Here is a 71,196-nt window from a genome sequence, read left to right as displayed (position 1 = left end):
TCATGGAAGTCTTTAAAATTGCAAAATTTGATAATGCAAGGAAATTTTACCCTGGAAATATGGGCTTATAAAAAATATAGCAAAGTATAGTTTACAGTTTTAATTAAGTAATGTTCTTTAGATAGATAAATCTAGTGCAATATTAGCTGAAAAATTAATAGTTTGTAGTTTCAAAACCACAAAACACTTTATAATCATTTTGAAATTTTCTATTCACAATGACAAGAGTATTACTTTTTTAAGGATTACTTTCACTTTCTAAAGAAATATTACTTTTTTTAGGATTTTTTTTTCCTCTGGAATAACATTACATATTATGACACGTGCTATGTCCATAAATCAATTAAATGTGTATACTGGCTAAATTGCTACAAATAGTTTTTGACAAAACATTGTGAATATATGAGTCTACAGCACAATGTTAAGTAACTTTCAGTTTAGAAAAGGCACAAACTTCTAGTTTAAATGTTCTTTGCAATTTATTTCCTGAAAGCATGGAGATTAAATTTTGTCACGAGGGATTCTCTTTCTTTTTCCCCTATAGTAGGGAGTTGGGGAAGGGAAGGCAGATTCAGAATTTAAGGATAGAATTTCCAATGCCCATGCATCAGACTGAGATGGCTATCCATTCTGCTTAATTACTTAAGAGGGAAACTTCACTGGGCCCCCACCTGCTAGTGTTAAAATGCTGACTGATAAGGGATACCTCTGATTTGAGGAGAGCATCCTAAGAATCTGATAACAGACAACTTCCTGTGGTGCCCTTACTTTTTAAATTTTATTTATTTATTTATTTAAATTTTATTTTTATATTCCCCATACAATTACAACCCTCTTATTTTGACCCCAAGCCCTCCTTTCCTCACCCCCCACCCCCCATAGAGTGTCTCTGGTTCATAGTTTTTTTGTTGATTTTGATATTTTATTTCTTATAGTTATTCTTTTTCCTGGTCCCTTATTTAAGTTTTCTAGATTCCTGCTATGAGTGAGACCATCCGGTATTTTTCTTTTTCTTTCTGGCTTACTTCACTGAGCATGATCCCTTCAAGCTCTATCCATGTTGCTGCAAATTGCATGTGTTTATCTTTTTAGAATGCTGGTTAATATTCCATGGTGTATATGCACCATATCGTCTTGATCCAGTCATCTATTTTTGGGCATTTGGGTTGTTTCCAAAGCTTAGCTATTGTAAACAGTGCTGCTATAAAAATAGGGGTGCAGGTGCTCTTTGGAATTGATGTTTCTGTGTCCTTTGGGTAAATACCTAGGAGTGGAATTGCTGGATCATATGGAAGCTCTATGTTTAGTAGGTCCAGAAATCTCCACACAGCACTCCATAGTGGTTGGATTGTAACAGGGTGGTCCCCAGGAAAGAGGGAGGTTCCCTGCCCCACCCAAGGGAGGGTGGAGCTGAGCAGGAAGAGGAGAAGCTGCAGAAGAGACTGAGGAAGGAAGCAGGATGGAGCCAGGAGACCTGGAGGAGGCACATGGAGCCTAGAGACACTTGAAGAAACTGCGCTTGTCTTTTGGTCGTGGACGGGGTGACACAGATGTGGGTGAGACCCGTGGGGAGGTGACAATGGCAGCTTTTATCTTGATGTTGATTTTGCTCTTTTCCTTCCGGGCTTGTTTGGTTGTTTGTGACCCTTTTCTGTGGGTCCCCACTGGAAGATGCTTTAGACTTGTGGCAGGCTTTGGGGCCTTGCTCTGGGCCAATCCCATTTGGATGGACTTTTACCCACGAGGGGACGGGTAACTTTGGGTACTTCATTTAGAAACTGGACTCTTTTCCTTACCTGTATTGTTTCCTAGTTTTATTAAAGATCCTTCCCATTGAAGTCTCATATGTTTTGTGTTGATGCGGCGGATGGAAGAACCCATTTAGAATGGGCAGGTTTGCGGGGCTTGGGCTGCCCCTCTCCCTGTCCTATAACAGGACCAGTTTGCACTCCCACCAACAGTGCAGGAGAGTTCCTTTTTCTCCACATCCTCGCCAACATTTGTTGTCGCTAGTTTTTTTAATATGTGCCATTCTCACTGGTGTAAGAAGGTATTTCATGGTAGTTTTGATTTGCATTTCCCTGATTACAAATGATGTTGAACATTTTTTCATATGCCTGTTGGCTATTTGCATTTCCTCTTCAGAGAAGTTTCTTTTTAGCTCTTCTGCCCATTTTTTGACAGGATTATTTTCTTTGTTGTTGTTGAGTCTCATCAGCTCTTTGCAGATTTTTGTGATCAGTCCTTTATCATTAGTGTTGTGTGCAAAAATGTTCTCCCAGTGGGTGGGGTTTCTCTTTGTTTTTGTTATTGTCTCTTTTGCTGTGCAGAAGCTCTTTAATTTGATATAATCCCAGCTGTTTATCTTTGCTTTCACTATCACTGCTTTGGGTGATGTGTCTGTAAAGATATCTTTGATGTGCATATCACGGAGTGTTCCCCTATATTTCCTTCTATGTATTTTATTGTTTCAGGTCTTATGTCTAGTTCCTTAATCCATTTTGAGATGATTTTTGTGAATGGTGTGAGGTAGTGGTCAAGCTTCATTCTTTTGCGTGTAGCAACCCAGTTTTCTCAGCACCATTTATTGAACAAACTTTCTTTGCTCCAATGCATATTCTTTGCTCCTTTGTCAAAGATTAGTTGACCATAAATCTGTGGGTTTATTTCTGGATTTTCTATTCGATTCCATTGGTCTTTGTGTCTGTTCTTGTTCCAATACTATGCAGTTTTGCTGATTATGGCTTTGTAGTATAGTTTGAAGTCTGGGAGTGTGATGCCTCCATTCCCTTCTTTTTTTTTTTCAGGAGAGCTTTGGCTATTTGGGGTTTTTGGTGATTCCATATGAATTTCATCAATAATTGTTCTATTTCTTTGAAGAATGACATTTTGATTGGAATAGCATTGAATCTGTATATTGCTTTTGGTAGGATGGCCATTTTAATAATGTTTATTCTTCCAATCCATGAGCAGGGGATATCTTTCCATTTCTTTGTGTCTTCTTCTATTTCTTTTAACAGTGTTTTATAGTTTTCTTTGTATAGGTCCTTGACCTCTTTTGTTAGATTTATTCCCAAGTATTTGATTTTTTTTTGTTTCAATAATAAAAGGGATGGTTTTTTTGACTTCTTCTTCTTCAGATTTATTGTTTGTGTATAGGAAGGCTACTGACTTTTGCGTGTTGATTTTGTATCCTGCCACTTTACTGAACTGATTGATGAGTTGAATTAGTTTTTCTGTGGAGTTTTTGGGGTTCTCGATGTATATTATCCTATCATCTGCAAATAGTGATAGTTTGACTTCTTCTTTTCCTATTTGGATTCCTTGTATGTCTTTCTCTTGTCTTATTGCTCTGGCTAGGACTTCCAGTATTATATTGAAAAGCAGTGGTGAGAGTGGACATCCTTGTCTTGTTCCAGATCTTAATGGAATTGCTTTCAGCTTTTCACCATTGAGAATGATACTGGCTGTTGGCTTGTCATAGATGGCCTTTATGATGTTGAGGTATGTTCCTTGTATCCCAAGAATTTCAAGGGCTTTTATCATGAATGGGTATTGCACTTTGTCGTAAGCTTTCTCAGTATCTATTGATATTATCATATGATTTCTATATTTCTTTTTGTTGATGTGTTGGATAATATTGTTTGATTTTCAGATGTTGAACCATCCTTGTGTCCCTGGCATGAATCCTACTTGGTTGTGGTGAATTATCTTATGGATACATTGTTGGATTCTGATAGCTAAAATTTTATTGAAGATTTTTGTGTCAGTGTTCATTAGGGAGACTGGCCTGTAGTTTTCCTTTTTTGTGTTGTCCTTGTTCGGTTTTGGTATTAGTGTAATGTTGGCTTCATAGATCGTGTTTGGTATTGTCGCTTCCTTCTCAATTTTTTGGAAGAGTTTGTGAAGGATAGGCATTAATTCATCTCTGAATGTTTGGTAGAATTCATTTGTAAATCCATCAGGTCCTGGGCTTTTGTTTTTTCGGGGAGGTTTTTGATTACCATTTCAATTTTGCTGCTTGTAATTGGTCTGTTTAGGTGTTCTATTTCTTCTTTATCTAGCTTTGGGTGATTGTAGAGTTGTAGGAATTTGTCAATCTCCTCTAGATTGTTGAACTTGTTTCCATATAACTGTTCATAGTAGTTACTGATTATTCTTTTGATTTCTGCTGTGTCCGTTGTGATTTCTTCTCTTTCATTTGTGATCCTGTTTATTTGTGCTTTCTCCCTTTTTTCCTTTGTGAGCCTGGCTAGGGGTTTGTCTATTTTATTTATTTTTTCAAAGAACCAGCTCTTGGTTTCATTGACCTTTTGGATTTTTTTTTTTTTTTTTTTTTTAGTTTTAATTTCATTTATTTCTGCTTTGGTTTTTATTATTTCTTTTCTTCTACTGGTTTTGGGGTTTTTTCGTTGTTCTTTTTCTAGATCTTTGAGCTTCAAGATTAGGTTGTTTCTTTGAGTTCTTTCTTGTTTCTTGATGTGAGCCTCCATTGCTATATATTTGCCTCTTATTACTGCTTTTGCTGCATCCCATACATTTAGGAAATTGGTGTCCTCATTGTCATTCAATTCAAAGAATTTTTTTAATTTCTTCTTTGATCTCCTCATTAGTCCAGTGGTCTTCTAGTAGTGTGGTTTTCAATCTCCATGAGGTAGGAGAGTTCCTTGCCTTCTTTTTTATGGTTTATTTCTAGCTTGATGCCTTCATGGTCAGAAAAGATGGTTGGTATGATTTCAATCTTGCTGTATCTGCTGATGTTTGTCTTGGGTCCCAGTATGTGATTGATCCTGGAGAATGACCCTTGTGCGCTTGAGAAAAATGTGTGCTCAGATATTTTTGGGCTTAGTGTTCTATAGATGTCTTTTAAGCCCAAGTGCTCTAGATCCTTATTTAGAGCTTTAGTGTCTTTACTTATTTTTGTCTCATTGATCTATCCATTGTTGATAGTGGTGTGTTGAATTCTCCCACTACGTATGTGTTTTCTCTGATGTCTGTTTGCAAAGATGATAATAGTTGTCTGATATATTTTGGTGCTCCTTTGTTAGGTGAATATATGTTAATGAGTGTTATTTCTTCTTGAAGTGTTGTCCCCTTGATCATAATATAGTGACCATTGGGGTCTCTTTTTACCTTTTTGAGTTTGAAATCTGTTATAACTATAGTATAGCTGTTATAAGTATAGCTGTTTTTTGCTTTCTTTTTTGGTCCATTTGCTTGTAGGATTGTTTTCCATCCTTTAACTTTGAGTCTATTTTTATCTTTTGTAGCTAAATGTGTTTTCTGGAGATAGCAAAAGGTTGGGTTTTGTTTCTTAATCCAGGCTGCAACTCTGTGTCTTTTTATTGAAGAGTTTAGTCCATTTACATTTAGAGTTAATATTGATATTTTAGCGTCTGTATTTGCCATTTTGTTTGTCTTTTTTCTGGCTTTATTTAATTTTTTTGGCCTCATTTCATTGTTAATTCATCCCTCTGTTGGTTCTGGCTTTAGGACTCCTTGTAGTATTTTTTGGAATGGAGGTTTAGTCACAATGTAATTCTGGAGTTTCTGTTTGTATGGGAAGGTCCTTATTATTTCTTCATAAAGGAAGGAAAGCTTTGCTGGATAGAGTATTCTTGCTTGGCATTTGTAGTCTTTGAGTTTGTTGACTATGTCCCTCCACTCTCTCCTTACCCATAGCGTTTCTTCAGAGAAGTCTGATGTCAGCCTGATTGGTTTTCCTTTGTGTGTTATCTGTTTCTTCCCTCTTGTCAGCTTCATTATTTTTTCCTTGTCTTGGATTCTTGGATTCTTTACTATTATGTGTCTTGCTGTATTTTTCCTTTCGTCGTGGAAGTTTGGTTATCTTCTTGCTTCTTGTATATCAATTTTCAGCTCCGTCTTTACGTTTGAGAAGTTCTCTTCAATTATTTCCTTGAATATTTTCTCTGTTCCTACATCTCTCTCCTCTCCTTCTGGGATTTTTATAACTCTTATATTTCCTTTCCTCATGGAGTCTGATAGATTCTGAAGTCTTTCTTCAGTCTTTTTCCTTCGTACTTCTCTTTCCTTTTCTGTTTTGTTGTTTTTTATTTCTGGGTCTTCAAAATTACTTATTCATTCTTCCATTTCATCTATTCTGCTTTCATTGCTTTTCCCAGAGTTCTTTAGTGCCTCCATTAATTCTTTGATCTCCTGCATTTATTTTACTTCTCTCTTTATGGACTCAATTTCATTCTTTTGAGTGTTGTTTTCCTCAATGGCTTCCATGTTTTTTCATCACGGCAATTTTAAATTTTTTATGGGAGGCTCAGAAGTTCTTCCAAGTCACAGTAGTTGCAAGCTGGTGGGTGGTTTATTTTATTTATTATTTTTTTTTGTCGTGTGTCTTTTTTCTGAGGCGTTTCTACTTTGCTTGTAGTTTTTCTTTTCCCTGCTGCCTGTCTTCTAATTTGCCATATGTTTTGGGACACTGTGCTGTTAGTACTGGCTTGCATCATTTTGGTGTGTTCTTTCTGGAGTTTCAGAAACTGGCAATCCAAACAAGTCAAAAACTGTTATGCCAGAAGTCTAGTGAGGCAGTGGTACTTTGAGTATGTTAATAGTCACTGTCACAGAATCTCGCCTCCTTCTGTTTTTAGTTACAAATGTGCATCTTGAAGTCCCACAGACTTCCCTGGAGGTGGGGCAGCTGGATTGCACTCTGGGTTCCAAATCTCTGGATCCTCCTCTTGGCTCTGACTTCCTGGCAGGTGAGACCTGGCTTGTGGGGGCCTTCAGCTCACCTCTGACTGCTCAGGGAACCTTCTCCCTCTGGCTTCACAGGGAGCCTTCTGCCAGATTCAAGCAGTCTGTATTGAAGAAAGTTCCCTATTCTAAAATGGTGTTTTGGAGACAGGCACACTCTTCTGCGTGCCCGGCCTGCCCCGGCCGTGGGTGCCCGCTCCCCCTCTGGGTTTGGACTGCTGGCCTGAAGGGGCCTGGTGTGGGCAAACTTCCCAGCTCACCTCTGGTTCCTCTGGGAGTCTTCTTCCGGTTTCAAGAAGTTATTACTGAAGAAAGGTCCCTGTTCTAAAATGGTGATTTGGAGACAGGCACACTCTTCCAAGCACCAGGTCTGCCCTGGCCGTAGATGCCCGCTCCCCCTCTGGGCTCGGACTGCTGGTCAGAAGGGGCCTGGCTTGGGCGAACTTCCCAGCTCACTTCTGACTCCTCTGGGAGTCTTCTGCTGGTTTCAAGAAGTCATTACTGAAGAAAGGTCCCTATTCTATGGGGTGTTGGTGATTTTTTTTCTGGTCGCTAGGTGGTGCCAGAGATCTCTCCTAGTGTCCTTGGGAAGCTGTTTTTTTAACCCCATGGGGCAGGGGAACAGAGTGGGAGTGGTGGGGAAAGCCTCAACGGCTTTGGGGTGCTGTGTCTGCCTTGTGCCCCACCATCCTGGGGATCCCACGTCCCAAATTTCGTGCCCCGTATCTCAGTTCCAAAGCCCTCAGGTTCAGGAAGTGGGCTATAGCCCAGTTCAGTGTCCACAGAAATGGTGCCTTTTGCACCCCGCTCCTGTGTCCGGGCGCCTGGTTTCTGATTATTCAGTGAGGGATATTCACCTCAGTGAGGGCTCCCGTGCGTCTCCCGGCAAGCCTAGGTCACAGATGCGGGGACCTGGGCAGCTGTGATCTGCATTTGCTTTTCAAGCACACTGCTTTTCTGCACAAGCTTACTGGCTGGCCTGGGGCTGTTTGTAGGTCTCTGGGAGTCTTTGTTTTTCTCTAATGGCACCTGGAGCCATTCGCTCACCTCCATGGCGAATCCTGCAGGGTTCTCCACAGCTCCAGTTCACGGGGTGTGGTGGCTGAAATAGTTCCTTTCCACTCACAGTCCCACTTGATGTGTAGTTTGTTTTTGTTGGTCGTTTTAGTTTTTTCTGTTTTTTCCTCCTTTATGTTGGTCGGAGAGTGCCGACTTTGTGGGTGGGGGAGAGTAGCAGAATTCTGAGCTTTCCTCCCTTCTAGTCCTGTTTTATGGCAACTTTCTTCTTCGGGTAGTTTGCTGGAGTCACCTTTTTATCTTCCGTGTCCCAGTTCTCATTGGGACCTGCCGCTTTTCCTCCCTATTAACTTTTTTTTAATGGGAGATCTTACTCGCAGCGTTTCCTCGCCGCCATGTTGATCTGCCCTCTCTCGGTGCCCTTACATTTTTAATAAGCTTTGTTAAAGACTAGTCTGTAGGGTTATTAAAACGAAGGGAATTAGTCAATGTTTGGGGACAAAGTACACTGCAGGAAACTGAAGGCACAGAGGGAATTGGAGGCCATAAGGGGAGAAGCTGGAGCAGTGAGCTGCGGACACAGAGTAACAGTAAGCGCCAAAGGCCCCAGAAACTCAGGGAAGCTAACTTCCATTTATAGTAATGGGGGACTGGGGCATGTGGATATCTCAAGGGTTTTGTTTCCAAGAAGAACTCTGTTTCAGTCTGGGCAGTAGTTGAGAATAGGGACTTGGGAACCAAAGTCATTTACTAAGAGCTGATCGCACAGGAATAACACACATGATAGAAAATGGACTGTCCAGGCCAATCTCTCTAATGAACATGGATGCAAAAATCCTCAATAAAATTTTAGCTATCAGAATCCAACAATGTATCCTTAAGGTAATTCACCACGACCAAGTAGGATTTATTCCAGGGACACAAGGATGCTTCAACAACTGAAAATCAATCAATATAATCCAAGACATCAACAAAAAGAAATATAAAAACCATATGATAATATCAGTAGATTCTGAGAAAGCTTTTGACAGAGTACAACACCCATTTATGATAAAGGCCTTTGAAATTCTCTGGATACAAGGAATCGACCTCAACATCATAAAGGCCATATATGACAAGCCAACAGCCGGTATCATTCTCAATGGTGAAAAGCTGAAAGCATTTCCATTAAGATCTGGAACAAGACAAGGATGCCCACTCTCACTGGTGCTTTTTAATAGAATACTGGAATTTGTAGCCAAAGCAATAAGACAAGACAAGGAATCCAAATAGGGAAGGAAGAAGTTAAACTATCACTATTCACAGATGATATAATAATATACATAGAGAACCCCAAAAACTCCACAGAAAAACTAATTCAACTCATCAATCAGTTTAGTAAAGTGGCAGGATACAAAATCAACATGCAAAAATCAGTAGCCTTCCTAACACAAAATAAATCTGAAGAAGAAATCGAAAAAACCATCCCTTTTATTATTGAAACAAAAAATAAAATACTTGGGAATAAACCTAACAAAAGAGGTAATGGGCCTATTCAAAGAAAACTATAAAACACTGTTAAAAGAAATAGAAGAAGACACAAAGAAATGGAAAGACATCCCCTGCTCATGGATTGTAATAATTAACATTAAAAAAATGGCCATCCTACCAAAAGCAATATACAGATTCAATGCTATTCCAATAAAAATTTCAATGTCATTCTTCAAAGAAATAGAATAATTATTGATGAAATTCATATGGAATCACCAAAAACCCCAAATATCAAAAGCCCTCCTGAAAAACAAAAAGAAGGGAATGGAGGCTTCACACTCCCAGACTTCAAACTATACTACAAAGCCATAATCAGCAAAGCTGCATCGTACTGGAACAAGAACAGACACACCGACCAATGGAACCAAACAAAATATCCAGAAATAAACCTACAGATTTATGGTCAGCTAATCTTTGACAAAGGAGCAAAGACTATGCACTGGAGCAAAGAAAGTTTGTTCAATAAATGGTGCTGGGAAAACTGGGTTGCTACATGCAAAAGAATGAAGCTTGAGTACTACCTCACACCATGCATAAAAACCAACTCAAAATGGATTAAAGAACTGAACATAAGACCTGAAACCATAAAATATATAGAAGGAAATATTGGCGAAATACTACATGACATGCACCTCAAAGACATCTTTACAGATACATCACCCAAAGCAGTGATAGTGAAGGCAAAGATAAACAGCTGGGACTACATCATCCCACCGACTGGGAGAACATTTTTGCACACAACACTAATGATAAAGGACTGATCACAAAAATCTGCAAAGAGCTGATGAGACTCAACAACAACAAAGAAAATAATCCTGTCAAAAAATGGGCAGAAGAGCTAAAAAGAAACTTCTTCAAAGAGGAAATGCAAATGGCCAACAGGCATATGAAAAAAATGCTCAACATCACTTGTAATCAGGGAAATGCAAATCAAAACTACAATGAGATACCATCTTACGCCAATGACAATGGCACATATTAAAAAAAAACTAGCAACAAAAAATGTTGGTGAGGATATGGAGAAAAAGGAACTCTCCTGCATTGCTGGTGGGAGTGCAAACTGGTCCAACCACTATGGAGAGCTGTGTGGAGATTCCTCAACCTACTAAAGATAGAGCTTCCATATGATCCAGCAATCCCACTCCTAGATATTTACCCAAATGACACAGAAACATTAATTCCAAAGGGCACCTGCACCCCTATGTTTATAGCAGCACTATTCACAATTGCTAAGCTATGGAAACAACCCAAATGCCCAAAAATAGATGACTGGATCAAGAAGATGTGGTACATATACACAATGGAATATTACTCAGCAATCAAAAAAGATAAACACATACAGTTTGCAGCAACATGGATGGAGCTAGAAGGGATCATGCTCAGCGAAATAAGTCAGAAAGAAAATGAAAAATACTGGATGGTCTCATTCATAGCAGGAATTTGGAAAACCTAACTAAGGGACCAGGAAAAAGACTAATTAATACAAAGTAAAAATCAAAATCAACAAGCAACTATAAACCAAAGACCCAAAGGGGGGGGGTGGGGGAGAGGAAGGATTAGGGTCAAAATAAGGGGGGGGGTATAATTATATGGGGAATATAACCAAAATGAAAATGCATACATTGTGCATAAATGAAAAATGATGTAAGAATTATATAAAATAAAATATCAAAAAAATATTTGATGCAAGGAAAAAAAAAAAAAAGAAAAAGAAAATGGCCTGTCCAGAAAGAGGAATAATGAGACCTGAAATTGAGAAAGCATGTGTTTAATGTAAACAATAAGTCTTTTAATGGTACCAGTTATTCTTTCATATCTTAGACTATCCTTCACTTGAGAGCATCAGTGTGTAAGGTAGGAAGGTTTATATTCCAGAAACTGGCTGGTCCTTACATGCCCGGTGTCAAGGAAGTCAGGGTCAGCCAGTGACCAGTGCCTGGCCCTGTATCTTCAGCTAGCTTCTGCTGCTGTTGCTGCTATTTGTGGCTCAGGGACATTTGGCCCAGTAAGGGCCTTATGGGCTTTCCCTACTTCTTACTCATCTAAAGTCTGGCAGGTACCTGTAGTTTTTCAGACCAGGATGGTCACCTTAAAGTCTATACTGCAGGACAGGCCATTACAGCTGCAGAGTCTCCTATGACAATTCTTCCTCCTACCTCCCCTCTACCACCTCTACCAGTACTCACACATGTACATGTACACAAACACACACACATACACACACACACACACACACCTTCCTGTACCACCACACTCTCAGTAATTCTGAGACCCAACAGAGCCATTCAGAGTTTGTGTGGAAAGGGATGGCAAGAAAATGAGAGCCTTAGCATCCACTTTTATTATTGCTAATAACAATAAATACAGACAAAATATGTATTCTTTTTTGAAACACATTTTAATAAACAATTATTTTATAGAATTGAAATGTTCCACTACAATGTCAATATGATTAATATGGACCTGCAGGAATGCCAGTTTGATTTCTTATAGCATATGGCAGAAGTCTATATCCCACTAATAGGGAAATGAAGTAAATTACTTGTGTATGCTACTAAGTAGCTTTTAGCACCTTCTCTCCAAGTGGGAAAAGGTCACTAAAGCTAAAATGCCCTTAGAGGTGAAATGGGGTTGCATATCAACTGATGCCACTTGCAGTCATTGTCACCCATTATTACCTTTGAATGGAAACACAAAATTAGATATTAAAAATCAAATTCACTGAGAACAGATAATCCCTAAACACTAAAAAAAAGAAGTTGAATAAATGACTTTGCATCTATAGTTACACTTTCAAGAACCGACTATATCCATATACAAGTATACAATCAACTGTACATATTTTCTAAAGGTGTGCAATGCACTGTATAATGCAATCTCACTCCCTCAAAATGCTTCATTATTAACTTTTCCAAATACTAACAAAATCTGAAGATATATAAGCTACTTAACTCAGTTTTTTCAGATGAGAAAAATATCAAATATTACAGAAAGAATCAACACTCAACATTAAATACAATAAAATCCTATGGTAAATCAAAATAATTTCCTTTGCAAATGAAAATAAGTTGGAAAATGTGCAGTTCTGTTAGACCACTCAGTAACAATATGAAGATGATAAATACATTTTGCTTCACTAAGTCTCATGAAATATCACTTTATTAGTTACCATATTGTGTGCAGCCATTTTACTAATGAATAGGTACAGAAATGAAGATATGTTCTTATTCTTAAGGGCTTCCAATTAAATAAGACAGATATGTAAAGAAATAATTGACACCACAGATGATATTCAGAGAACTATACTCTGAGTTATTTCAGCAAACTTGTTACCCTGGGAATTAGTGGCATAATTTGTTGAGCTAGTTAGACAGGATGGCTAGGGATGTCATGAATAAAGTTACCTGACCCTTAGAGTTATTTAACAATGACATTGTTTTTGGAAATACCATGCTATACCTACCTGCATGATCAGCACAGATGAATATCCATATTTAAGTTATTACCAAAGGTTGGCCTGTTTTGACTGATGAGCACATTATCTTTTCATTAACCACCAGTGATGTGACTGCTTTGGTTCCTTGTCTACTTTTGGGAGGGTTGTCTTTCGATGTGTTTTTAAAACTCTCAAGCCATGTGAAGTGACAAACGATTGGAAGGCATAAGCATTTGACTTTAGAAGTCTCCCAGAAAATGTTTGCGATTACGTTGATGGTGGAAGAAAAGAGACACAGCAAAGCTCTAGCTCAAATTGGATTTGTAAGAGCCAGAGAACTGGTTAAGCGAGTCAAGTGTTAGGATTATCAAAAGATTCTGCCTTGTGGGTCAGTCTGAATCCATCAAAAGGCAACAGCGTTAGGATTAATTCTCTGAGGCAAATGTACAAGCAGAAGGTATGTGACCTGATTGTTTTGTATGGCAGACTTTGATGTGCTCGTCATTTGAACAAGAAGGAAAAGGAGCCTTCATTTTAGAGGAGCTACTGTTTAAAATGCTTGTGAAGATAGAAACTGAGGACCAAGGGCTGGAAATTATATAGGGAGCCAGAACTGCTTTCAATATCAGGAAGAATTTTGTAATGGAACTGTTTAAAAATGAAGGTAGTGAGTTTTTTAGCCCTGAATATATTGAATTTGAAATTAAAAAAAAAAAAAGTTCTAATGTGCCAAGGGTGTTTTAGAATTCAGAGGGGACTAATATACCAGGTCAGAAACTATAATAGATTCTGAGGTTATTTTCAAGTTTAAATAGACTATGATATAGAACAGTTGTCTTTTGATAAGTATGTAATAGTATTACCCTGTGATTTAAATTCCCTATTTAGGTATTAGTTTTGATTAGGCATCGAAATATCATCAAACTTAATTTATAAATTCATTTGGATTTTTAAGACAAAGATTTCTTTCAAATCATATATTTAACTTGAATACTATATTTAGCTTTATTGTTACATTTGCAGAAAAATAACAATATTTCAGGAGAAAATTTTAGGTACCAGTCTTTCAGTTTCTATTCAGTATAAAACAAATGTGCATCTATGGCAGGATAGAAGGAAAAATCCCCATTAGTAGCTCACAATAAATGTCAGCACCTTTTATAGATTTTTCCCTGAATGATTAAAAAAAAGAACAAATTCCTTCCAATAAAAGTGCTCTAAAAATGATGTCATTTCAAGACTCAAGTCCTATTAAGTTTTGACTATGCAAAACCATGGAAGTGAAGTTACTCAGAATGCCTCAAATGCTAAATAAACTGGAAGAGAAAGCAGTCATATGTCAGAAAACTGTGAAGATCAAATTGTGTGAATAAAATGTACAGATCTTTGGCCATGCACTCCTGTAAAGGAATTTATTGGGCTCATCATCTGCCACAGTCTCTGATAACTAGTCTTATTATAAAATATGGCTTTATAAAGTGGGGTAAAGTTGTTTCTTATGTTGAATGGAAATCTGATTCCTTATAAGTTCTAGGCTTTGTTTTTAGATCTCCCTCTAAGCTGCCCACAAGAAGATATTTTGTGTTTTACACATTCAATTTCAAGAGTTTTCAAACACCGGATTCAATTAAACTGAGAATGATGAACTAAAAATCACAGTGTATTCACTATATACTTAATCATTACATTAAATTACATTTTTTGCTTCCAAATATCAAAATGTAAACTGATGGTTCCCTTTTTACTTTATTCGCATTTTCAGTCATAATACCTTGAGCTAGGTATGCTGAACACATATTCAATTACGCTTCTTGACAGCTGGGAAAAATGGAATCATGTTGCAGCATGTGGTTGCTCTCAAATAATATTCTAGCTTTCAAGGGTTGCATGTAGTGAAGACTGCTGTGATAAAGACTTTCTTTCTTCCTACAACTAGAGTAGAGTGACATGGGAATATAGTTAATTTTGATTATGCAAATACTTTTCATACTGCTTTGTCTCACAGGCCATCAATGAACAAAAGGTGCTCTACCTTTAAAATCAGGTTTAAAATTCTCTCAAGGAATTGATCTTAGATGTTAAATTTAAATATTTTTATATATTTAGTAATGCTGTATACCTACATTCAAATTTAGAAAACATTACAGTAGTAGCTTTTGTGTGTTTGTGTGTGTAATTTAAATATAGTGGACCTCAACAGATAATAAAGAATTTAGAAATGTTAAACACAATTTATCCACAAGAATTATAGCAATCTGGATAATAAGCACAATTATTTTGTCTTTTAACCTGTAGCACTAGAAGAAGGATGATAATGGAATGAAAGGAAGGCAGACTTTAAAGAAAAAAACAAAAACGGACCAAGGGACAAAGCCATAGATGAAGAGATGGTATATCCTCTTGAACCTAACCTTACAATCAGGAAGTACAGCTCCTCCTACTGTGATAGACTTGACACATCATTGATACTGGCATGTCAGAGATCCAGAGCAGAGGGTGAGCCCTCAGTATTACTGGTCCATGGATAATGAAGTCACAGTGATTGGCAAGGTCAGAAAAATATAACCACTACTCATGGACTATGTGTTTGTGGTTGAATTCATTGAGAATTCTGAACATAATCATTTTTCAATAAAGCAAATTAGATCAAATAAAAACACTACCTTTACATGATGATGCAAAATGAGAACAAGATCAGTTATTAATGGAACTTAGTGCAGCACCAGCACCAGTTGCTATGGTGACAAGTAAAAAAAGAACAGTAAATACATTTTGGTGTTTAATGATTAGACTGCACTTTTCTCACAGTTGTAACTGATGAACAGCACTCAGATGTGGATGTAAAGGGATGGCAATAAGTAAAAATATTAACAAGTAACTTGCAGCAATTGTAGAATTAAGACAGGAAACCTTGTGAATTAGAAACTCTATTAGATCAAATGTAGAGGGAGCCACCCAGGCCTTGAAAACAAGGATATTCCTAGAAATACTACCATAAATCAATGGCCAATGAGAGGTGGAAATCGAGATGATACAATAATGAAATAAGATGAGGAAGGGACACTATTTTGTTTTAGTTTCTTCTTTCTGGAAGAGATTAACAATTCCTAGAGTCAGTGATTAAAACAATATTTACTTTTAACATACTTTACATATGCTTAAACAATTCAGAAAATCCACATATAGGTCACCCATTCTATTATGGCTTTTCTCAAATAATTTGTTTTCAAAGTCTCTCTTACACACACATACACAGAAAAGGGAAAAGCCAATTAAGGTAGGTGGAAAGGAAGGCCACTGATTCTAAACAACTATCATCTGAGTAGGGAAAGTCCTTGATTTGGAAAATGCATGATAATGTAGTCTAATATCTGTTCTATTAATATTTTGAAAAATATGTTTGAAATTTATGATTGCATATATCTATATGCTAGAATTAAAGGTCTATGTCCATGTAAAAACACACTTCTAAAGTTAGGTATATTTCCATGTAAAAACACACTTCTAAAGAATATATACAACAGATTAACACTTACTGCAGACTGTGGGAAACTACATTTCATTCCAGAGAAATCAAATATATGTGTTACCTGAGATATAAATCGGGGGCCTTAAAACCTATGTTTATATCTTTAAAACTGATTAAAGAAATATATCATCTTATAAGGCAGAATCATCTTAGCTGAGAACATGAATGATTAACATTCTATCATTTTGGGTTAAAGTTGATGAAACATCTAAACAGAAGCAGGCTGCAAAGACCACTATCAATACCAAAAGCCCAGTCACATTTTTACATTTAGAAAAGAATTCACTATGAATAATTTACTAATGTGGTAAACTAGCATGGTTCTTTACAGTTGGTATGTATCATCACTGAATATTGATAGGGTACTAGTTTATTTTAAACCCCCCAAATTTCTTTCTGCAACTCAAATGTGAACATTTAAAAGCTTGAGAAATGTGACATTAATGACCCACCTATCTAGGGGGCAACTTTCCATACATCCTCAACTATATTGGAAACAGGTAATGACAGAAAGGTATTTTAGGACTACCACCCCAGAATACAAAAACTTCACTCAACAGCTTACATGTTAAGATAAACTCAAGTGTAGCTTAGAACTACTAGTGAAATCAAGAGTGTTAATTTACTGAGCTTGAGCCAGAAAATATAAAGAGAAATACAATACTCCTAGATACTGAAATAAACCAACAGTGAGAACTAGTAGAATCATCATGTCAGTAATTACCAATGGCATTATGGCTTTGCAACTTGATATCTTATGCTCTTAATGAAGAGCTGAATCTTAGTTGGACCATGTTTAGTGCAATTTAGGTTAGGGAAATGTATCACATTTTAGAAAAATTTATGATAAATAAATGGTGAAAAAAGGGTTTAAAAGAAGTTAACAAAGATCAGAAAGAAGAATTCAATAACTCTTATACCTGTAGTAATAAGGTAGAATTCTCACCTCTAATTTATTTTTCACCTCATATAATCGAGTATAAATAATTCATTTTTACTAAAGAAATTTCCCCTGTTAACTTTGATTTGCTTATACTAGTCTTTCATTGATAAAGTACTTTAAAAATGAAAACATCAAAGCATATGAGTTTTGCTTACATAGGAAAATACTAAGTATTCTGAATTTCCAAGATTATTCAATATAATTTTTCTTAAAATGTACTTTACATTTTAAGTTTCTTGGAACTCCTTATTCATAAGTGGCGTACATTACAGTCATAGTAATTCACTAGCAGAGGGACATTTTAAGATGCAAAGACCTTTTCACCAACAATTATGGTTGACACTTACTGTAGGTTTCTAAGACTCAAATAGTTTTAGGATGCGTAAGCATGTACTACTTTTAGAAATGATTAGAAAACCATGGGTCCCTGTATTTATTAAACTGAATCACTTGACAGTAAAATTCAGTTAAGGCTCTTGGCATGGGTGAAACTTCTTCCCACTCAGATCTGCTGCTGTGGTATACCTGCACTTCATCTGTGATTTCATCTGGTGCATAATCACCACCTAATATATAAATTTTATCCTCAATTCCAACTGCACCTGCATTAAAGCCTGCACATTCAAAGGAACCTTCACCCTTCCAAACACAAGTATCTGGACAAAAACTATAAACCTTATAGGTGGAAAGGTCACATATATACAGTGTGCAGTTTACCGGGACAGCTTTAATTAGTGTTGCATGAAAAAACTGCCCGAACTCTGCTACTAGTTCAGACCACTGATCAGTTGTAGCATTGTATTTAAAAAAGCAATCAAGAGATGGGTTGAAGGCATCTGTAATCTCTACCTCTGAGCCAAGGACATAAATTACATTTTGGCACGCGCTTGCTTCAGGATAGTAAATACCTCTGGGTAAGGGGCTAACAGACACCCATTCTTTGGAAAGAGGGTTGTAAGATTCAACATCTAAGAGACTTTTAATTTCCTGAGATCCTCTCGTCTTTCCACCTATGACAAAGAGTCTGTTGAGAACCATAACTGACGTATGCATGGTTCTTGGTGTTTTCATCGTTGACACTAAGGAGAAATCATTTTTGACGGGACAGTAGCACCAGGTTTGATCAGTGGCGTCATGATACAATTCTGCAATGTGCAGTCGCACTGTTCTACAACATGCCCCTTTGCAGCCACCTGTCAAGAACATTTTCTCTCCGTAACTAGACAGACTAGATCCTGGCAAGTCAATCAGGTGTGATTGTGGCAGTATCTTCCACGAATCACTTTTAATATTATAGCAAAATGTATATTGATTCTCCCCATTATCCTCAGTTTTGTGAACAAATATGTATTTTTCAGTTGTGGAGGGTCGAGCATCAGGGAAAAGTCCACCTGAACCTTGCACACACTGTACCGCATCCATGATGGTGTCAAAACAGCCTGTGCTTTTGAGTAAACCCTCTTCACTGAGCAGACAGTCTTGAAGTGTCTCCTCAGGTAACTGATGCAGCCTTACTTTTTTAATCAAATGAGGCAGATGCTTTTGTCTTGATTCTAAATTATGTTTAGTCCAACTAAGGACAACTTTCAGTACAGTTTCTTCTTCAGGAACATTTAATTCATCTGATTCCAGACATTTTTGCAGTACTCCAAAGTTCATCTCTAAGAAATCACTAGACTTAAATAATAAGGAAAAGTGATGTTGTACAAAGTATAATGCATGATCAAACAAACGGGGAGAGCCATAGCTATCTGATAGAGATAATAACTGTAAGCAATTGACAAGATTAATACTTTTTATTAGAAAGTCACTGCAAGCTTTGGATAGGAAGGAAACTTGAAGAAATGATGACAACTGGAAGAACATTTCCACATTATCATCAGTTATCTTTGCTTTTCCAGTGTAGGCATAATCAAGAAATGCTTTTACTGCTTTGGAGGACAAGTTAGTAATGGTAACACTTCCACCATCTCTTTCTTTCATGTTTACTTCAAACATAGCCCTGTAAAAATAGAGAACACAGAAGAACAAGTAACCAGGAACATTTTATTCCATAGATATTTTCAAGCCTGCTTTAAAGAGGTATCCTCCTTTACCCTTAGGCTGATTTTAAAAAATATTTGCAACATGTATTTTAAAAGCATCCTAACAAATCATTTCAATACATAGAATAGTTACATACCGTATTATTTATCTGCAGATTATATATTATATAACTCTAACATTGTGAGATTGTAAAAATTATAACTGGGCTACAGCAATTAATCCAAAGAAGACTGTAAAAACATTCAAATTTTATATACTGATTTGATGTCCTTATAAATTATTCATAAAATTCAGGTAAAATCTCTCTAATGACAGAATTTCTTTGTTTATGTGATAATTAGTATCAACTGTGCAGTTGATAATTAAAATTATGTAAAATACATAATGCACTTTTGGGTTTAGGAGCTGAAAGTCTTCCAAACATAGTTTTAATTTGGCAGTAGTGAAACATGTTGCCAATGGTTCTGTGAATGTAGGAAAATCCACCAAGTAAAAGAAAATTAAAACAGGTCTAAAAACATACATTTCATAGAATTTTAGGAAAAAAGAAATATGATTCTCTAAGTGTAGTAAATATACCCTAAGCCACAAGAGAAAGGCTAAAAATAAGTTTTCAGGATAGATGAAGATGGGTCTCCTGATTTGAATAATTAAATCATCTGAATGTTCTTCATAATAACTTCTAACTTACCTCTACATGGCAAAGTTGTAGAATCTTAGGAATTGGGAAATCTGGATGCCCAACTTAACAAAAATATAAATTATTTAGAAATGTTTGGGCAAGTGGCTAAAATGTATTTTATTATTGACTTTGGCAAAAAAAAAAGTATTGCTACCCTGTACTTATATTAACTTTACGAAACAAAAATTTTATACTTTACACATCCATTTTTATGATTTAAACAAACCCATTATAGTGGCTGTCTGTGGGTGTAGTATATAAGCCTCCTTTCAACTTAGACAAGAGCAGGATGTTTGATCACCCTGAGGCTATACTCATGTGCTTTGTGCCCCAGGGACTGATCAGTGGAACACCTTGTTAATAAGATTAGAGCCATAGGTGGTAGTCTGGTGTATACTTACCCTCCCTAAAGCCCAAAATACAGTGTTCAGTTTGACCCACCTTCTCTGTCATAAAAAGGCCAGGATCCTGCATAGAGCAGCATACTGCATCCTACAACCTGCTCCATGACCCCTGTTTCTTTTCTTTATCACTGCAGTGTTGCTGATGCAACAGCTGTCAGTAGAACAAACAAATGGAGATTATGTGGAAAGAGCTTCAACAAAGAAGCTAGACTGCCCATTGACCATTCATTAGTACTGAAGGTCAAATGGTTTGGTTCTGGTTTTAATACTGGTTTGTATTTAATATTATGCAGCGACACTTGTGAGCAGTGCCTGCAGATACCAAAAACTCTGCAAGGAAACACGGTTGTGATTCAAGTCTACCCTGGAGGGTAATGAAAGTTATTAAAGATGCACTAGCATCCAACTGAAAAATACAAGGGGCCCTAGAAATGCAGAATGTAAGAATGTAAGAATGCCTTCATACTAGGCCAACATAAAAACAAACAGTTCCCAAAATTACATACATCACACGTTGGGCAGAGTATTACAGTAATGTATAACAACTTAGAAATATTAACTTGTGGTGACAATTGTGTTATTAGATATATACAGTCAGCTGAGGGTACTATTAAGAGCATGGCCTCTAGAACCTCATTGCCTGCTGAACAACTATACCTTTTTTAACTGTGTGACTTTGGAGATATTTAACTGCAATGTCTTTCAAATTCTCCATTTGAAAACAGGGATCTACTGGTAGTGAGACAGGGCAAGCTAGGGTTATTAGGCAGTTTTAGGGATAGTGCAGGAGGGGACCTCTGAAAAATTTAGGGAGGCTTCAGAGATAAGGACAAGCAAGGGAAAGTAACCCATTCCATTAGGAAAAACAAACATGCCAGGACCAAGGACAACATTGTTAACGCTGGTCCTGGTTTCCTTCAGGTGGTAAAGGGAGGCGGAGATTGGAGAAATGGAGAGTGGTTTAATTTATGGTCACATTAGAAGGGCAGCTGTTTAACTTCAATGCAGGGATGCCCATCCAGAGGACTGGGCCATAAAGATAAAGATGCAACAAATGGGGAAAGACAGACCTGCTAGATAAGGAATGTGAAGATCCTCCACTCAGTAGCAAATTAAGTGAGACAGCCAAGAACTAACCAATCACAAAGAGACTGGTGAAGTTTTAGAATAATGAGGGAAAAAAGGTATATATTCCCTAAGACACGACTCTGCTTTGGCTTCCTTGCCCCTCCCAGGCCTGGTTCCCTGGCCTGGGAGTCCCACTTTATTTCTGCTCTTTTCCTCCTCAATAAACTTTTTCTTCTAAACAAACCTGCCTCTTCTCGCTTGCTTGCCTGAGCGTCTGAGAAGTTCCTGCTGGGGCTTCGTGAGACACCAACCTGTGGGGGTCTAGTGGCTGGGGCTCAGCGCTGCCCTGCAGCCTGAAATCCGATCCCGGCTGGGAGACTAGGCCTGACAATTCCGGTATCAATAGTATCTATTCCACTGAGTAAAGGAGTTAATGTAAAGTACCAGCTGTTATCATTATTGTAAAAAAAGTGTTTTCTAGCAGAGTCTATGTATTTTTAATCAGCTTCCACATTTTCTGAGAAGACACAGATCATAGCTCTATACTTCATCCTACTCATCTTTAAAGTATCCTGTTAACATCTGTCTCACTGTCTCAGATTTACCATGTTACCAGAAAGTGGTTATATAATGTTACACAATGTGTGATTCTTTTTCAGTCTTGTCTCCAAAGACTTTGCATTTCAATAGTAATTTTTGTTTTCCAAAAACATTGTAAAATGCATTTATCATATATTATGTGCTCTCCTGCTATTTCTGTTTTATGCTTTTCCTCCCCATACTTCAGGGAGTTAGATTACAACACAAATATTATGATTTAGTGGCTTTCTGGTACAAAAGTGTAAGGGACAGAATTTTTATCTTTATGTATACGTATTCTTATGTGAACTGGGTTCTCATCAGTAAAACATATAATAAAGGATATTTAATATAGGTCATTATAAAACTTCAAAACAGGTAGAACAATTTAAATTGATTGTTCTAAGAATAAAACATTTAAAACTGATCCATAAAAAGCTAAGAGTAAGCAGAACAAGTACTATGGGCAAAATAACAGCTGACACTAATCAAATGACGTGGACACTGTCCTAACCATTACTATACAATAGTTCAAAAGCATACTGACTCTATGAGTCTGGTTCTATTTTTATTACCTTATTATTATTATTTTTACAAATAAGAAACTAGAGCCAGAAAAGGGGAAGTAAGTTGCCTAAGGCCACATCTAGTAGATAGTGGAGCTGGGATTTAGATTTAGTGTATGGATCATAAGGGGCCGAGTCCTTAACCAGTGTAGTGTTCAGCTTTCTGTGATGCTAAAGTGACTTGAAGGGTAAGGGAGCAAAAAAAGAGTCACATGGAAGAAAACTGATTGGAAGAGAGGTGGGAAGAAACTAGTGGAAACTGAGTGGCAGGGTAAGAGCAGCAAGGGCTCCAGCGGAATTTGAAGAATAACAGGTTACCTGAAGAAGAAATGAAATGTACAGATGAAAACATCTAGCCTGTTTAGGCAAACTGTTCAAGACTGTTGTAGCCTTCCTGCCCCCAGGAAACTGATGCAGCCCTGAGCCACTGCTCCCCAGTGCAAAGCTGGAAACCCAGCAGGAACCTCTGTTTAGCAAGTAGTAGACAACTTTTGCTGAATGAAGTGCAGTTTCAGTGCAGGGCAATAAAGGTAAAGTCTAATTATATATTGGTAGTAAAGCACGAGATAGACAAAAAAGTAAAACCAGTATAAATTAACTTACCTCTGTATAGTTTAAATCTTACTCTCTTAACATCAAGTTAATTATTATAGTTTTAAACCCTGCTTACTTCAAAGAAAAATTGCTTCCAAAATGGAACATTATGCAAAATACTGCAATTAGGCTATAAGTTTACTGTAGTGTGACTAGGAGGACTGACAGCCAGATGTCACTGAGAGGCCTATGTCTCACCGAGAGGCCTACCAGGATGGTATCACGTTAATAGGGTTACCATGGTTCTAAGGCAGGTGTCTGATCTTAACTGGCAGCTTCAGAAACCTGCTGTGATCACGGTGGATTTAGTGTTGTGATGAGGCCTGTCCCTACAGGATTATCTACTTGGGAAACCAAATTATATACAGAAAGTTGCTGAGGACGAAAATAATTTGGGTACTCTCTAGAAGTGTTTCTGGAATTATTTTTCTCCATTTTAGGGATAACTTGCCAAAGAGAGGCGAAATTTTTAAATCTGGGTTAAAGTTCCTCTCCCGTGATAATCTATACATGGAAGACTGGAATTTATTTTAGTCTTAGACTCTTCATTGTCTTTGAACTTTGATCAATCTGTCCTTTCCTCTTTTTCTAAATGATACAGTGCAGGGATCCTCCAAACAAAAATGACCCCGATCAAAACATTTTTTTTCAGAACATTTCAAAGGATTAATAATGTTCCACAGAGCTTTGAGAAACACAATCCTGGGAAGACCCGAGCCTTCAAAATAGTCGTATTAACTTTTCATACTCAAAAGTCATTACTCTAGGAGCTTTTAATAAGCATTAAAAATTATTGTTGTGCATGCTACTGTGGAGGGGAAATTGAGTAGTTATAAAAAATAATTATCCAAATAATAAAATCTGAGGCATAAATATATAAAGTACCTGAAAAAGTCACTGCATGCTGCTAATACACAACGATGGCATGGGATTGTTTCATCTTTCATGATTATTTTAAAATCATAAAAGACATTTTGTTCTCTAAAATTCTGTAGTACACTTAGGATTTTCTGTCCATGATCTTCTGACACAAGGAAGTTGTTTTTCTTCTCAGATGGAATTCCATTACATGGGCTTCGTTGATTAAGAGCAAATGAATTATCCATAGCAAATTCCATCTGTTCTTAGAACTGGAATGAAAAATATATCATTGATGTAGTAGAATCAATGAAATTGGCAGACTCCAAAAATTGCCCTCTTAAGTGTTAATTACACAAAAAATGCTCAGTAATTACAATCATGACAGTAAGCCTTCTAAATAACTTTTCATTATATTTAATACTTGCTAAATCTGAGCTCAGTGGAATAAAAAGTATATTATTGAAAGATAATATTCAAGGCCTTACCATTATGTTAAACAGCAAAATCTGTACATTGTATAAGTAGCTTATACAGGATTTTACTACATGACTAGTCTTACTGTTACAAGCAGCAGTGTTGTTTATGCAGTAGCTTGGCTATATACCCAGCACATCCTTCTCCCCTCCCAACCATTTTCTTTTTCTTAAAGATTTATTTATTTATGCATATAAGAACTGTGGTGTAAGCCAGAGGTATGAGGGGTGAGAGGGATTCACCAGAGACAGAGTGGGGAGCAGAACAGGCAGGTCTATTGAGATATACTGCTGAGGGGAGCAGCGGGAGAGACTAGAGAGGTCTGCTGTTCCATGTAGGTCAGTTCCCTGAATGGGATTGAACTCATGCTGCAGTGGCTGGCAATAGCTTGATAGTACTGAGGTTTTAACCACTGCACCACCAGGGAGGCCCCCCATACATTTTCTTTTGGTAGCAAAGAATTTGTCCAAATGTTGATCATGAAGCATATGGTATATGCCTTCTGACTTTTAAAAGAGACTTTTAAAAGAGAATCGATTGAAAAAGATCAGAGTGTTAGCTTGTATTAACTAGTTAAGGCTTTTTGTAAGGGAAAAAAAGACAAGCATTGGTTCGAGTTAGTTTGAAAGCAGGAAGGAAAAGAGTATAAACCTTTTATTAAGAAAAGCTTTTTTAAACATGAGGTCAGAAATCCAACAGAGTTGAAGTTCAGATCATTATGATTTTTCCAAAGTGCAAATGCAGTTTCAAAGATAAAAGTTTGGGCACCAAAAGCAAGGAAGTGAGGTACAAGTAGAAAAGAAGACTGCAGACTAGCAGAGTCAGTTAAATAGGGAACCTTGACTCTTAGTCTATTTCTTTTGTGATTATCTGATTAACTATTACTTTTGCAAACACCCTAATTGTCCCTTAACATTATTTCTCATGGTTCTGTTGGTTTAGCTGTAGGTTCTTGCTTGGGGCTTTCATATGTCCAGAATCAGATGGCAGCTGTGGCTGACTTTATCTGAGCCTGACTGAGGCACAAGTTTCTTCTTTCGTTATTTCTGATGCTTCAAATGAGATGGTTAGATAGAACCATCTCTGTGTCCTCATGCACTTATCTATCCGGCTAGCTTATACTTGTTCATAGTATGGTAGCCTTGGGGTAGTGAGACTTTGTAGGCAGCCTGGTTCTCCCAAAGGGAGTGTTCCAGGGGCCAGGTGGAAGCTAGATTGGAGAAGAAATCCTATGGCACCAATCAAAACTCTATTCTAGGCCAGAGATATAAGTACTCTGTTGCCCAGTACAGTACTTCAGGCTATGTGTAGTTACTTAAATTACTTAAAATTACAAATTTAGTTCCTTGGTTGCTCTTGCCATATTTTAAATAGTAAGCACATACAATGTGATGTTTAAGTTTATGTGTCAAAGACAGGGTGCCCAGACATTTGACTAAATATTATCTCTGGGTATGTCTATGAGGGTGTTTTTGGATGACATTCACATTTGAATTCATAAAGTATGTTGCCTTTCTTAATAGGAGTGGGATATGCAATCCACTGAGGGCCTAAATAGAAAAAAGATGGAATAACAAAGGACCATTTCTGTCTTTGAGTTGGGACATAAGGTTCATACTGCCTTGGACTAGCACTCAAGAGTAGAACTATATTATCAGCTCTCCAGCTTACTCACTGCAGATAGGGTCTTCTTAGCCTCCAGTCATGTAAACCACTCCTCTCGAATAGATCAATCACTCAATCAATCTATCAGTCAAGCTTGCTAGCAATCTCTAATTGGTTCTGTTTTTTCTGGAGAATGCAGACTAATACACATGGTCTAGTGGCTACTGTACTGTATAGCACAAATATAGAACATTTTCATCATCATAAAAAGTTCCATTGGATAGCTGATGTATAGGTGAAGAATTGTAATCCTTTGTATACAAAAATTAGAAAAATAGGGCCTCCCTGGTGGTGCAGGGGTGAAAGACAGTGCTATGAAGATATCACCAGCCACTGCAGTGTGAGTTCGATCCTGACTGGCCAGCGAGCAACCCACATGGCACAGCAGTCCTCTGCTGTCTCACCTACTATTCCCCTCAGCAGTGTATTTCAGTGGATTTGCCTGTTCCGCTCCCCACTCTGGTGAAACCTCTCACCTCCCCGCACCTCTGGCTTATACCCCAGTTCCTGTATGCATAAATAAATAAATCTTTTTAAAAATTAGAAAAATAATTCAGCAATATGTAAGAAATTATGTACTATGACCAAATGGGTTTGTCGGAATATCATTATCCCCCAGAGTAGCAAACTAAGAAAAAAAGTCACATAGTTGTATGAACTGATATAGTAAGAGTGTTTGAAAATCCAACACCTATTCATAAGAAGGACTCAACAACAAGAAACAGAAGAACTTCCTTAACTTGATAAAAAAAATCTACCAAACTACCTATGACATTATTCCACATGATAAGAGACTGGATGCTTTTGCTCTAAGATTAGGAAAAACATCAAGGATAAACATTCTTACAAGAGCTAGTCATCATAGTACCAAAAGCACTGGCCACCAAAGTATAAAATCAACATACAAAAATCATTGTATTTTTGTAAACTAGCAATGAACACATGGAAACCAGAATTTAAAGTATAATATCACTTGCTAAAAAAGAGAGAGAAAGACTTAGGTATAAATCTAAGAAAACATATACAAGATTTGCACAGTGAAAACTACAAATGCTGACAAGAAAAATCAAAGACCTTACTGTAGAGACATGCATTGTTTATGAATTGGAAAAATCAACATAATAAAGATATCAATTCTTCCCCTACTGATAAAGAAGTTTAATACAATTCCTGTTAAAATCTCAGAATTTTTCGTAGCTACAGATAAAATTAATGAAGTATGAATAATAAGTCTTCTGATTTCAAATTCCACTATTATATATCTGCAGTAATAAAGACTGACACTGGAGAAAGGACCAACACACAAATCAGTGGACAGAATATATAGTTAAGGCCAAGGGTTAGTCAATAATTTGTTAGAAATGATGCACAATTCATAAAGAGAAAAATTGATAGATTGAATTCTATCAAAATTAAAAACTTTGAAATTTCATAATACACTATGAAAACCCTGTTGCAAGAATGAAAAGATAAGCTACAGACCAGGAAAAAAATACTTGTAAACACAATCTGATAAAAGATGTATCTAGAATATAAAACGAAATGTCAAACTCAGTAAAGAAACATTACAATTAAAAAGTGGGGGAAAAGACACAAAGAGAAATTTCACATATCTTCACATATTCTCAAATATATTAGGATTGTACGTAGCTGTTCACTTTTATAAAGTTGTCAAGATAGTCTTCCATGTATAGTCTATACAGAATAACAAATAAAATCTGAAAATCTTCTTAATTTTGGTTTGCACAAATCTCTACTTGTATTATTGGACTCTGCAAATAACAAAGAACTTGAGACTTAGAGCTACAGAGCTGGTTCCTAAATGGTCCATCACAAATAATGACTCCTACTGAGTGTCTCTGAGGCTCTGTCTTCCATGTTGACAAAACATGCAGATCTACTACACTGGGTTGTTATGATGCTTACCTGATATAAGGAACATTAATATTGTCAAATGGCATACAAATATTAATGGCTAAAAACAATAAAAACATATTTAACAAGTGACATTACTGGCAAACAGTTCTCAGTTCTCGCTAAACAACAATTATTTTTCTCCAAATATTTTGCAAATTCAGCATCTTATTTCTCTAAGTCAAGACACATTTTTTCACCCCTACACTTAACATATGTAGAATTGACAGACACCTTATCACAGCTTATGGCCAGGTGGCAGTCATGTCTTATTTGTCACTACCTGTGTCTGTGTATCATAATGTTAAAAATGGGGGGCGGGGAGCATTTTGGAAGAAATAACTGGATATAACAATGGACAGTTATTTAAGAAATGATATTTCACTAAAACTCTTAATAACAAAGAATGACATTAAGGGAAAAAACATGGACATTGAGGTGTTGAGTTCAAAGTGCATTAGAAGAGTTAGACTCCGAATGCAAATAAATTTTAAGAGCACCACAGCTAATTTTTCTTATTTTATAGGTATACAATTGTAATTTATGATTTTTCAAAAGGGCTTTCTTTAAGTATAAAAAAATCAAACTGATAGACATGTCAGAGTTAAAATAGCATTTTTTCCTTTCTCAGTAGCAATAAAATAATGTATTTTATAAGATTGCCTCTCAGCCTCAATGAAACACCTTCCTGCTCAAAGCATTTAATCAAGTTTAAGAAGCAACCCTTTGATATAAAGTAATAACCAAAAAGCATATGCCACTTTATAAAAAGAGAGTATTAAACTTAAACCTTGCTCTGACTAATCTGGGATTTGATTTCATCAGTTCTTCCAGTGATACTGTTATGGGCACCCAGCCACCTCAGCGGCTGGAGCCGGTAGGACAGTGGTGTTCTCTTCCCCTGCTGCTCCACAAGTCAGTTGTGGCAGTTGCTCCTCAGAGCCCAGTAACTGCCTTTTGTCAGTTTTGGCAGTTGCTCCTCAGAGCCCTTTTATGTAACAGTGTACGTCCTGGATCATGGAATGGACCAATCAGGTGTGAGCTATGAGCGGATTGGTGCTGAATGGTCCAGTCAGACTTTTGCTACCAGGACCCACCCCCTCTCCACAAGTCAGTTGTGGCAGTTGCTCCTCAGAGCCCTTTTATGTAAGAGTGTACTTCCTGGATCATAGAATGGACCAATCAGGTGTGAGCTATGAGCTGATTGGTGCTAAATGGTCCAATCAGACTTGTGGGTGAAAGAGGATATAAGCCAGGGGTAGAGGGACCTAGAGGGAGCCCCTAGAAAAAGGAAGAGTATGAGAGCCCCCAAAGAGAGAAGTGGACAAGGGAGACCCCCAGAAAAAGTAGACAATGACCCCAGTCCTGAGAGAAGAGGACAGGTGCCCCGAAAGGAAAGGTGCCGATGACCAGGGCCCCCGAAGACGGAGAGAGGACACCAGCCCCTCAAGAAAAGAATACGGATCCAGCTTCCAAAGAAAGAGGAAAAGACGCATCCAGCAGCCGCCCTCTGAGGAGGGAGGGAAGCCGAAAGACTGTGTCATGGACTGGGCCTTGGGTCTGTCTCTGACGTTGCCTGACAGTAGCATCAAAGGTCCTGGGCCTGGTGCCTCAAAGAGCTGTTTGTTGTTGGGATGACCCAGAAACTCACAGAGAGCTGTTAACTCTGGGTGTCTCTGACGCCGCCTCTGCAGGACCAGCAGTGCCCATCACTACTGGCCGGTGCTGTCCCGCACTCCTGGTGACCGGTGGCGACTACCACTGATGCTGCCTGGGTGAGGCAGCCGCCACTTGTGGGTACAGTGAGCTTGTTATTTCCCCTGTTTGTAAATAATCCCCATGGTTGTTCCTGGAGCCTGAGGTCTCTTGCAATTGTGTGCACGGGTGAGAACCCACAGTGAACTGTCCTCTTATCGGGCACTGTCCTTTGTTAGGCTATAGCCCTTGGTTTTGGTTTTTGGCCTTTTGGCCTTGGGGCTTTTTAGTGGCTCTCTGGTCTCAGAGACCCTGTGGCCTCTTTTGTGGCCCTCTCTTCCCCTGTTTCAATATTCACTCACTGATGTTCAATATTAGCATGATGCCTGGCCTATTCTATTTTATATTATAGCATGCTATCTATCCATACATGCCAGGTACTGAATTAGGTACAAGAGTGAGCATGGAGATGAAAGGCAGATGGTGATTCCTGCTTTCATGTTGTTTTGTATCTAGTGAGGAAGGTGAATTTTAAATTGCTGTAAACATTATGAAGAAATACTAGAAAATTGAAATAAAAATGAAGTGTGGGGATATATTCACCTGCAGATAATAAAGGTGACCATGAATACACTTTGCTTATTACCATGTGCCAGGCAGGCTCTTACTACACGCTTTATAGACTGTCTCCAGCTTCAAAACTGTATAAATAAGTATAGCTATTGTCCTCATTTTATAGACAGGAAACATGAGAATTTTTCTTATTTGTCCAAGGTCACATTGAAGAAACATGGCGCTGAAATACAAGCTCCCATGGTCTGGCCAGTGCCCTTGTTCTCAGCCACAGTATTAAGAGAACCTTTCTGAGAAGGTGTCATTTTATTTTATTTTTATTTTTTTTAAGATTTATTTATTTATTTATACCAGCACTGGGTACAGTCAGAAGCGCGGGCGGGTGAGAGAATTCACCAGAGCCAGAGCGGGGAGCAGAACAGGCAGAAGGACCGAAGTACACTGCTGAGGGGAGCAGCGGGAGGCAGGAGAGGTCTGCGCGCCATGCGGGACCCTCCTCCGGTGGCAGGGGAGCAGCCGGGGATCGAACCGACGCCGCAGAGGCTGCGGTCAGCCTCGCAACCCAGCGCTCAACCGCTGTGCCACCGGGGAGGCCCGAAGGTGTCATTTTAAATTGACATCTGAATGTTGGGAAGGTGGGATTGGTGGGAGAAATCATCTACGAAGGCTGAAAGTGGGAAAGGGGCCTTAGGTTTCAGGCAATGAAAGAAGGCCAGCATTGCTGGAGTCTGGTTAATGGGAGCAGGGGTGTGGGGACACAGGGCTGCAGGCCAGCGTTACCTCTTGAGGGATCCTACGGGCACAAGGAGTTGGAATTTTATTCTAAATGCAACAAGAACTACTGAGGACTTGAAACTGGACAGTGACATAGTCTTTTATATCTCTCCAGCTGTATGTGAAGAATGAATTCAAAGAAGGTAAGAGAAGTCTACACATCCACTTATTCAATTATTGCAAAGTTTCCGAGCAGCCATTATTGTGGTGGGCACTATTCTAGATTTAGAACATACAGACAAAACAGTACAGAAGGTCCCCTACTTTGGAGTATACTGTAGAGTTGGTGAACACACATACATGCATAAGAAAAACAAACCCAAACCAAAAAATTACCCTCTCTCCTACATCAACAATTTATCCCACCCTCCGAGACACTGTCCAGCAGGTTTCAAATATTTAGTATCTCTCATCTTTAAACAAACATTAAATAAAAATCTATTGTTTGACTATTTAATTCCCCTCTAGCTACCATCCGATGTCTATTCCCTAATCCAGGAAGACTTTAAAGAATAGTGTGAGTAGCTTCTCCAGTTTATCCTCTCAACCCATACAATCAAGTTCTCTCTCCCACTGGCTAAAACTGCTCCTGCCTGTCACCATACTACCGCCTTGCAGTCAAATGCTAAGCTCTCTCCCCTCATCTTACTTAACCACTCAGGAATACTCACATTAATTCATCCCCTCTTCTTTTCAGTGCCCAACACTTTCCTTTTGTGTCAGCCCCTCCTCCTCAGACTATCAATAGAAGGTTATATAGCACAGTGATTAAGGACACAGGCTTCCATTTCAGACTTAGCTTTGAAGACAGATGGGTTCTGGCAGATGGGCTTGTAGTAAGGAGTGTAGACACAGGAAGAGGTTGTTCCCCTTTCTTATGGAGGCTAGAAAACTAATCAGTTTCTGAGGTGAGTAACAGTGGAGACAGAGATAGCTGAAGATGGGCTTTAGCTTTATTGTGGAAGTAGAGCCCATAAGTTTGGTATAAATCATATTTAGGAAATGATGGAAAGAGAATATCAAGAGTTCTTTGAGTAGAATTAAGGAGTTTTTTACTAAAGTCTTAGAGAGAAAGTTTTAAAATAGAATAAAGTTTAAGTTGTGAGGTAATATTAAAAGCTAATGAATATTACCTTAAAAAGAAAACAGAACCTTATAAATGATCACATTGAAACTGCAACCTGGAGAGTTTAGTGATCTACCTGAAGCCCCACAGTAACTTGTGGCAGAACTGAAAACATAACACAAGCCTCTCGGGACTCTCCTACAAAGCCACAGAACAGGATCTGGCAAGATGACTATTACAAACTTGCACAGCTTCTATTACTTTAGCCTTTGTGTCCCCAGCCAATGCCATTAAAAACATCATCAGAAAGTGCTAGTGTTTACTGAATATAGTTAACCAAGTTATTGGCTGTACACTTTGTATTTCATTAAGAAAAGAGTGAAGGAAATTAAAGACAGACTATAAATATACAGTTTGTGAAGAGTAAAATCTGTTGTAAAAAATTCATTAAAAACATTTAGTGACAAATATTATCTAAAAAAATTAAAAAAATGATAAATGTTAAAAATAAAAAAAAGTATTATACAACTGAAAAAAACATTTAGTGACATCAATTTGTAAGGGGCAAGGTATACATGAAAGGAACACATGAAATTCCCTCTCAAGTACTTATTATTCTGATTTTCAAGATAACATGCATATAGATAATTCAAAACAATAGGAGAGATATCTTAGGGACTAGATACTAGAATAACTCAAATGAGAAGAGATATCTTAGGGACATACTAGAATAACTCAAATGAATTATACAGACAATATATTTTTTAAGTACTCTGGGTGGTCCTTAAAAAAAGGGTCCTTAAAAAAAAGGTAAGGTTTGCGTTGAAAGACAGGCAAGATTTTAAAAAGTAGACAGGCAAGAAGCTTAAATCTGTAAAGAGTATCCATGGTACTAGACTTGAGACAGAAAGCAGGTTGTAGAGGGAGTGAGCTTTTTAGACTGGTTCTACAGACACTTTCTTTTTGTGTTGATATTTGAGCTGAGACCTGTATGCTAAAGAAATGTGGTGGTGGGAGAAAAGAATCTTCTAGGCAGAGAAAACAAGTTCAAGTAATGTCGTTACTACATTACCTGCCTGTTCATTAAGCTCTACAGCACAGAGCTTAGTTTAGTGGTAAAAGAGTGAACTATGAATTTCTAGTCCTGAATTTAAATAATTCCACAAATTCTCTTTCTTAGCTCAGTTTCTCCATCAGTAACAATATTACTGCACAGAATGTATGAGATAATGTGCACAAAAGTGCTTTAAAAACAAAATAAACTAAATTATATAAATCAATTCAAAATGACATGAATATAAATGGTATTATGTAATGCTTAGGTACACAGGTTTAAAATGGAGAACTGAGTTATCATAGGCAATATGACTATCAATTCATCAGTAACTATCTTCTACCTTGTTTTTTTTTTTTTTACATTTTCTCTTATTGTAGCTTTTTATGTATATTTTTTCTACTTGGCTGTATGGTAAGCTCTAGGCAGGTGGTAGACAGACCTTCAATATGGCTCTTGATACAGATTTTTCAGTATTAACTTAGTTGATTTATCAAGCAATTCATTTTACATCCTTTTTAAGGATTCGTGTATGTGTTCAAAATCCCATCTATTTGGAAAGGACTAGAAGAGGCTTGTGATATAAGAAAGCTATGGAAACACGTATAGATAAAAACAGAATGGAATCCTTTGTAAGTTAGGAGGGTGGACATAATCTGCAGTTAACTTTGATAATTTCTACTGCTGGCTTCTAGTTAACATTCCCTGGCAGCCAAAGAGGGGTTTTGCTGAATTCCACAATTTGACATTTAATCTGCCACCAGTTAGGCAATTTATTCATCTGCAGAGACCAACTCGGTTTGAACACACACATACACAAATCCTCAAAAGGATATAAAATGAATTGCTTGATATATCAACTGAATTAAACATAAAGTTAGGCACTTAGATTCATCTGCAGAGACCAACTTTTCCCCTGGGGCCAAAAATGCAAACGGGACTTTGATCATGAGGGCTTTCATAGAAGAGTAGCAGGTCTACAAGGACCTAACGTGGATACAGAGACACCAATAGCGTCCTTCGTGAATTCTGAGGAAATAACTGAGCAGAGGCAGGATAACTTTGAAGGGCTACAGAAGTTATTTGCTCGGTTCTGCCGCTTTTACAGCAAATATGATAGAACCACTGGTGCCTCAACAGTAGAATGGTTTCTCCCTAAGGCCAGACTCTGACCCAGGCGGGGCACAAGCAAAACAGCACCTGGGTTATTTGATGGTCGCACCAAAGGGTCGGCTGCAGCCCAGCTCTCTGACAACCTCGGGTTCAGCAGGGCCGGCACCCCATCCAGGGGTAGTGTCTCAGGGGGCTTTCGAAGTTGTTTCAGACTGGGCGACTGCGAGGGGTAGTGTCCTGATGAGGGGGCTTAGGCCGAAGGGCCGCGGACAGGAGTGAGGGTGACAAGTCAGGGCTGCCGCGGAGCATGACTCCAGGGGCCCCCGACAGTCCCTCCTGGCCGCGGAACCCTCTCCCGCCCCGGGCGGCAAAGGTGAGCGAAGACAAGGGAATCCTCTCCTCGGGGTTGCAGGGACCGACCGCGATCGTCAGGAAATCGGCGCCACCATCCCACTCCTCCCGCAGACCCCAGAGCTCACCCACCTGCCACTGCAGTCTCCGAAGTCTCCACCCCAGAGTCCCGGCCTCCGGAGGCCAGAACGCGATTGGCTGGTCCGGCTGTCCCGTCAGCGCGTCTCCAAGGTGACTGGCGTAACAATCGGGCGCCTGGTCTTGGTCCCACCCTTCGCGCCTCCGGAGCCCCGCCCACGTGACGTCGCGCGGTGCCGCAGCCCCAGAGGCGGGTCCCCGCCCCCAGTCGCGGGCTCCCGGAGGAGGAGGCGGGGTTGGTAGGCGGGGAAACGAGGCCCTCTGGATCACGTGATCCCAACGCGTCGTCCCGCCCCCCCGCGCCGACGCCGTGAAGGAGGGGGTGGGGCCACGCCAGCGTCCGCGCCATCAGGCTCGAGGTGGCGGTGAGGTCTCTCTCAGTGCATGGTTTTCCCCGCCAAGCGGTCCTGCTTGGTGCCAGCCATGGAGGGCGTGCGCTGGGCCTTTTCCTGCGGCACTTGGCTGCCGAGCCGCGCCGAGTGGCTGCTGGCGGTGCGATCGATCCAGCCTGAGGAGAAGGACCGCATCGGCCAGTTCGTCTTTGCCCGGGACGCTAAGGCAGCCATGGTACTACAGGTCTTGGGGATTTCGAGCCGGGCCAGCCGCTGTTGGGGGAGGTGGGCCCGGCCGTGGAGACCCCTCCCGCCCCCGCGTCGACGCCCTAGCTCCGGCCGGCGGCCCGCCGGGCGACCAGTGGCCGGCGCTGCCGAACCCTCGGTGTGCGCACGGCCTGGTCGCCGCCGTCTTTGTGGTCGCCTAGGAGGCCTCGAGCGCCGCAGGAAGGAGCCCCTCCCCCGCCGAGAGGGCCCCCGCGCCCGCCAGCCGCGAGGGCACGGCCCGCGCAGCTGTGTGCCCCCGGTCTTGACTGTGTATATGGTTTTGTTTGAAGTGTTACCAAATTTTATGATTTTCTTTGTGTGGGCCCAGAGCACATGCTTAGGCTGCGTATTAAATGTCACGCCACTTTCCTAGGGCGCCTTGCACGTGGTAGCCTCTAGAAAATGATGACAGTGTGGCCTTGCACACCTGGACGTCGAGGAGGCCTTGGTTAGCCGCCTCCTAGCAGTGAAACTGAAGCTCGGGAGGGTGCAGCCCAGACAAACCTGCTTCGACACATAGCTTTGGAAAGAGTGTTTAAATACATGTTTTAGTTACATGTTTCCAAGAATCAAATTGAAAATTGTGTTTCAGATTTACCTCTACTGTAGAGTGCACGTGAAAGCAGCTCTCATTACCGTTCCGAGACAGTCATTTTTTTGAAAATGTGTCTGTATTGAAACACCTTTTTGTTTAAACTGTGGGTTAATGTATTAATTTTTGAAGGGACGATGGAGAACATTTTTTATACCTTTTTCTAGTTAAGAGGAAATAGTGCAATTCGAAGTGGCAGTTTCTAGGAGTCAAGCATTAGCATTGTAGGGAAAACACTTGAATGATTTTGCGTAATACATACTTTGTTGTCCTATGCTCTTGGGTTTTTAGTGTGACTAGCAATTTCTTAATGAGGTGGAGAAAGGGGATGGATCCTATGTGAAACGAGGTAAATCATTCATTGCTAATTGTTGAAGCTGAGGGACAGTATACAGGATCTAGAAATACTTGCACTAGTGCACAAAGATGTAGTTACAATAGTTGCTCACTGCGTTGGGGGGGGGTGTCTTGTCGTCTTTGTAATGGCAGAACTAGAGTTAGTAGAATTGTCAACAATAGGGGAATACTCAATCAGGTGATAGTTTGATGCTGTGAAATATTATGCTACAGTTTAAAGTGCACAGACCTTTATGTTAGACGGGCTATAATCCCCAATACAAGTTTAAAATTTTTTACTAGACTAGCTGCATATATTAAAATCTTATGTACATAAACAGAAATTGCATATGCAAATGAACATGTTTGTATAGTTGGAGAAAAATGGGAAGGATACTTACATGTTAACATTAGTTACCTATTGAGAGGAGGGAATTGCTAGGAGGGACTTTTTTTCTTCAGTCTTCTTTATCATTGTTTGAATCTTAAAGCAGTGCTATATCACTACTTACCTGTTTTAAGCATCTTTGAAAATGAGTCTTTTAGAAACTACAAAAACAGACTTTTTATGTTACAAAGCATGTACCTAAGTCTTTAGTACACATCACTACATACTAAATGTTTTATTTACTTAACAGGCTGGTCGTCTGATGATAAGGAAATTAGTTGCAGAGAAATTGAATATCCCTTGGAATAATATTCGTTTACAAAGAACTGCTAAAGGAAAACCAGTTCTTGCAAAAGACTCCTTGAATCCGTATCCCAATTTCAACTTTAACATCTCTCATCAAGGGGACTATGCTGTACTCGCTGCTGAACCTGAGCTACAAGTTGGAATTGACATAATGAAGACTAGTTTTCCAGGTAATGTTGCTTTTTTGTGGTGCAGGAGTTAAGTGTCTTGTTTTAACTTTTACCTACTGTATAATCTCATGTCAGGTGATGTATTTTGGATATTTACGTTTAGAAAAAAAATATGCTGAATCCTTAATGATAGTTTATCTGAGAGAGCATATATTCAAAAATATAACATTTCCTTGAATAACAGACTTTTCATAAAGAATAGATTGTTACTGGGAATTCTTACAAAGCTTTGCCTAGAGGCACAGTAAAAGTAGTATTGTCTTTTTGAATTATACTTAGGTTTGTTAAGTAAGACAAATTCAAAACTGTTTTCAAAAATCTTAGATTTTGTAAAGAACAGTTTTTCAATAGTTCAGCTTATTTTGTATTTAAATAATGAATGTTAGATTTAATTGAAGAGTCCATTTTGATGTGCATTCTATTCAAAAAACATAGTAATTATGTTGTAAAAAGTTGGTTTCATGTACGTATTTCCCCAAAGTTCATCAGTAAATTGTTGATTTGTTTAAAAAACTAATCTCTGTGGTAAGGTATAGTATAGTTCTTTGGTAGAGATAGCATGTATTTGTGCTCTATATAAATATAGCTCTTTCTAGCATGTTTATATAAGTAAAAATGAAGAATAACCAGTTATGAAAATATTTAAGTTGCTTATATTTTACCTTACAAATTTGTAACTGGTGGCTGTAGAAACTTCTAACATTTGCTGCAAGGGTAAGTATACTCATGCAATTTTACACACATACACACACACTCTCTCTAACACAGGTTATCTTAACAACTCCATAATTTTCGTCATCACCAGCACTGTGTGCTGAGGCATTTTACAAGGTGCTTTATATTCTCTAATTTAACTTTTCCAATCACCCTAAACTGAATATACTATTGATTTTTACCAAAAGAAACGTAGGAGACTAAGAAGAAGACTGTTACTGAGAACCAGCATCTTTCTAGCTTCATGGGACAACTTCCTCTTAATGCACGCTGCCTTTAACACATCATCTTTGTTTTATGTTTCCCTGGTCTGGAAGAATTGCATTACCTTTATTCCTCACCCCTATTTCTTCCCAAATAATTTACAAGGTAGCTTTCTCCTCAGTCTCAGTTGAGAGAAACCTTCAATCTAAGCTAGGCCCCTTTGTTATAGACACTCTTAAAATATATTTCCTTCATTCCAATAACATTTTCTTCTGTTCCTTGTAAGCCACACAAGAGCAGAAACTGTTAGCTACATCTTAGTCTCTCTCATGTCTTTTAGCATTCTTCTTCATTCATGCCAATGGTCAATAAATATTTGTTAATTGAGTAAACACTGCTAATATATTAAGGCTTCAAAATCTGGCTCTCCCTTTTGCCATCAGTATCTTTATCTTGCTTTCTCGCATTAGCTACTTTTTCTGTCCAACTCTTAAACATTTCTATTACAATTCTATTCTTAACTGCTCAGAAAGAGGCTCTACTGGTAATAACAGGGCTTCTTTGCTCCTGAACAAACAACAAGGCATTTTTTTTTTTGACGTACTGTAATTGTTTCATTTTATATGAATGTGTATCTGTGCCTTTTTCTCAGAAGGGGAACTGGTTTTCATCTGTGCCAGAGAAGGTATATTCTGAGAAACCACTGTTGTGGAGGGTTCAATGAGCAGGGGAATGCACCTGTGTGCTTTCCTAACTTTCTACTGTTCTTACAGCAGAGATTGTTGGTGAGAACATAGCTCCTTAAACCATAGTCAACATAATTACACAGTAGTGATTGGCTCAACAGGTTGATACCTGCCTGGAAAGTAAGGCTGTGAGGCACAGAATACTAGTTGGCTTGATGGACATTGTTCACTTACAGACAATACTGGATAAACAGGTCATTACTAATTGAAAGTTTTAATAAATGATAGGGAGGTAATTGAGCAAAAATTGAAAGTTCAGCTTACTATTGATTACACTCTATGACTTCCCCCCCCCCACCTTTTTTTTTTTTTAATTTATTTATACAAGTGTTGGGTACAATCAGAAGCGCAGGAGCATGAGAGAATTCACCAGAGCCAGAGCGGGGAACAGAATAGGCAGACTGACAAAATACACTGCTGAGGGGAGAGCAGCGGGCGGCAGGAGAGGTCTGCGCGCCATGTGGGACCCTTGCTGGTGGCCGGGGATCGAACTGGCGCTGCAGAGGCCGCAGGCAGCCTTGCAGCCCAGCGCTCAACCGCTGCACCACCAGGGGAGGCCCCTCTCCCACCTTTTTGGTTGTTCTTATTTGACTAATCATAGCATCCAAGCCTTTTCCGTGTGTTTGGCTGTTTGATCATCGATAAGCTATTGATTTATTTGGTAACACATAGACCAGTAGATCATTTCGACCTGTCTCGGGTATTGTTACTGTGTCACTTAAATCTGAGTATGAATGGGCACAGTATCATTTCTTGGTGAGAGTTGCAAGTTGACATTGGCGTATTATTTGCTGGACATTCATTGGAATTGCTCTGCTTGTCAGAATCTGTGAGGAAATTGGGCTATCAATTTCCTGACTTTTGTTAAATGGTGAAGGGTAAAACTTAGGGCTGCAGCAAAGGAAGTAGCTGTACTTTGTATTGGACATTGCTAATAGCAATAGATTGTCAGTACTCAAAATCGACTCAGCTTTGGGGACACCATTATATGTTGAAAAACTCCCTTCCATTACTCCCATTCTGTCTACAGGTAAACATCACATAGGAACTTGGGGAATCTTTCTTTCGTATCATATTAATCACTTCTACCAGGTGCAAGTTATTTCCCTCCCTCTCCCAATTCCCTTAGCTGCTGTGGCAGCACAGGAGCGAATGTATCGAGAATGTATCAGTGGATCTGGGAAACTTCAGGTTTCTTCGTGTCTGTTTGGATACCCACAATTGAGATTATTGCACTTACTTTATTCTCTGCTTAATGGAGAAAAACCTGGTAGATAGTTGGCGTGCAATATGCTCCTTCAACGAATATATGGAGAAGAGGTGTTATAAGATGCGGGGGACCCTGGCAGAGCTATACTGCAGTTCACGCCTAACCCTGGAGGGAAAGGTGCTTCCAGGTCGTCATTATAATTTGCTGTATCCAGCTGGAAAGTTCATTTGACTTCTTCATTTTCTGATTAATTTTTATCTACCATTACAAGTTTTCTTTGCCGTTATAATATGAAATAAAGGATAGTTTTATGAAATGTTTTGTTTGATTCTCGTATTTACAAAATAAGGCAAGATAAGATTAGACAGTAAAAAATATTTAAATTTGGGATAAGACCAAAGTATTTTTTTCACTGGTTTTACATTTTGAAGTTTACATTTTTATTATAAATATTGCTGGATAATTAATTGCCAAGGCAAAATGACTTAGAATTTTGAGATTAAATTCTAATTTAATAGCTTTGAAAAATCACTGTATCATAAAACTGCTCTCTAGAACAGTTAAATAGTAAATATAAATGAAGTGCAGAAGTGTACAGCGGTGCTATTATATAATCTATTAGTTGCCTAATTGAGTCCCCCTTTGCACTTTTGTTCTCATCCACTCAGCATATTCCCTGTAGAGAGCTCTTGAAAAACACCTACAGCAGTTTCCTTAAAACTCTTAGATTTTTTTTATTATTGATTTGTATTTGCATAATTATTACAAGTTTTAAGAGCACATCATTAAAGTTCAGCTTGTGTGTATACTACATGAAGTTCACCACTAAATTCCAATTCTATCCTTTACCATATAGTGGGCCTCTTTCACCCAACTTACCCATCTCCTTAACCCTTTCCATTCTCGTACCACTAATTGGTCTTAAAGACTTAAAGTTTATTTTTCTTTTACTTAGTTCATCCATTTGTTTGGTTTCTCTGTATACCGTATATGAGTGAAATCATGGTGTTTGTCCGGTGTTAATAACATAAATCTCTAAATCCATCATGTTGCACATAGCAGGATTTCATCTTTTTTTTTTTTTTTTTTAATAACTGACTGGTATTTCATTATATACCACATCTTCTTTGTCCAGTCATCTTTTAATGGTCACTTAGGTTGTTTCTAAGTCTTGGCTGTTGTAAATGGTTCTGCATTTTCCCATTTTAACACCCAGAAGTGAGTAAGTATATCATATAGGAATTCTGTCTTTAATTTTTTTTGAGGATTCTCCATACTGCTTTCCACCAACAGTGTACACAGCTTCCCTTTCCTCTGCATCATTTCCTAGGTTGATTCTTAAGAAAATCCAGTCTCCTTCACATGACCCTCTCTATCTCTCCATTGGCATTTATAGCTGCTCTCTTCGCTATTTTCTGTCCACACTCGTCTTGTATTTCTTCATTGTAGCAAACTCCCCAAATCAAGGTAATTGTAGAATAGCTGATCCCTCTGCCTATTCTCCTCTTAAGTACCTGAGACCTGAAGGTTGACAAATAACCAGTACTTCCTCAGGAAAGGCTTTCCTGACCACTTCCTCATTTGCCGTTATTATTTTATTATTTGATTATTGTTCTCATTAGAGGAATTCAAGAATTGTCCTTGTATTTGTCACAGTTACCTAGTACTTAGCACAGTTTCCCAACATGGCAGGTGTTTAGTAAATATTTATTGAGTATACAAATAATAGTTCTCAACTTCACTTACAACATTCCTTAAATTTGTGAAAACTCAAAAAGTGGGTACACCATCATGCTGAAAACAGTATTCATGTCAGATTCTAGTTGGAATATAAACTGTTCTCATCAGTGAATTGTGATTAGAAATAGTTCTTCCTATCCCCTCCATTTTTCTCCTGCACTGCTTCTCTCCTTTGTCTGTGCTCAGATTCAGCTTTCAACTTCGTTGCTGCTGCAGTTGAGTGTTATACTGTCATTTCTGCTTGGGCCGATGTATATTCATCTGATCTGCATTTTGCAAAATGTGCTTAGTTCAAGCACTTTTTTGTGTTGTTTCAACTTGGAGATTTAAATCCTGCAAATAGCTTTAAAAGGCGACATTTACTTCATACTCCGAATTACATACTTGAAAATCAGGTCTTTATTGACAAAAATTTTCCCAGTTCGGTTACAGAATGAGTCTTTTCCACTGTCCAAAGGATTTGGGCTGGGTCACTATGTAGAACTAGTACTTATTGAGCAACACTTGTGTGGCTCTATTACATGCCATACATGCGTTACCTTCATCCACTAAAGCTACGATAATTTATAGAATAAAGATACTTGTGCAAGGCGACTTAGCAAAAAAGTAGATCATGGATTTAAACTCACACTCCCAAGTCCCTATATTTAGGCACCACACTCCACGATATCTGGCCTCTCATACATTGATTTTATATGTTTGTTTATTTGCAAGTACAAAATTCTATGAAAAATTCTGTGGAACTGAGTCATGTGCATTCAAAGTTAAGAAGGAACTGATGTCTAAGAAGAATATTAAAAAATACAGTAAGGAAACTTGCCTTATAATTTTTAAATGTATGTTAGACATTATAAACAGGAATATGATGATAGCAAAGAAATAGGCAACTAGGAGAACTTGAGAGCTAGAGCCCAGTATTTATACATAATATTTCAGTTCTCTGGGTAAAGGCTAGCTAACTTATTGAAGGGTGCATTGCTATAATCCTTAGGCTAATAACTTTTGACTAATTTGTTCTATAAACTGCTTATTATTTTCTAATTAATATAGTAAAGCTAAATATATATTACATATATTAACACTTTATTGGCCAAATTGTTATAATTTTGTTTCCTGTTCTATTATTTATCATTTGAATTACGTTATATTTTTGCCACAGGAATTTTATTTAGCTAAATATGTCTTTTCTGTGATAAATTCTGAATTCTGTCATATTTGAAGAAAATGAATTTTGTAAAATATTTGTTCCAACTCTAGATTATAACTTTTGTTCTAAAATTGTAAATGTTTTACATTTATATCTTTAACTCTCCCAGAATTAGTGCATGCAGTATGTTTTACATCCTGATGCCTAAATAATTCTACCACCACCAGATCTGGATAAATTAATGGATAAACACATAGAGTGCCTATATCTATTAACTACTTAATAAATGTTAGCGCTGAGGTAGTGGTTGCTGTGTGTATGGAATGTTACTTCTAAAACGGTGGCTAGAATATTAGTCAGCAGAGGTGCTTATTAAAAAAAATTAAAAACACATTCCTTGAAACCACCCCAGATGTATTAAATTGAATTCCTGGGAGTACTACCAGGGGTGCTATATTAAAACAGTTCTCCCAGGTGATTGTTCAGCATATCAATGTTTGGGAAACACTATATATTGGATGTAATTTACACAGCCAACAAAGAGAAAGACTAACCTATCCATTTTCTTTGTTCAGTGAAATCAGAAAGGCATTAGATCTTTATTCACACTGTACAACAAAATTCATTAGATTTAAGTTTTAATAACAATTACTAGCACACAGTACAACTGTATATTTGGTCAGACTTTGGAAAGAAGGCTGTTTTTTGAAGTTTAGAAGAGTAAGAAGAAACCACAAAGTCAACAGATATAATCGATTTCATCAGTCTTTTCTCTCTCGAACCAGGGGATAGATTTAGCAAATACAACTAAGGTCAATATGTGAAAAGCTTGTAAGTGTTAATAGGAAACCACTTTAAGACTTGATGAATGCACAAAGGATTTGATAAAACAATTCACTGAAGATGTAGAACAACAAATACAATGATTTTAGATATGTAATAGTTCCAGAAATTACATGTTTATTACATAATCTACCCAACTCTGTCCTTATTTTACACTTAAGAAACTGCCATAGAGGTATTAAATAAGTAACATGGTAGGGAATTGATGGAACAAGAATTTTAACGTTTGACTCCAGGTGCATATGTAATACAAATTCTTAAGAGTGTGTATTTCTAAGTAAATGTGTTAGATTGTGTGCTTCAGTCACCTTACTCAGCTTCTAAAAAGGACAGTTCTGTGGGCTGGAAGTCAGACAAGGTGTTGCCAAGGCCACACCCCCTCGTGAGGCTCCAGGAAGAACCTTTGCCGTTTCCTAGTTTCCTGGAAATCCATGGCTGGTGGCTGTATCCCTTCAGCTTCTACCTTCACTTTCATGTGGCCTTTTTTCCTGAATCTTCTCAGTGTGTCCCAAGTGTTCTCATAAGGACACCTGTCTTCGCATATAGGCCCCCTAGTTCAATATGACTTCCTCTTAACTTGATTATATATGCAAAGACCCCATTTTCAAATAAGGTTATATTCTGAGCTTATAGTTATGCATGGAATTTGGGAAACACTACTCAATCCAATGTAGCTCATATTTTGGCCCCCTAAAATTTATATTCTTCCCACATACAAAATAAATTCAACCCATTCTAGCATCCAAATCTTACCTATTCTGGCATTTAACTCTAGGTTAATACAGAAATTTCTAAATATCAACAACTCATAAGGTTCCAAATCTCATAATATGAATCATCTAAGTCAGATATGGGTATTCTATCCTGAGACAAAGTTCCTTTTCTATGGGTGAACTTGTGAAACTCAAAAATAGATCATCCACTTCTAAAATACAATGGTGGAACAAGCTTGGACTTCAAAGGGGAGAAGTGGGAGGGGAGGCAAAAGGGGTCATGGATCCCAAACAAAGTCAAAAGTCCAGCAGGGCAAATTACATTTGCTTCAAGACCTGGCTCTGAACTCTGTTCCCTGGACCCCCACTTTGTACTCTTCACCTCTGTGTCTACCTTTGGAGTCTTTACCTTTTCTTCAAGCATTTGTAGCCAGTTGACACTTAGCATGTAGGACTTTTCTTCTATAAAAATAAATGTGTGTGTATTGATATATGCACGTTCACGTAACTAGATCAACAGCAACTGAAGTTCAGTACTGCCTAGGTGGAGTGTTCCAAGCCCAGCTTGTCATTTTCCAGTCCAAGTGCTTTTTCTGTTCTATTTCTCTTTTATTGAGGACTTCAAGAACTCCTTTGTCAGGAACATACTGGACACTTTGTGCATGTGCTTTGTGAAACCTATGTTAGCAGGTATGACATTTTTGTCTTATGAGTTTGTGTCTGGATAAATTTTCAGACAAATAAATAAGTATTTTTATCTACATACTAATGCAAAATTTTTGGAAGACTATCACTTTCCATGGGAGCAAGACTATATGTAATCCAGTCCTTAGAAAATGAAACTTGGTATTTCTAGTATGTCTTACTATCCAAAGCTAAGTTATGTTACTTGGAAGCATACAAATCAATATTGCTTGGCTCCCCTCTCAAATAACTGGTCCCTTTTCTTCAAGGAGAGTGTCATAGGTCGGCATCACTGACTTGTCTTTGGAGACTGATGTAGGTGGACTAAAGTCCTGTACTGGTGGGAGTGTCAGCTTAGGGTATTAACTACCTTTTTTGTCCTTTCAGTAAACTTTGTATTTGCTGTGTGGTTTTGATTAGTTGATCTTTTTGATTAGTTGACCTAACAGAACACCTAGTTAATATTTAACACTGCTTTCCCTGAAGAAAGATGGGGGTTCTGGTTTTTCTAAACCTGGTTAGTTAGTAATTCTATGTTTGTGGATTATTTTGTTATTTAAATATACATACAAGTAAATTATTACATGTGCGATAGGATGATTTAGTTGAAGTTTGTAATGGACATGAATATGTGATAGTATTGTGTAGGATGATTTTCCAACTTAAATGTCTAATCTGTTGTGCGTTCAAATAGTTTGAGAGACAAATTTACTGTTCTGGTATTTCCTACTGATTTTTCATTTTTTCCTATTTCCAAGATTAAATTCTTCATGCACTGTGTAGTTTTGCCATAATGCCACAATGTGGCACTGTGGTGCTTTGGTAGAATATTTCAAAATCATTTGTTGCTGTCAAATCTTTAATTTTGTGGAACAGATAAGATGTTCTGGAAAGTGTATGAAAACGCACTCATATTGGATAATTTTTAGCTGTACGTAATTACTTATGTGATTTCTTGTCAGTGATTGTGCCAGATTGCTTTTTATGTTAATCATTTTTTTATTAGAATGTATATTTAAATTTTTTTTCTTGATTGCCCCATCATGTTTAGTTAAAAATTAGAGGGCTTTTTGAAGGTTATGAAATTAGAATGTAAAGAAACCAACAAAATTATATAGATGGCCATAGGCATTTAAAAAAAATTAAATTTAAAAATTAGTCTTTTTGCATATTCATTAAATCTGCCTTTCCACTCAAAATACATAGAGCTATCTTCCATATCCCCTTTGTTACAAATATTCTCTGTTCTGTGCACTGTTTGTTCAAGAGGAAACAGTCCATGATGATGTGGACATTGTGCTTCCCAGAATCTTGACTTGAACTTTCTTCACTCTTGCAAGCTTGATATCTTTACTTTCTTAAGATGTTCTTAGGGTGTTTTTTGTCAAATTAGTATGTACTAGTGATGCTTGCAATTTGTAGGATAGTTTTTATTAGGGACCTTCAGAAAGGTTTTGGAAGTAAGTACCAGACTATCAAAGGGGCCCATTGTCCAGAAGGTAAGAATCCCCTGCCCCGGGCCCTCCTAAGATCATAGTTTAATATTAATATTTTAGTGCAATTACCTGAAATTACTACATCCGTTGCTAGACCACTTTTCGGAAGTAATAGCCTTACAGCATTAATATAGTTAGATACAAACAGTTGACAACCATTCATTTCATAAATGGATTGAAATTAAGTATTTGGAGAGTGCAGTACATAGGTAAATGAGTCTGATGAACTTGAAAATAAATGAGGAACTTTGTTTTGAGCTGAAGGCCCAAACATCATTGTAGGATTATCAGAAATATTTTCTGGTTGAATGAAGATTATTTTGACTGTTTTGAAGTAGGAATGGTAGAACCATATACTTTTTTCTTTTTAAGATTTATTTATGCTTACAAGAACTGGGGTACTGGCCAGAGGTGTGGGGGGTGAGAGGATTCACTGGAGACAGAGTCAGGAACATAACAGGCAGATTGACCAAAATACACTGCTGAGGGGAGCAGTGGGCGAGACAGGAGAGGTCTGCTGTGCCATGTGGGTAGCCCTTTGTCCCTCTGCGTTTTAAGCTCTTGGGCCACCAAGGAGGCCCTACAAATTTTTTGAGAGAACAGACTTTTAGTATTTTCTATCCTTGCTATACTACTGGAAAGGCACTAGATTACTGTAGGGGAAACTAAATTCTCTGAAGAGAAATAAGGACCATGTCTTGTTTTGCTCATGATATTCCTGACTTCTGGCACTAGGGTATTTTTCAGGTGATCATAATAGGATTTCTAATTGTTATTCTTATAGAGTGAGTTAGTGATTAAATGCCAATAAAGCATTGAGGAGGTGGAGCTTGACATCTTTCTTTTCTGGGTCTACTTCTCCCTCTAAGAAATGCCCATAGAGAATATGGAGGTAGCTGTCACTTGAGAATTACAGTCAACTAGTTGGGGTGTCAGATTTTGGAGTTGGGTATTTTAGAAATGGATGTTGGGCTTAGGCAGACATGATATATTAAAATGTGCAGAGGGATTTTTAAGAGGTTTTATGGAAAAACATGGAATCCTGAACCAAGCATATAGGATAATTGAACATTGTGGAGGTATTTCACCAAATGATAGTTAACATTCTTTTACTGATACAGAAAAGGTTTGTGACTCATCTGCCTCCCAAGGCAGCATCTCATAGAGGCCAGTTGGGCTGGAGGTACACAAGGGCAGGAATCATGAGTGGTTTTTTAATCATTAATTGAACACATTTGTGTGATGCTTGTACATATTCTACATACTTCTACAGTAAGTAAGTGAATGCTGATAGAAAGTTTCTGCCTTAAAGAGAAACACATAATATTTTAGAAAAATATAATATGAAAGATATGCTGTGTATTTTAATTTAGTATTTTAATTCTTAATTCTGAGAAATCAGACCCTTTGAGTTTTATTTCTCTTTATTAGCATCCTATGTAATATTTTTGGTTCTCTTAGAAACAGTGGATCTAGGTATATACAGTGTTTCATAATTTTTAAAAATGAGCTTATTTCATAGCATTATCACTAAAAGAATAGAAATTAAAATTTGTTTTTATTTGAAGAAGTCATTTGAAAACATGCTGAAAAATCATTACTTTGAAGTAACTAGGTGTATATTTTCCAATCATGGCAATAACTTAAAAGAACAATCTTCAATTTCCTACCAACTCCTAGAAACTTAGAAGAAATCATTTCCTTTTCCCCCTGTTATGTAGCAGAGTAAACTCCGGAAAGTGTGGCTCTACTTAAGAGTGTTTACTGTTGATTTTTTGAGATTATATCATAATAGGGAATTTCCCCCAAATATTTGAAATTTAGAATAAATTTGGTTGTTAAATTTTGTCAGATTTTGGTGGAGGGATATTTGTTAATGTAGCCATGTGGTTTTCCTCCCTAATTATTAGTGGAATTGTACTGATTCTTACTAGAGTATCCTTCAGTTTCTAGGCCAACCCTTACTTGTCATTGTGTGTTATTCTTTTAATTGCCAACTTTGATTTGCTGAATTTTTTTTAGGTTTATTATGACTGTATTCAAAAGTAGGTTGGCCTGTGGTTTTCTTCTTAATGCTGTCTTTAACAGATTTGGTAATAGAGCAACTATTTTTAATTCTGTTATTTTCTCAATTGACAGGTCGTGGTTCAATTCCTGAATTCTTTCATATTATGAAAAGAAAATTTACCAATAAAGAATGGGAAACAATCAGAAGCTTTAAGGATGAATGGACTCAGCTGGATATGTTCTATAGGAATTGGGTATAATCTCTTTCTAATTTTGAGAATAAAAGCCTGTGATTATCTTTGCTAAAAATTGTGTAAAAGCCCTGTTACAGTGCTTCATAAGTGGGTCATTTACTTGAAAACTTCAGTGATTTTATGCGTATATTATTATAAACACATGTGTTTTAAAAAGTTAAAATACACTCTTAAAGCTAAAACAAGACATTTTATATATCTCTATAAATAATCTTACTATCTTAAAGGAATGCATATACATGAGGCCTTACGCAGCAACCACATGGTATTGTTTATATGCCAGTAGACACTGCTTGAAGGCTTTCATGAGTTAGTTTTAATTTAATTTTCATCACAACCCAAAGGGGTGTTAGGTTATACATGAAGATATCTGGGCACGGGGAGCTTAAATGATTTCCTGTAAGAGCACACAGCTGGTTTGTCTACTACCTATAATATAATGTCAAGCTAAAAATCCAGATGTATTGACCTTACAGTCTTTAAGAGTAACTTTATCTACTAGATGCTCTAAAAGAAGTTGTCTCTCTGTCTTAGGCACTAAAAGAAAGCTTCATAAAAGCTGTTGGTGTTGGACTTGGATTTGAGTTACAACGTCTTGAATTCGATATATCCCCATTAAACCTGGACATAGGGCAAGTTTATAAAGAAACACGTTTGTTCTTGGATGGGGAAGAAGAAAAGGAATGGGCATTTGAGGTAGGAAATTGATCAAAATTGTTGTAACTAAGAATTTCCCTTTTTTTGCATGTATGTAAGGTTAATTTGGGGAAGGTAGTCTTTGAAAGTAGACATAATAAAATCTATGATCCTGGTGCTCTGCAAATAAAATTAGGTGCCATGAGAGCTTATGAATTATACTTAGAAGATAAGTCAGTTAAGTACAGAGTGAAAAGAGGCCTGGGTTTATTTCATAGTATTTGGCATCTATAAGGAAGGACCCCAACTTACACTGTAGTAATTTTAAAAAGTCTTTTTTTCCCCCAAAGTCAACATAAAGGATGTTAAATGGAATTTCTCCCTTTGACATAAAAGCCATTGTAAAGCCATGCAGTACTCAGTAAGTTAGCAAAACTGAGCACCACTCAAGTCAGCCTGCAGTGACTTGATAAACACAGTGTGGCTATGGGAGGACAGGCCAATGGTCTTGCCAAGATGACTCACTTGGAGGCTGCCTCTGTGGCTGCTGCAGTGGAATAGAGAGCATTGCGAGTCTAGGAATATTTGTATTCCCAACAGTCCAGAAATGGTTGCACAAGCACCTGCTTCTGAATGGGGGGAATTGGAAGGCAGCGCCCATGCTGCTGAAGCCCTAGCATGCAGGGTGGGGGAGGAAAGAGTCAGCATCTGGGCCAGCAGTGCTTCATCTTGTTGGGTGGTAAAGGTGCCCGGGTTCCTGTGACCCAAATAGATGCTGTGGCATATGGCAGCACTGGGCTTGTACCCAAAAGGCAGTACTCCAGAAAAAAGAGGTGGTGCGCTTTCTATGGTGTGTTCATTGATGAGAGCAGGAATTAGCCAAGTCAGCCATGACATGTACCGCTAGCTCCCAAGAGCAGTGCAGGAGTGAAGAAAGTGGCTCCCTGAATATTCTGCAGAATCCCCCTCCATGAGGTAAACCAGTATTTGGACACTTGCTGTGACTCAGGGATTTTCACACCACTGGTCATTACTTTGTCCCTTGGCTCCAGTCGTCTTCCTCTGCTACCTACCTTAAAGAAGCCAGACTGGAAAAGAAAGAGAAGAGCAAGGTGGGGTCAGGAAGAAGAACATGCATTTGTTCTAGGATTGAAATGGGATTATTTACCAGCTGAAAGTGATAGAAGAGCTGTGGGGTTTGTTTGAGAGCTTGTCCAGGAGCTGTGACAGAGCTCCTTTAGCATGTTGGAAGGCAGCTATAGAAGATGGAAGAATAAAATTCTATGTTGAATGTGTTTTGCTCATCCTATTATATGTTGCTCAAGATACCAGTTGCAAAAATGAGAGAAAACTTCATATATATTAAAGTGTGGATTTCAGTGGACTTAGCAGGATAAGTCTGGTGGTGTGGCATCCAGACACCAGAGCCCAAGGTGAGAGTGACACATATAGAGACGGGGGACCCTACTGTGGTCAATGACCATGGCTTGGAGGTTCCTGTCAGGCCTCTCCTGGGTAGTAGCCCCCAAGTTAAGGAAGCAATTGTTAGGTCTGCAGCTAAGGAAGAGCTGTAGTTGCACAGTGAGTTCATGGTACAACCATGACCTTTGGGAAGAATCTTTACTACCTTTACTTCACTCCTCACCAGTCTCTTATCACACACCAAATTCACCTGTGCTAGAATTAGAGGCAGCAAAGCATTCGGAGGGAGATCAGGTCAGACCCTTTTCCTAGTGGGGCTAGCAACCCTGAATCAGGTTTGAAATTGGGTAAGAGGAAGGAAGATGTTCTATGAGATGGCAGTAAAAATTTATTTGGACCAAACAAGACAAAGCATTTAGATTCAGAGAAAAATTGACATTTGAGAGTTACCAGAAATGTCATTTATGAGATGTATTCAAGATTTCATTTGCGGAAATAAAAAGTGAGTTAATCAGGAAATGAACAAAATATTTTCCATTTGGGGGTCTGTGGCCCCAAAGACAAGCTACCAGGGGACATGAGTATGTCCCTAAAACATTGTAAACCTGGACAGTGTATGATAAACTTCATAAAACAGGCTCAGCCACTTGCAGTGAGAGTTCAGGGAGGAAAAAAAGATGTACAGTCTTGATTTCTTAAAAAAAAAAAGTGATATATGAAGAGAACTTAACCCAGCAAAGAATGAGGGAGCAATGACAGATGCCATGGCAGGGACAAAATTTGGATAGAGGAACATAGGATAATGACTGTTTTCCTCCACTCCGTGCATCATATTTTGTTCTGTTTTGTTTTTTATTGGTATAATAGAGATTCAGATTTCTAGGGGAAGATCTGAGACTATATCTAGCCCATGTGCCAGATCTTCATTGTTTACTGTCTCTCATCAAAGTCAAGTCTAGTTAATTAAAAAAAGGGCAAGAGAAAAAAATGAGTTGTCAAAATTTGTGTAAAGGGAAATAGCAAGAGAGAATTGCCATTTATTTCCTCACATGGGGTCTAGCTCCTTCAGTAAACTGAAAACAAGAAGGGTCAGCCCTTACCTGCTTCCTTTCTACTGCTAACTTCAATTGAAAGACTTGCCAGTACAGCTCAGCAAGCAGTCTGCTCCCCTCTCCTTCCCCTTACTAGTGTGGTGCAGATTCTACTTCCTGATACAGCGATCTTAGCTGTACAGCTTGAGCCCCTTGGCCAGGCTTTTTCTTATGTAAATACTGTTGCCTGGTTTGGAGACTGGACTGTCTCTGGTAGAGCAGTACATGTTGGAGCCTGATGCTCTTATTAATTATGCATGTAACCAGTGAATAACTGAGCTACTCATACTCATGAATTTGAATTTTTTTCTTCATAGTGTGAGAACTGAGTGCTAAACTGAAGGGAAAAATGGGGATGGGGGTGAGGGTTTCATATTCTGGCTAGCAGCATTAAGCAAAAGCCCACAGAACTCCAGAAACAGGTTGCAGGCAGTGTAGACCAACTTTAATTGCAGCTGTGGACTGGAAGGGCTACTGGCACCCAAGTAAATAAGTATTATTTCCATCTTAACATTTACCAAAGTTACTAAGTACTGTGAGAGAATATTCCTGTTAGGAAATACACTGAAATATATCAGAATAAAGGGCCAAAGTGTTTATGACTTCTTAAATGGTTTGAGGGAGGTGGGGGAATATGGGGGCGGGGGGGGGTAATGTGTGTGCGTACAAAGAGATTATGATTTAAAAACCATAAATTAAAGTACTTTGCACATATTTTGTTTACCTTTTATTTTTCTTTATTTACCTTATTATTTATCTTTTATTTTTCAGGAAAGTAAAATAGATGAGCACCATTTTGTTGCAGTAGCTCTTAGGAAACCTGATGGATCTAGCCATGAGGATGTAAGATTTTAAGATTTCTGTGACTTTTTTCCCTTTAAAAGTATGAATCAGTGTTGAGTTGTTCTTACTGATAGAAACAATCATTTGATTTATAGCAAACTAGAGAATTTTGTTATTTGTTTAAAGATGATAAATTTAGAAGTGTTTTTGTTATTAAATCCTTAATGATCATCTGGGAATCACAAATTTTATTTATTTATTTATTTGTTTGTTTGTTTGTTTGTTTGTTTGTGTTGTTTATACAAGCACTGGGTACAGTCAGAAGCGCGAGAGGGTGAGAGAATTCACCAGAGCCAGAGCTGGGAGCAGAGCAGGCAGAAGGACCGAAGTACACTGCTGAGGGGAGCAGCGGGCGGCAGGAGAGGTCTGCGCGCCATGCGGGACCCTCCTCTGGTGGCCGGGGAGCAGCCGGGGATCGAACCGGCGCGGCAGAGGCCGCGGGCAGCTTTGCAACCCAGCGCTCAACCGCTGCGCCACCGGGGAAGCCCGGAATCACAAATTTTAAAGAGCACATCACTTTCTCCACATTCAGATACACTTGAATATTACAAAGAAAAAAAATTGAGTAGCACTGTCCCATCTTTAACAGAAATTCAAGTTAATTGCTATCTTAGTCATCTTTACAGTGGTTTATTTCCCAAATTTTTTTTGGGCTATATTGAATATAAAGGTACCGAATTGGGGCCTCCCCTAGTGGCACAGTGGTTGAGCTCTGGGCTGCGAAGCTGCCCGCAGCCTCAGTACCGCTGGTTCAATCCCTGGCCGCCGGCAAGGGTCCAACATGGTGCGCAGACCTCTCCTGCCTCGCCCACTGCTCCCCTCAGCAGTGTATTTCGTTGGTCTGCCTGTTCTGCTCCCCGCTCTGGCTCTCTGGTGAATTCTCTCACCCTTCCACGCTTCTGACTGTACCCAGTGCTTGTATAAATAAATAAATATATCTTAAAAAAAAAAGGTACCAAGTTGAAGTGTGGTTAGTAATGGAATTGTCTTCAAGATTGGGCACCTTATTTCTGTCATGGAAAGCACTTGTCTAAATATTCCCTAAGTTGCGGTGTCAAACATGTGACAAACCTTGCATTGTTTGTGACATAACATTAGCCTCAGTTCTTGCTCCATAGACCATGCCTTTTGTAGATTAGCCATGATGAAAATTCTTCATAGGTTTCTTAACTTAAAATAAGGATATAGCCTATGTATTAGCTCCTGTTACCTGAAAATGACCCAGTCTCCTGTATTTGTGCTCTGAAGTCTCAACTTTATACTCTCTACTGGTGCCTGTGTTTCCATAGAACTTTATTAATTTTGTGACGTTTGCTTATGTAGTACTCCTTTTTATCACACTGGAGAGAACACCTTTTGGGCAGCTCTGGTATAGTGAGAAAACGATGAGAGTAGTGTTCAGAAGACCTGGATTCCAAGCCCATTTCTGCCAATTAACCTATGTTGAGAACTTGTACAAATTGGTCAGTCCTCCTGAGCCTCAGTTTCCCATCTATAAAATTGAGATAATCATAAGCATAGTTGTAAGGCAAATCATATAAAATAGGTACTAACCCGTGGTCTTGCACTACATAAATCCCAGCTACTGTCTTTACTAGATATGTAGAATGTTAAAGAAGGTTTCTACTGGGTTGAGTTGTGAACAAGAGACCAATCTCAGAGTACAAGTTATAGTTTAAATTTAGTATAAAGGGCCATTTCTAAAGAAGTATGGCATTTCTGTGTCTGTGAGAATTGTATCAGATCCCCTCTTTAGAGTATTTCCCAAAAACTTGCCCTATGGTAGCTTCCCCATCAGAATAACCCACCTGCTCATTAAAGTTATATTTGTGTGTGTTAACTCATCTATTGAATTAGAAAATCCATACTTTAAGTACGCTAAGTTATTGTAATGTATGGAAAGCCTGAGAATCAAATATAGATTTCTTCTTTCTTGATTTGTAATATAAGAAGGAATATTGATTATAAGGAGTATAGACAGTAATGAAGGAATCCTATATTATAATTAAACATTACTAAGCTATAACTGGGATTTACTTTCCTAGTTACAAAATTGATAAGATTACTGTGCATCATGCAGTGAGGTCATCACCTCTTTTTTTTCCCCTTTCAGGTTCCATCTCATGATGATGCTAAACCAGCTCAGAGGCAGTTTACTGTTCTCACCTTCAATGATTTAATATCGTCTGCTGTTCCTATGACCCCTGAAGATCCTTCATTTTGGGACTGTTTTTGTTTCACAGAGGAAATTCCAATACGAAATGGTACAAAGTCATGATAGGATTCCCTAAGTATCAAAGGGAAATGAAAAATGTTTATAATCTTCTGTATTCACTAAAAACCAAATTCCTGATAGTATCAAATTTTATTTCACAAAGCAGTTCAACAAAAAACTTTTCCTACTTAAAAAAAAGCAGACTCCCAATTCAAGGTAACGTAATGGAATACATATTTACCTCTTTCTCCTCCCCCAATCATGTTGGATTGACAGAAGCAATAGAAAGGGTAGCAGAATACTAAAGTGATAAATGCTCATTGTAGAAAAATATAGGAAATGCAAATGCAAAAAAGTAAACACTTACATTTCTATCTTCCAGAAATAATTATTCCTAAAAACAGACCTTTTCTTATAAATGAGTCCATATTCAATAAGCTTTTTTTTTTTAAATGGGAACATACTGTTTTTGTAATTTTTTTCTTCTAACTGCACATCTACTGTTCTTAAATATATTTCTGTGTCGTAACTTCTAGTGACTAAAATGTTCTGTGTGTATGACTTAGTACCAATTAGGATGCTTTTGACCAGACATAGCAGTGTCCTAATATAATGGACTTAAGTATTCAAGGACATTTATTATCTCACTCAACAACATAAGCACACTTTTTGCCTCAGTTTGTTTTGCCTTATTGTCTTCCTTGTGGTCATAAGAGCTGCTGCTATAACTTCCACCTCACATCTTTACAACATTGAATCTCAAAGGCAGGAAAGGCCATTTCTCTCGCACATCTCTGTTTTATCAGTGAAGATTTTCCCCAAGAGCCCATGGGTAGGCGACCCTAGACAATAGATTTACCAGTGAGGTTGTCACATATTTCCATTGCATGGCTAATGGGCTGTAGGGCAGTTTTGCTGTGAAAGATAACTGATTGACAGTTGGGCTTCAAGCTTGGTGTGCAGAGTGATGAGTAGGCATGGCGGTTTTAAAATAATGGATTATAACTATATCAGTTTGCAAATTGTGCAGTAAGCACTATCATCCCTCCCACTGTCAAAACCAGAGTTACCAACCTGTGGCAATATGAAAGAGGTGGCTAGTAACAGTGTTCAAGAGCAGTGATGATCAGTTTTTTAGCTAACTTAGATTTAGCAGCTTGTTCTCTAGTGCTATCTCTACCAAATTTGTATTAGAAGTTAGAGGCAGAAGAATCTAGCCTCTTCTATCCCCCTGGAAAGGGTTTGGCTATGTGATTCCTGATGAGTCTTAAGTTTTTGAGAATGGTGACACTTTTTTTGTTATTTGATAGTGAAGAACATGGTGTACACCGAATTTTGGTATTTGGCACAGAATCTGACTTAGATCATTTAGTGAACTACAAGAGCTGGGCATGTGGGCATGTGATGAAACATTTAAATGTAGTTCAGATATGTGCAGTCTGTTATGTAAGTTACATAGAATGATGAGAAATAGCAGCCTCCCCCATTGGTCAAACCACAGTGTAGAAGGCTTTCACAAGGCAAATAGATAGCTCATTTACAGGTACGTGTCCTGATATTTGGAACCTGATACAGTCTCTCTTAATGAGGGAAGAAAATTTACCAACAAGGTAGTATTTCATTATGTCCTTCAAATTAATATTCTCTTATTTTTCATGGGTTTATCCATTTTTACAGCATAAGTGCCTTTTGGGCAATTCGTTATTCAGCAAGAAGGCTTGTAGTGAAGAATTAGAAACTTAGCTAGATCCTGCTGAGAAAGCTGATCTGTGATGTCTCTAACCTCTGTGGGAAGTGGATCCTTGATAAGAAGGAAGCTGAGGTGAGGCTGGGAAGTCCATGCCTGCCTTGGGCCACAATTTTCTCATCATTTCCCTGCATTAGCCACTTTCGATGTCTGCAGTTTTTACTATAAGCAGTGGTGCGGTAAATATCTTTGTGACTATATTTTGGGTACTTAATCAGTCCTTTAAGAAGTTTCTGGAAGTGGAATGACTGGCTTGAAAGAACTTAAACAGAACTTAAAGTTGAGTATTGCCAAATCACTCTCCAAAAATGCTGTACAATTACCACTTCCAGTTAGTGCTATGTGTGACCACCCTGCTCCTACCCACCTGCATAACTCCCCGGTCAACTGGATATTTTCTCTTTATTTATCTTTGCCAGTATAAGTGAAAAATGATTTTTTTTTTTTAATTTGGAATTCTTTTCATTACAATTGAGATTGATGTCATTGTTGTTATTGGCTATCTGTATTCATTGTTTATAACCTCCTTTTCATTGTCTGCCTGTTTCTATTTTAGTAAATAGAACTTAATTTAAAGTGGGAACATAATATATAAAATGCCAAGACCATCATATTGATGACAGAATCTCTATCATATGGTTGTAGTGCATGTCTTGGGGAGTTTGTCTTGTTATTGTTAAATATCAAGAAGTGAAATAATCTCTGTTTCTATTACTAAAATGTTGCAGTTGTGTGTAAATTGTATAAAATTAGATACTTTGCTTAGTTAAAAAAATTGGAATGTTTTATAATTTTTTTATTTTATTAAGCATGCCCAAATATTCCAAGCATAGTAAATAACCTGTTTTTAAAAAATTAAGTAGAGGATATGGTAGAGAAAGCATTGTTATCTAGCATGACTGTAATGGTGATTAAAAAGAGTCATTTGTCTTGTCATTATAATAAAATGATTAACACTGGAATTTTTATGAATTCTAGCACACATTGTGCTAGAATTTGTGTATTTTTTTTTAATGTTATATTTATGCATAGTTTGAGTCCAGCAGACCTACAGTATTTTTTGTCTAAGTGAAGTGTGCCACTGCCTTGACCTCTTCTTATTTCCTTTTTTTTTTTTTTTAAGATTTATTTATTTATGCATACAAGAATTGGGGCACAGGTAAGAAGTGCGGGGATGGAGGGTGAGAGGATTTACCAGAGACAGTGGGGAACAGAACAGGCAGACTGACTGAAACACACTGCTGAGGGGAGCAATGGGCGAGTCAGGAGAGTTCTGCTGCACCATGTGGGTTGCTCCCTGGCCGGCAGGGGGATCGAACTCGTGCTGCAGAGGTTGCGGACAGCTAATTTATAGTGCTGTGCTTAACCCCTTGCACCACCAGGGAGGCCTTCTTCTCATTTCTTATCCCCTGAAGAACACTTTTTTTTTTTAAGATTTATTTATGCATACAAGAACTGGGGTACAGGCCAGAAATGTGGGGAGGTGGGGGAATGAGAGGATTCACCAGAGGCAGAGTGGGGAGCAGAACAAGCTCATCTATTGAAATACACTTCTGAGGGGAGCAGTGGGCGAGACAGGAGAGGTCTGCTGTGCCATGTGGGTCAGCTCCCTGGCTGGCCAGGGATCGAATTCATGCTGCAGTAGCAGGCAATAGTTTGCTAACACTGTGTCTTTAACCCCTGGACCACCAGGGAGACCCCTTGAAGAAACTTTTTTTTTTTAAAGATTTTTAGATAAGAGCTAGGGTACAGGCCAGAGGCGCAGGAGGGTGAGAGGATTCACCAGAGGCAAAGCAGGGAGCAGAACAGGCAGACGACACAAATACACTGCTGAGGGGAGCAGCGGGCACAACGGGAGAGGTCTGATATGTGGGATTCTCGCTGGCTGGCCGGGATCGAACCCGCACTGCAGAGGCTGCAGGCAGCTTCACAGCACTGCACTCAACCCACTGCACCACCAGGGAGCCCCAACAAACACTTTTAACTTGGTTTTTTTTTTTGTAGTTTTACTATTATGTAGCCAAATAACCATTGGACAGGTGGAGGCACTCCTTTTATCTACATTTTGGGAAAGAATCTTGTAATACAGCAAAGCAAACCAGATACAATAAGTAGAATAGAAACTTGTTTCCATGTTTTAAGACACAAGAGCAGGGGTTTCAGAGATGTGTTCCCTGCCCAGGAATATACAGTAATGGCTCTTGCGTTTGAGGACCACTTTTTAGGGGGGAAATGGGAAAGGAGCCAATATCAGGAGGAAAAGTATTATTCCTGAATACTGAAGCAGAGATGGAGAGCCTAAAGTGCTAGTCGATGTGCTGGGGTGACACTTGTTGCTAGCACCCTGAAGGTGCTTTCCAGCATTTCAAACCAGCTGATCATTCCTTCCAAATCCACTCTGTCCCCTTTCACCCTGCTCACTATCCCAGGAAAACTGACTTCCATGTACTGAATTTACCAGAATCTCTGTTCCTTTGTTGGGTTTTGTGAATAGGAAAAGCCTTTGGGAGAAGACCTGGTAGAAGGGAAAGCGATCCAGGTATTTGTTCTCTTATTTTTCACCTGGCTGTTCAGTGATTTGGGAAGTGCTGTCATCCTATGTGTCACAGCTCATGACACCACTCCTCCAGATGTGGATCTCAGATTCAGAAACCACTTCTCATCTCCTAGGAGCAGAGACTGCCCTGATCTTGCTCGCTGCTTCTTTTGGATGTTTCATTCAGCCTCACCTCCATTTTCTGCTCACTGCAATCCTGAGTAATACTGGGATTTGTACCACGTGTTGCCCCAGAAGATGGATGGTTATTCTGGGATTGGACTGCCTGCATCTATGGATATACAAGTAACTTCCTTGTTGGGGGAACAGGTGGGTAGTGGTCATTTCACATTTTCTCTGTCAGTCACTGGGGCAGCATGGCAGGAGAAAAGGGTTAAGTGGCTGTTGAACTTAGTCCCTGCTGCCATGATGGTGATTTGTTCCGGGTCTCCAGGGTATACATGTAGGAAAAATGAGACATTGAAAACAAGAGTGAAACATCAGAAAATTTGTGGCAGCTGTAGGGGGATCTCATCTTTTGTAGCTGACAGAAGCAGTGTAGTGCCAGGAAGGGCAAAGAGCAGGTTTTCTATGATCCTATGCAGCCGGGCAAAGGAGAGTCCTGGAGCCCTTGGTGGCTTTTTCAGGCTTTTATTTAGTTTACCAGGTACATGGAAGGCAGGGATGCCGGGGGGTCTGGGAGGCTCATAGGCATCCCAGCCCCCAGCGAATCTTAACTCTTCCTGGGCTCTCCAGCGTTCTCTCGTGACCTTTGCCTCTCTGCTCCTTTCGCTCTGCTGCTCTCCAGCGTCGCTGTGACTTCACACTTATAAGTCCAGTCTCAGCCCAGGTGAATCCCATCTACCTAGGCCCACACCCTACTCCAGGTGCCCGCCGTCAGGCATGCATTCAGGGCCGCAGGGATCCATCATCAATCCTAATGGCAGGAGGGCAGAAAAGCCTGATACTTTACTTGCCCTACAAGCAGTGTTTTCCCTCTGAGGGAAACAGTCTTAACTCCATCACCACTTGCCCAAGGAAAATGCTTTCAGCACCATCACCTAAGCTATTTGCTCATAAGGGGGTACCAGTAATCATCAGATCCACATCAACCACCCGTCTTACTGGAAAATAGTATCTCAGTAGCCAGCCTCCCCCAAATAGGACGTACTCGTGTGCCCACTTCTGGGAAGCTCACATGCTGCTTTGCTTTTACAAAAGACCTACATGAGCACCTGTTTCCACTAATTAAATGAGGATTTTCCCTTTTACAACAAAAGCTGAGAAGCACAAACAGTGTGGGTGGGCGTGGTATTCCTGGTGGTGTCCTGGGCTGCTGCCCTCCGCCTGTGAGTGTGGTTTTTCAGTGGTGGAACTCTACAAAGGTCACTCTAAAGGCTGTGCTCCTGAGTATCCAGATGCCCCCATCAGTCCTTCCCCAGAGACTACTTGTACAGGTATGTTCTCGTATTTTTCCTGCTTTTCCTACCTGTCTGTAGGAAAAAGTTTTTAGGTTCTATGTGTGTGGTATGCTGTGGTCGGTTCTTTTGGAAGCCTGGAAATGCTCAGAAATTTTTTCATGTGAATTAATGGGCATCGCTTCTTCCTTATGACATGCTTTGGGAAGGTTTCAGAGCCGTGGTCTGCTTCCAGGTAGACCAAAGTGGTGACTGAAGCAGGCTGAGGGGAAAGAAAGAGGCGGCTTGCTCTCACTTTAGAGGGATGATGATTGCACTACCCTGCGTCACACTTTCTAAGTCACTGTAGGGTCAGGAATACCACAGTGCGGGTTTTCTGATCCAGCAGACTGGGTAAAGGAGGAGTCAGAGTCTTAGAGCCCTTAGTGGCTTTTTGCAGGCTTTTATTGGGGTTTACCAGGTACACAGCAGGCATGGGTACTGGGGGGCCGGGAGGCTGGCACGTCTTCCAGCCCCCAGCGAGTCTTCACTCTATCTGGGTTCTCCGGCGTTTTCTGCTTCTCTCTCGGCTTCTGCTGCTGCTGGTGGCCCCGTGACGCCGCCCTTAAAAATCCAGTTTCAGCTCAGGTGTACCCACTCTAGGTGCCCGCCATCAGGCATGCATTCAGGACCACAGGGTTCCCTCATCCATCCTAATGGCGGGAGGGCAGAAAAGCCTGATACCTTATACCTACCCGACAGTCACCCAGTCTTCTAATCTTCCAAATGTCTATTTAAGTCTTTCTACCCTCTGAAAGCCCTGGTGCTTCCACTAGACGATGCTCAGCTTTCTATTTCATTGAAAAAACGGAAGCTCTCAGAAAACTTCCATAGACTCAGCAACATCACACAGTCTACCTTCCCGCCCATGGGTGACACATTGTAGTGGCAGGATGGTACAGGGCAGGATCTTTATGATCCGAGCAGTGGGGTGAAGGAGGAGTCCTGGAGCCCTTGGTGGCTTTTTCAGGCTTTTATTCAGTTTACCAGGTACATGGCAGGCAGGAGTGCCGGGGGGCCGGGAGGCAGGCAGGCCTCCCAACCCCCGGCGAATCGTCACTCTTCCTGGGCTCTCTGGTGTTCTCTCGTGGCCTCTGCTTCTCTTCTGGTTTTGTTCTCTTTGCTTGTTTCCCTTCTGGTCTTTTTGTTCTTCCTCTGATGCTGCCCTTATAAGCCCAGTCTCAGCCCAGGTGAATCCCACCTACATAGGCCCACACCCTACTCCAGGTGCCCACCATCAGGCATGCATTCAGGGCCGCAGGGATCCATCATCAATCCTAATGGCAGGAGGGCAGAAAAGCCTGCCATCATTTACCCTACACCCATGTTCCCAGTTCTGACCCTTGGGAACCACTTCTGTCCCTTCTCATCAAATAACTGGTGCCAGCAGTCCTGCCCGATCTGCTGTAAGGGGAGTTTTTACTTCAGCCTGTCAACTTGCAGTTTCTTCCCTCTTCAATAAATGATTCTCCATCTGTTACCGCCCGACTTCTCTCTCCACATCATGGCAGTGTAGTCTCTTGACTCTCAAACCTCTCCTCTCATTCTCCCAAATCAAACTCTGAATAGGTTTTCACTCCCTGGTACCTGTAGAAATTTTTCCAGTTTCATTTATGAATGACATATGTAGGGTAAGGAAAAATGTCAGACTTTTCTGCCCTCCCACCATCAGGATAGATGATGGATCCTTGCGGTCCTGAATGCATGCCTGATGGCGGGCACCTGGAGTAGGGTGTGGGCATAGGTAGATGGGATTCACCTGGGCTAACACTGGGTTTTTAAGGGCGGTGTCACGGGGACGCCAGCAGAAGCCAAGAACGAACAGAAGCCGAGAAAGAAGCAGAGGAGCAGCAGAAGCCGAGAGAGACAAGGCCGGAGAGCCCAGATAGAGTGAAGACTTGCTGGGGGCTGGGAGGCCTGCCAGCCTCCTGGACCCCCAGTACCCCTGCCTGCTGTGTACCTGGTAAACCCCAATAAAAGCCTGCAAAAAGCCGCTGAGGGCCCTGACTCCTCCTTTACCCAGTCTGCTGGATCATAGAAAACCTGCACCGTTGTCCATGCCTGAACTTACAACATAGTACTGGAGCTAGTCAAGTCTCAATCCTCATATTGTTAACTGACACCATTTTACAGACAACTATTGTGCCTTTAAATTCTTTTTGCACCTGGCTTTGAGGACAAGAAAAGGGGCTTAGTTCCTCTCAGGCCGCTGCTTACGCAAGCCTGTGTTTGTTCCTCCTCCTCTTACCAGACTATAGAGCATCCTGCATCTTGCTTCTTGTACCACATCTCTTTTGTATTGATAGTCCCTTGGTGATCTCAACGAGACTCAGGTTTCAAATTCACCAACGTGCTGGTGACCCCACAAATTTTCATCTTCTGCCCAGGCCTCTTCCCAGTCTGATAATTCCAGTTGCCTGCTAAGCATGTTTACTTGATAATGTACTAGCAACTCACATCTTATGTCTGGAGCTGAGCTCTAAATTTGCAATCCACTGCTCCTCCCAAACCTCCCTGCTCGGGACTATTCGTCCCTCTGCTCTTTCATTCTCCTTCGGTCTGTGGGATCTCTTTTCCTGCCTACTACTTGACCTTGGATCCTTGGAATCATGCCCTCATACTTATACACCACACACATTTCTTTCTTACACAAGCTTCACACGTTAGTTATGACAATCTTCATCTCTGCCTTCGAACCACATCCAGAGGTGACTACCTGTCACCACCTCGACTGCACCCTCCCAAGGTCCAGTCTCCACAGTCTTTCACCTGGATGATGCCCACATGGGGCCCCTAACTGGACTCCCTGATTCCCCCCTCACTCCCTTTCAGTGTATTCCCCACATAGCAGCCATTTTACAGAAGCAGCCAGAGCCCATATAATGACCAATGGGCCTCACAGTCTGGCCTTTGTCCCCTCCCTGACCCCTTTTCTCATACATCTCTTGTTCCTTCTGCAGCAGACACATGGGTCCCTAGTTGCTCCCTGATCTGACAGGCACACTTGTTTCAGGCCTTTGCCTCTGCTCCTGTCTGCCAGGTTCTTCTCCCCATCAGATCTTGACTCAGATGTTCCCTCCTTTAGGTGCCTTTCCTGGCTACTCCATCTAAAATTGAAGCCTGCCCTTTCTCCCACCCCAGCTTTTCCAATCTCCCTTCTCTGCTTTATTTTCCTCCTGGAGCTTGCTGTCACGTAGCACCTCCTTTTCTCCCTTGGGCATAGGTCTCAGAGTCTCAGAACAGCGCCTAACTCATACAAAGACTCAAAAACTACTTGGCAAATGAATGAATACTGGGATTTGTATTAGTTGGCTAGGGCTGCTCTCACAAACTGCCGCGGACTTGGTGGCTGAAACAACAAAAACATTTTCTCACAATTCTGGAGGCTGGAAGTCCGAGATCAAGGTGTTGGCAAGGGTAGTTTCTCCAGAGGCCTCTCTCCTGGGCTGTCTTCTCCCTGTGTCCTGCATGGGCTTCCCTCTGCCTGTGTTGCTGTTCTAGTCTCCTAAGAACACAGGTTATAGTGGGGAGCCACCCTAATGAGCTGGTTTAACCATAGTCACCTCTTTAAAAACCAGGCATCAAATACTGTCACATAAGGAGATAGGATTTCAACTGTGAATTTGGGGGCACAGTTCATCCCATAACAGCTTTCTATCTATAGTACCTCTTACTTCCTCTATCCTTCCTCCCTATTATTTGCTCACACAGTGCTAATATCTTTCCTTTGTTACCCTTATTGCAATTTATGACTGTATATTAGTCTAGTTTCTGTCTCTCCCCTCTACTTCTATGCTCTAAGTTCCAGGCATTGTGTTCACACCTCAATTATATACTTGGACACCATAACCTCCTATACTGGGATTATGATTACTCTCATTTCAAGAATGTACAAACTGAGCCTCAAAAGAGATTAGATCATTTTTCCTGCGGTCACAGTACTAGTGAGTGGTGTCATGCTGATTTTAATTTAATTCTGATGAGCTCTTCTGCCACTCCCTGGCCAAGATGAATGGTTGAAAGCAACCCTTTTGCCTAATACTTGGTAAGTGAGGCTACTTTGATGCAGGTGTTACATTTCTGAAATGGGAATAAGTTTAGAATCTGAATAATTATACCACAGGTTGATTTGAAATCTTGTATCTTTGTATATTTTTTTCTGCTGTGATTTCTTTTGTCCTTGATCATCATCTAAATTTATTTTCCCCTTGCAAAATTTAACAACTAAGAATATTAAGAAAGTTTGTGTCCTTATTAAGGTGTCAGAAAAATGCAATGAATTCACAATGTCAAGGCAATGGCTATAATTTTATTCTAAAATACAAAGAAAAAGGTCACTGCTTTTGTTACAAGAGTTTAACATATGTTCTTGATGACATGCCAGAGCTCTGTTGGTGATAAACCATAGTAAGCTTTGAAAGCCAGTTATTTATAGTTAGGGGACTATTGTTCTCTCTTTGGGGGTAACTTTAAAATAGAAATCAAAATTTTTCCCCATAGATTTTATGTCTTACAATGAGCTTTGTTTTAAAATGTGTTTCATGTTTGCATTGAAAAATTTAATTCTACTGGACGTGGGTTGTGTGGTCATTACATTAATATGTAATGCTCTTCATTCTCATAACGTAGTTGGAAATACTGTAGATCACATAATGATCTCTTATAACTCTTGAACACTACTTTTCATTTCCTTTATCCAAACCACTATTCCGAGATGATTGAAGTTGTTCAAAGGAGGGGAACAGGGGGCCTTCAGTTGCCCGAGTCTAACTCTCAGGTCCACCAGGGGGTCACATCTCCATGGCATCCAACACTAGCTATTTAATCCAGATAAATCTAATTGTGTCCAAAGTGAATGTACATTGTGAATCAGCTTTAGTCTTCAATATAATAATCAATACATTTGAAATCTGATATAATTTAGGGATTTAAAATTAGTCTAAAATGGACCTGCAGACAATGAAATACTTGCAGTGAATAGTAACTAAAACAGAAATAGCCTGACTCTTCAAGCACAAATTCCAGTTGTTTCTCTGCTAGCTCCTCACTTAGAAATGAGTGCAATTGAATGAAACATTAATCTTTTGTACTTAAAAGAGAGAAGTATATTACCTAGTAAAATTTGGTTTATATCATTGTTGGAGATCTATAATGATCAAATAGTTTGAGGTCTATCTCTTTCATTTGGATATTCAGGATTAAGCAAGGTAACTTTGAAACAAATGAGTTAAAACCATATCAGAACTGAGTCAGGCTGGAAAACAACAGATCCTGAAGCCAGATAAAGGTGGCTTGAGCATTCCTTTTTATCACTCAAAAGGAAGCACAATTCTTAAATGATAATCATCATATGGAAGAGGGTTTCTGTTTCCAAAATAAAATGCTTGTGATTTTTGGTCAAGGAAAACTTACTGCATTTGTTTTTATGAAAAACATGGTTCAAATATCAAATATGTTATTTCTTAGAGTTGCCTTTTACAAAACTGACATTTTTCCAAATTTGGGCATAATTAATTTACTAAATGTTTACATCTCTCTGAGCTTTAATTACATCTGTTTAGAATTATCATTAAAAATAGTACTTCTCAAAAACAACTGGATAAATTATAAGTTGAGAGAAATTTATTGTCAATCTATCAAATAGAAGACTCTTCCAAAAGCAGTTATCTCACATTTTACAGGAAAATACAACCTTTTATGGTATGTCTCAGTCACTTACGTTGTATACTGCTTTTAGTATGTGAATGAAAATTGACAGTACTTGAATATTTTCAAAGCTTACTTAATTTAGAGTCAGCCAGAAACAAATGCATTGCATTATGTCCAAAGTGTAATCATACAGATTTTCTGTCATGAGAAATAGTTGATTTATAGCTAATGGTTTTTTTTTTTTTTTTCCTTCTTTTTCTCTTTAAGAAGTCAAAACATTCATAAGAGAATGTTTTCTGTTAAGCTTGAGTCAGGGCAAGAGCAAACACATTTCAGAGCACATGGTCTGTATTTATAAAGTACCCAGAAAAGAGTTTAATGGAGATTGTGATGGGTTCAGATTTTTCAAAACCCCTTTTTTAAAGCAATCCTTTTATTTAACACTTCAGTTTTATGGAGTGAGTCAGATTTTCTGGTTACAAGAAATTTTCAGTAACCCAAAGTCCATATATTCACTAATAAACTGCCCATAAAGGGAGCTTCCCTAATGGTGCAGGGGTTAGTGCCTTCAAGCTATCACCAGCTACTGCAACATGAGTTCGATCCCTGTACAGGAAGGTAAAGCTAACACACATTTTGCAGCAGACCTCTCCTGTCTTGTCTGCTGCTCCCCTCAGCAGTATATGTCAGTAGATATGCCTGTTCTGCTTCCCATAAAAAAAATAAACTGGGCCTCCCTGTTGGTGCAGCGGGATGAGCGCAGTGCTATGAAGCTGTCCACAGCCTCTGCAGTGCTGGGTCGATTCCCGGCTGGCCAGGGAGATGCCCACATGGCGAGACAGACCTCTCCTGTCTTGCCCACTGCTCCCCTCAGCAGTGTACTTTGTTCCTTCTGCCAGTTCTGCTCCTTGCTCTGTCTCTAGTGAATTCTCTCACCCTTATGCGCCTCTTGTATAAATAAATAAATCTTAAAAAAAAATTAACTGCGCATAAATGCTAGTATTATCTCTCTAGCAAACCAAATTTAATTATGTCATTGTCTTGCTTGAAAAGTAGGAGTTATACCTTTTTGTCTACTAGGTTCAAGTATAAAATCCTTAATAGAGTTTATAACACTCCAGTCACAAACCTCCCTTCGGTCTTCATTTCTCTACTTTATTCCACCATGATTCTCTGTAGCTGCACCTGCTCCTCATTGCTCTCCAAACCATTCACTCTGAGTATCTTCTGTCCTTGCCCTTTTCAGTTGATTGGTCTCATTTAAATTCATGAGCACTGATACTGAAATGGGGGGGGGGAGTGCAATCACACTACAGCGTTTCTCTGGTCCACTCACCAGAGGGCTGCTGCTCCTGAACTTTTTCTCCTTCAACCTTTAATACATCACTTTTTTTTTTTAAAGATGTATTTATTTATGCCTACAAGAGCTGGGGTACAGGCCAGAGGTGTGGGGAAGGGGGGTGAGAGGATTCACCCGAGACAGAGCGGGGAACAGAACAGGCAGACTGACTGAAGCACGCTGCTGAGGGGAGCAGCGGGCGAGTCAGGAGAGGTCTGCTGTGCCACGTGGGTTGCTCCCTGGCTGGGAATCAAACTCGTGCTGCAGTGGCTGCGGATAGCTTCATAGGTTGCGTCTTAATCCTTTGCGCCACCAGGGAGGCCCTTTAATACATCACTCTTGATTCTCACTCTCTGCTGATTATCTTGTTCTTTATTCTTTGGGAAAAGCACATTTTTCAAAGAGTTCTTCCTTGAGCTCCTTCCATGACATCCACCACTTCCCTGCATCTGTGCCATGCACACTTCCTTCCTCCAGCTGAGAGGGACTATCATTGCTTCTGCCCAAGTCAGCCTCTGTGTGTCAGAGTCACTCCCTTACCATTAGGACATAACTTAGGTGATTCTCACCTTTTTGGCATGTCTATTTCCCCATCTTGATGGCATCATCCCCAAAATACATAAACATGTTATTGTTTTTTCAATTAAAAATCCTCTTGATTCCATCCCTCCCTCTTGGACTGTCCCATTTTTCTAATCATTTTTTTCTGCAAAAACTTGAGATACATTCATTATCTTCATTTTCCTTTATCCATTACCTCTAGAACTCACTCAAATCAGACTTTGCACCATTGTGCAACTGAAGCTCCTTTTTTTTTAAGGTCACCAAAGACCTCTATATTGGTCAGTCTTTGGAAGACTCTCAATATTCATTCTACTGGACCTATCAACAATGTTTAACTCCATGCAAATATTCTTAGTGCTGGAGTAAGAGTGTTCTTGAAAAGGATTGAGTAAACTACACAAAGTATACCTAACTGGTGGCTGATGCCAAAGACTTATAGATGTCTCCCCCTGGAGGGGTGTGCTGGTGAGGATAAATAGCCACAGGGAAAATGCAAACAAAGTCTCCATGGGGGTGCAGATTCTGACAGTAAATATAAGGGACTGCAGAAGCAGCGCCCCCCCCCCCCCCCCCCCCCCCGCATTCAGTGTTTGGGATACAACTTTCAGGATTTTAGCATTTTCAGATCTTCAGTGATTTGGGGGACCAGCAATTTCTGCCCCCAACATGATCTCCCAGAAGGCTGTTGTGGACCTGTGAAGGACGTGTAGAGGCCTCCACAATTAACCTCAGAGAGGAAAATTTGAAGGCTTTGCAAGTAGTCAAGTGATTGAAATTGGTCCCAGTTTTGCTGCTGTTAGAGCCTGGCAACAGAGGTGAAGACCCAGATCCTGGTGTCTCTCTGAGCTGTGTGAGTGTGGCCGTTTGTGGGGTGGTTCACTTTGGTGCTGTCCTGGGGCATCTCAGCAGCTCCATGAGTATCTTGTTGTCTTCTGCTGTCTTCATATGTTGGATGCTGACCTATTGTCTCGCTGCCATGAGCTCCAGGTCCTCAGTGGTGGCAAGACACCATCTTGGACTGCTTCAGGTGAGGTAAATGGCCATTTTTGGCCTCAGTAATTGTTTTTCCCTGGTTTGTTAAATAAATCCCATTATCATTGTTCTCTGAACCTGAGTAATCTTGCAATTATGTGCGTGGGTGAAGAACTCAGACAGTGACTGATGAACTATTTGGGAAGTGGCCTCGGCCAATTTTAGTGTCCCTTGTTGCCCTGTATCGAAGGAGAATGCTGACATTCTGAGAAGAATGCATTATGATTTGATATTCTGGTAGAGTAGGGTGATGGATGGAGAAGGGATGGTTCTTAATGCTGTCCTGAGAGACTGGGTCAGAAATGGTGAGAGTTTCTACTTCCATGATACAGTGAACCACAGAACTGGCCCTGACCCAACCGTCTTCCTCTCCAGGAAGACACAGATCAGGTGAACCAAAACTCGGACTCAGAGAAGCCTAAGTAATTGTGGGCATGTTACAGCAGGAAGTCATTTCTACTGAGCACACAACTCCCTTAAAATATCTTTGCAGAATATCCTCTACAGAAGTGTCCTCTAGTTTTCTCTTTAGTTCTTGCCATGTTTCCTACAAAGCTTCATCTCCCAGCTGGAAAACCACAATCCGAAGCCACCCAGGTAACAAGTATTCTGCAACCTGAATTGACTTGCCATTCTGGCAAGGAGAGTATAGCTATATGCCTTGAGTCTGCATAGGGCAAAAATGATAGACCATTGATCTCTCAGTGCCCTGACATTGTGACAGGGAGTTTGTCCACCCTCATGAACCTTTACACTTATTCCCTGTGATAACTACTCAGCCCCAAGTCAGTGTGCTTCCAACACAGCCTGCTGAAGCCAGTTTTTAAATGTTCACTTGCCAACTAGTTTGTAAACTGGGTTAGGGAAAAATTGAAATCCACCCCTGCTTTGATGTATGAAAGAGGAGAGAACATGAGAGCTGTAGAATGAGTTTGAACTTCTGTTATAGCTGATGGATCAGAACTACAAGCATAACACCGACAGGGACCCCTTAATTTCACTTATACCTTATTGAGGTGACCAGGTACACTTCAGAAAACATCATGAACGTTATCTTATTGACTTTCTTCAGGCTAAATTTTATGCCACTGTTTCAGCATTCCTTTGCCTTGGTTATAAATTTGTATGTTGTTATTTATTGGTTGGTAACTTTGCATGTCCTCACTAGATGGTAAAATTCCTCAGGGGTAGGAAACATTTCTTATTGATCTACAGATCCTTTGTTTTATCTGTGCCTGACATAATGGGATTCAATAATGGGCAAATGATTGGCAGAGAATAATTTTTCTTCTTTTGAGTATAGTGTTGCTGCTTTGAGTTATATATTGTTTTAACAAAAACTTTATCAAGAAGTGATATCATGTTGAAGGAGGGATTTCTGGCAGATAATTCAGAAGAATCATTCTTTAAACACATTTTGTTTAAAAGATTGTCCTTTATATAAAGTAGGTATTTAATACAGACTTGTTAAATAAATTGAATGAAATCTATCAAACAGTAGAAACCATCATTAGTAGAAAGAGTAGACCTGGTTATAGTGCCTGGTTATTGCCACTGACCTTGAATACAAAGCGTGACTTCTAAAGTCCCTCTGGTTCTTGTGTTCTACAGGTAGATGGATTTATAAGTGGAATTAAACTGTTTATCAGTTAACCAATGAAATTAATGAATAAGCAGGCAAAAACACCCAGTCCTCAAAGCACAGCTCATTTCTA

General features: G+C 39.2%; 2 protein-coding genes across 3 annotated transcripts; one reads left to right on the top strand and one right to left on the bottom strand.

Annotated features, from left to right (window-relative positions):
• Positions 1–17,583: 17,583 nt before the first annotated feature.
• Positions 17,584–24,241, bottom strand: KBTBD3 (kelch repeat and BTB domain containing 3; the record flags this gene model as incomplete). The annotated part of the gene is made up of 2 exons (XM_084251101.1): positions 17,584–19,186; positions 24,009–24,241. The coding sequence occupies 2 exons, from the start codon at positions 24,239–24,241 to the stop codon at positions 17,584–17,586; spliced, it is 1,836 nt and encodes a 611-aa protein (XP_084107227.1).
• A 10,860-nt stretch (positions 24,242–35,101) lies between these two features.
• AASDHPPT (aminoadipate-semialdehyde dehydrogenase-phosphopantetheinyl transferase) lies at positions 35,102–55,220 on the top strand (the record flags this gene model as incomplete). Of its 2 annotated transcripts, XM_084249681.1 has the most annotated exons (6): positions 35,102–35,368; positions 36,967–37,192; positions 48,829–48,950; positions 49,485–49,646; positions 52,871–52,942; positions 55,056–55,220. In XM_084249681.1, 6 exons carry the CDS (start codon positions 35,186–35,188, stop codon positions 55,218–55,220), a joined length of 930 nt encoding a protein of 309 aa, XP_084105807.1. The 2 variants fall into 2 exon arrangements, with proteins under 2 accessions (XP_084105807.1, XP_084105806.1); XM_084249680.1 differs by lacking the exon at positions 48,829–48,950 and having other exon boundaries at positions 35,186–35,368; positions 36,967–37,152.
• Between the last annotated feature and the right edge of the window lie 15,976 nt (positions 55,221–71,196).

This window comes from Talpa europaea (genome assembly GCF_964194135.1).
Source record: "Talpa europaea genome assembly, chromosome: 12".
Classification (NCBI taxonomy): Eukaryota; Metazoa; Chordata; class Mammalia; order Eulipotyphla; family Talpidae; genus Talpa; species Talpa europaea.
Note: the sequence above shows the minus strand (reverse complement) of the source record. Positions and strands in the feature narration are given on the sequence as shown.